Below are 72,089 nucleotides of genomic sequence, written 5' to 3' on the forward strand. Positions count from 1 at the left end.
TTGTCCCACCACACCTATCTCACCACTGTTGCTGAGAGATCCTTCTCCTCTGCAGTTCCTGCCATCTGGAACACATTTCCTCTAGCCTCACTGACTCTCCAACTCGTTTCATTTCCCTCCTGGTTAGCGAGGTGATGACTTGCCAGAAGTGACATTTCAGTGCCATTAGAGAAGTGGGGGTCAGGGAAGCAGGGTCTCTGGGTCCCTGGGGAAATTGTTATGTGGAAGGCAGTTAGGGAGTACGTATTGAGTCCCACCTTGTACTAGGGCAAATACAGCCTTAGCAGCTCAAGCATCAATAGCACTCAACCCAAGCAATAGTACACCTGCCATGCTACTGCAGCCCATGTCAAGACACTACCACGGTTCTCCAGCCCCCATCAGGGCCTGACATTTACACAAGCATCAACATCCTATTCATTTCTTTCTATCTCTCTCAATACCTTTCATGTCATCTCCTTTACATGAAACATCCTTCCAGTACTTTATCCCCCTTTGCCCTCCTCTTCCTCTCTCACATGCATTCCGATCCATCCTGATCCACACTCCTTCCAGAGGGTCACAGAAAGAAAAAAGAAAATTAAACAATGATCATTTAACTAAGGGGGAGTAGATTCCTCAGGTTCTTCCCATGTGTGTTGTCTCATTTGTACATCTTTTAAACTGTCTTGATATTTGTGTCTTGTATAGCACTTAGCATACTGTTAATATTTACCAAATGATACTAACAATCATCCCAGACCTGCCTAAACTATGGGAAGAAGAGACTCTTTGTGACCTACTGTAAAAGAAGTCTTCAAATTAATGAGAGGAATGAACACAGTTGATGATTTCATACTTATTTTGATGACAAGAGAACTAATGGCCTTAGTTTTTCCCAGTGATTTTAATTTTTAGTGGTGAAATTCTGGACCCACTAAAGTCAATGCAAAACTCCCATTGACTTCAATAGGGTCAAGATGTCACCCTTGATATGTACTAACCTTTTACTACTTGATGTATCTTCATCAGCCCCACAATTTCTTCTTATGCTATCATAATAATTACCCTAAAAAAAAATCTCAGACATTGTCTGTATAAAGTTTTTAATACATGGAAAAAGAAGGGTGTTTAGTTTTAATTGAAGTCAATGGGAGTTGTGAGATTCCTCAGCAATTTACACCCTAATGAAATAACAAAATAATAATGACAAAATGATCCTCAAGGACTCAAATAAATGATTAATTAGAGAACTTGAGAAAATCCTCTCTCAACCTTCTCCAACCCACTCCTTAGGGCAAAAACCTACTTTCCACTTCATATATGTTTCCTGATACTCTCGGTCTTTGCATCTGCTTGAATAGTGGTAAGGTTATTAAACATTTTATATATTTTACTTTCCATACTCAATTCACTTTGTGTTCTCTTAAAAGCCCTTAGAATATATTAGAAAGCAAGACTTTCTCATGAGCCTCTGCCTCTGCTCCTGTTACTCCCATTTCTCCCTGAATTTGCTGGAGCAACTTCAGCCTTGGGCAATTTGTAGTATGAAAATCTTGATAAAAGTACTGCTTCTGCCCCCCATTGAAGAGGTTTTGATTTTTAGTCTGGTGAGAGAAAGATCAGGCCTGAAGTCCATCAGTTCATTTTACTTTGGATCAGACTGGGAGCACAAAAACTTCCACTGGCTTTTGGAAAGAAATGTAGGAAATGTAAATAATGTAAGAAATGTAAATAATGTTACCAAATCCCAAGGTTCTTGCTGAGTTTTTACTCTGTCTTCACTTAGGTAAGAAATCCAGCCAAGTCAACGAGAGCTCTTCCTGCTTCCAAATGGGTAAGAAATACCATAGACATTTTCTCTGGGTATTTATTATTGATTATTGCTACTATTACTTAATATTCAAAATGCAGGCATGCCCAAAGATGGTAGGCTTGGCACAAACACGTAAAAGCTACCAGAAGAAGGACAGTGCCTCTGGGTACTCCCATAGTTATGGATCCCCTTAAAGCTGCTGTCCCCGCTAAAGTGCCCCAATTCAGCAAGGTACTTAAGCCCATCTATATCTTTAAGTGCCTGAATGGTCCCTCACATGCTGAACAAGTAGATCCATTGCAATCAATGAGACTAATCATGTGCTTAATTTAGGCACATGCTAAGTACCAGGCCGAAGCCAAAGCGAGCAGCTGCTTAAACAGCTGTAATATAGTCCAAACATCAGCAAAGCAAGAAGGCTCTTTTATAGTTCATTATCGATTCTGTTAAGGTTTATTATTTACTACCTAAGTAATATCCATCAGTGAAAATAATTTTTTAAAATAAATACATAATGAGAATGGGGCTGCCCTATGATATGGATGTTAGCAGCACTTAGAAAGGAAAGAGCTCTCTAAGTCACCATTCAATTTGTCCTTGGTGAGTTATGAATCTTTCTTCCACTAATGGTAGAAACATTCCTACCTGGGTATAGAGCCTCATTATGTATTTCTCTCCATATCTATGCATTTAACTTTCCACTTTTTGTGTCAGTGATGCTAAAACAAATGTTTATAAAAGCACAGGATCTAAGAATATTTTCTTGGCCTTTCATAAGTAGTTTGCAGAGTGTGAGTTTAGTAGACTGATTGCTGTGGTCATCAGGTATGCAATATACAGTGCATAGAGTTCTTTCTGCTCTTATCTGTAATATTATTTTGTTGCCATCAGGATTGCCAGCAGATAGCTGATTTCAAAGTTTTCCTTTCTCGCCTCTCATGCATTACATCATGTCACATTTTCTCATCTAACAAACCAGAATAATGTCTGATAACACTGTGTATTTAACTTCTGGAAAAGCTTTTATCCTGGGCTGGAAAGCTGCTATCAACTTTGATGCTATCTTACTCCAAATTTTGGGCAGATGGAAACACAAATGGGGTGTCAGTGAGAAGAAGGGAATTCTTAACACTTAGCAGCAGCCTCTACGTCTGTGTTATTTGTTTAAAAAAGAACATATTGTACAGCTAAGGAGGAAATGATTATACTGATCTGAATAATAGAAGATTAAGAGGCATATATCCAGTACTGCAAAATCTTCAAATGGTTGAAGGGGGAAAATAAGTATTGTAGATTAAAGCATCATGTGCAATGTGCTGAATTACCTGTAGGAGATCTGAATACCTGCAAACATAACCCACTTATCTCCCTAGAAACCCAAGACCAAAATATTGCATAGCAGGAATGTTAAAATGTAAATAACATGTCTTTTTTTAAAAAAAACCACTGAAGTAGGAAAAGAATAGAACTAGTAACCAACAAACCTCAACAAAAACACAACCATTTTAACCACAGGTCTTTGTAAACTGCAGCGTTTTGAATTTCCCAGTTGTGTCCATATGCTGCTTTCTAGTGAGGATAGGTAAAAAATAAAATCCTCAAGACTATGCTATCTCAGATCATCAGGAGGTGATGTACCACCTTGTTAAATATGGGTTGTGCCATGACACATTCTGACCAAGGACAGACTTTTTTTTCTTCTTCTTCTTTTCTGTTGCACATGGACTTATTCACATCTCCAGCCCCTTCTCATAGAGTCTATTCAGTACCTTTAACTAGATTTATTTGAGAACTTCACTTGCCTTGTCTCCCATTGTAGCCCTCTACCACGGAGTATTAGTGTTATGGTTAATAACAATAGATAGATAGATAGATAGATAGATAGATAGATAGATAGATAGATATTTTGTGACACTGTTGATCAGGCAAAATGGTATTTTAATGAACCTTGAATAACTGAGGACAAAAGCAGAATCCATTGGCCCTTGACTTACAACCTTTTAGAAAGTGACTTTGCCTTATTTCCTTCAAAGTTTCTAAGCAAAAGAAAGGACAACAGCAGGCTTTTTCAGCCACAAGTTCATTCATTGGCAAAGGAATACATGAAGGTCATTGAAAAGCTCGAATGGAAGGAATTCTTCTTGAGTGAAGCATCTGATTCTGTAGGAGTTTTGTCCTTGGTTGGTTTAAATGTGATGCTGCAGAGTGAGGCTAGGAGTTCAAACCAAGACAGAGACAAAGCTGACTAAAACAGAACATCTGCAACCTCTCCTTAAGGGATATGCTAATATTTCTCTCTCTCTCTCTCTTTCTCTCTCTCTCTCATTGTTGTCCTTGTTGAGGAAAATGTATACAAGCAGATTCATATCCTTTGGGTATGCAGGGGCATTTGTTCTTTACACAGGCACCTTCAGGAGAAATCAGAATAGAATTCCAAATGCTAAGCATTTAAGTGATTATTTGAATTGTCCTCAAAATCATATGATATTTCCATAGCTTACTTGAAGAATTGTTACACTAGCACCACAGGAAATAGCCTAAAAGGGAAATGTTACTTTGTCATACAAGAGAGGTTGTCTGGTATGGCTGTACTTTAAAATAAATTAATAAATAAGCAATACTTAAAAGAAGTGAAATGATTCCAATCTGAACAAAATGTCATGGTTGTTCCCAGAAATATCACAACATAGGAACATGGGAAAATGAGATAAAACTCTGCTGAAAATGGGTATGTCCCATGATAGCTTTAGTCAGCTATGGCAGGAAAAACAAAGACATTTCTCACTGTACAATAGTAATGTATACTGGGCAGGAATAAAGGAATAAATTTAGGGAAGTCACACTGACATAATATTATAATGCAAATTTCCATTTGCTCTAGTGAAACCATGAAAACCCTCCCTAATCTACACCAACTTTAGTTACTCTTCTAATGGTGCTTATTGCCAGTTTGCCTGCTTTTTGATATGTAAAAGAGTGTATCAGTAGAATATTGCAATTGAAAATACATGAGCACAGTTTAGAGAGTATGACTTATGGTCAGGCTCTTATACTGTGGGCATCTTTTTTTTTTTTTTGAAAGTTCTGTAATAAAAGGTGGTTCAGTTTGAAATGCTGTCTGATTCCACTGAATGGTTGTGAATAGTAAAGTATTTCAATAGAGAAGGAGCAGTAAGTAAACAAATTAGTAAATTCAGGTCAAATGTTGTGCGATGAGCCAGAATTTTGGGAATGGGTGCAATTATACCAATCTGCAGAAGAAACAACGTGACCTTTAGAATGTTATTAATTTGTGATCATGCTACCTGCAATCCACATGAAGTAAAATAAATGTGGCTTTGGGGCTATGGGCCCCATACTGAATCGATATAAAAACTGAACTGACATAAAAACGTGGATCCAAACATGTCAAAACTTCAGGACAGTTTGAATCTAAATCTAGATTTGAATGGAGATCTGAGATTTGCAGTTGGTCTCTTGTTGAAATCAACCAAGTCAAAAATATAGATTTGATTCTTCCCTCAAATTTTGAAACAGTTTAAATCTGAATCCAAACTTTGTAGTTTAGGCTCAAACCTAAATAGTACAGAGGTGTTATGATCTAGTGGTCTATGATCCAAGAACATCTGAATTCTAATGGCAGCTCTAATACTAACTCCTCCTATGACCTTGGGCAAGTAACCTGACCTCTCCGCTTACCCCATCTCTTAAATTGGGATAACGATTTCTACCTTCCTTGCAGGAGGGGTTTGTGAGAATTAATCATTTAATGCTTGTAAAGTGCTTTGAGGATGAAAAATGCTAAGTGCTAAGTATTATTATTACTGTATATATCATGGATAAGTTCTTGAAATAAAGTCACATTGTCCTTTCCCCCCTGTTCTGGCAGGCAATCAAAGAAGCCGTGAGGGAAAAAAGAGCCAAAAAGTGCAGAAATGGGAAAGCTGTGAGGCAGAGCAAGTACTGGGGGCTGAGGTGCATTTTCTTGCAGCAGAAATAGAGGGAAAAGAGCAGCAGAATATTACAGTTCTCACAAGAGGAAGAACTGATAGAACGATCCTTGAATCCTCCTGCAATAAGTCCTCTGAGAAAGAGTAAAGGACTAATAGCACACTTGAGAAGATGGGTCCAGGTCAAGGGCTGAGGGACAGGTTACTTGTAGACAGTTGAAGCCTGGGTGAATAAGGAGGCATGTTGAACCTGAGGAAACCAGACTAATGAGAAGTTGCTGAGCTGGTACCAAGAGCGCAGACCTTTGTTGTGAGGACTAGACCTCCCCCACAGGGCAATATCTAGGCACATCAAAAGCATTTGGCCTTACCACAGTTGATCAGCCAAGTCATTGCTGGAATTTAACTATATATTTTAGGTACTTTTATTACCCCCACTACTATAATACCTGCATTATGTCCATTTTGCAGATGAGAAAGTGAGGCGCAGGATGACTAAATGGCTCGCCAAAGGTCACACACATCTGTGGCAGAACCAACACTTCTGAGTCCCAGGATAGTACCCTAACTGTTAGACCATGCATAAGAGGTAATGAGATAAAACCCATTCTTCTTCAAGTACTTGCTCATGTCCATTCCACTTTAGGTGTGTGTGCTCGCAACATGCACCGGTGCCGGAAGTTTTTCCCTCAGCAGTATTCGTAGGGGAGTGGCTCAGGTGCCCTCTGGAATGGGGCCTGTATGGAGTGGTATAAGGGGCACTGCTGGCTTCCACCGCCCTCAGTTCCTTCTTGCCGCCAGTGACGGTGCATGGAACGTTTGCTCCTCTTACTAGCATTGCTTAGGCTTTGTTTGTATGAACTAGAGTTCTTGAAAAGTTAGTGTACATAGTAACTGAGTTAGTTAGTCCTTAGCAGTAGTTAGAGTTTTGTTAGTCCCATTGTGGACTTAGCCAGGTGACAGGGCATGCCCCGGTCCCCAGACTTTAAGCCCTGCAGTCGCGGCAAATGGTCCATGCCCATGAGTGAAACGCATAATCGCTGTCTCAGGTGCCTCGGTGAAGGGCCCATAAGTGATAAGGGTTGAATCTGCAAGTCCTTTAAACCTAGGACTAAGAAAGAGCGTGAGATCAGACTCAAAGCGCACTTGATTGAGTATATGCTTACTCTAGCCCCGGAGCAAAGGTCTGACTCAGCACTCAGCACCCAGCACCGCAGCATCGGTACATAGTGTGCCGCTAGTGCCATTGCCAAGCCAGCACCGATCCCCGTCCATGGCCCCAGCCAAGAAGTCAAAGCCCGATAGGGGATGGTCTCCTACTTCCCACAAGGGAAAGGATAGGGCTGGAAGCGAGCTAAGACCCACGCCGGATGGCTCATCTCCCCCGTCGGGAAGTCGGGTCTCAGCTCATGTCGAGCAATGCAGCCCACCTCATTCCTTGCTTGGAAGCCCGGACATAGAGACAGTCCTTCATTAGTATTAGTGCCATCGACCCCTGAAGTGCTCCAGGCTGTGCAGGAGATCCTGAAACTCCCGGTTCCACCCACACCAGCCCCAGTGATGCCCAGACCTCAGGACAAGCTTACCTTGGGATCTTTTCATCTGCCGTCACCCAACTGGCACTGCTCCCCATCACAGCGGATGTCCTGCCACCATTCACCTGCTAAAAGCCATCATGCCTCTGAGTTAGGGAGGCAGATGCAGCGAAGTCCTCTGTGGTCATCCGACCTTGGGCACCGGCAGCGGGATTTGAGGTGGACGTCGCTGGTTACCTGGCACAGAACCATGGAGGCATGCGCTTCCCAGCAGGAACATCAGGACATGCCCTTTGCATCACTGGAATGCTGTTACAGATCCCGGAAATGATTGGAGGACTGGAGCTGCGGGCTTCACCAACAATCCCTGAGACGGGTGTCACTGTGTTCAGGGAGATCCCCCCAGGTGCCCGGCCTGGGATACCTCTAGGTCCCACTCCTTGTCCCAGTACCAGTCTCGAAGTGCAAGGCATGGATCATCGGTCTCCCGTCCCGGATTTGCTGATCACTGCTGGTCACCAAGGTCCCCATGGAGGTGCACGTCCCGCTTGGACCGGTTCTCCTCTAGACATGACCGCAATAATTGCCAGGCATGGGGTTGCTTCTCCAGTGGATCTGGGTCACCGGGTAGCAATCGCTCCAAATATGGCTCTGGTACAGAGCAAGGCTCCATATCGGCAGGGCAGTCTCCCAGACCCTTGGTACTGCCTGCATTGTTGGTACCGAAACCTTCCCCGGGGCTCCAGGCCCAGTGGCTGGGCCCATGATACCCTTGGAACTTGTCGGGGTTCACCCATCCCTCGTAGTCTGCCTACTCGGTGTTGGGAGCCTTGGACAGACCTGTTGCCTCGACGACCCATCTCCCTCTGGTGCTTGAGACCCCTGGGGATAAGACCCTGCAAGTCAATGTGGACCAAGGGGAACAGCCAGATGGACCACCAGTAGGTGGTGTGGAACCCACAGTACCTGCCTCCTCATCATCATCGCCAGATGAGGCCATCATGGAGCCCCTCACCCAGTTCCTCAGGATGACACTGAGGCGCATCAGGAGCTGTTGAAGAAGATCGTGTCCAGCCCTTGCCTGCAAGCAGAGGAGTTGGAGAAGCAAGTGGACTCCCTGTTCGATGTCCTCTCCTCCACCTCCCCCACTAAGGTGGTCCTTCCCCTTCATGAAGGGGTATTGAAGATATCCAGATCCTTGTGGCAAACCCCCTCTTCTCTGTACCCCATTTCTAAATGGGCAGACTAAGGGGCACAAATACCTTTACTCTCATCCTGCCCCAAATTCCCTGGTGGTCGAGGTAGTTAACCACAGGGAACACCAGGGGCAACCCATAGTTACTCCCAAAAATAAAGACCCCAGGAAACTAGACTTGTTCAGACAAAAAATGTATTCCTCATCTAGCTTACAGTTGAGGGTGGCTAACCAGCAGGCCCTCCTTGGCCGCTATGACTTTATTATATGGCCAAGTTTGAGAATGCCCTCCCAAAAGGTTCCTGTAAAGAATTCCGGGCGATCCTCGATGCCAGAGTGGGCCTTCAAGTGGCATCTGACACTGAAGACTCCGCTGCCCGCACCCTGGCCTCCACCATCTCCATGTGGTGAGCGTCCTGGCTGCTCCTCTCCGGATTGTCCTCTGAGGCTCAGCAGTCGATTCAGGACCTCCCCTTCGATGGCCAGGCCCTGTTTGCAGAGCAGATTGACAACAAATTACATGGGCTGAAGGACTCCCAAACCACCCTAAAAACTCTGGGTCTCTACATTCCAGGGCCAGCATGTAAGCGATTCAAACCACAACTTCCCCAGGGGTAAGGGTGCCAGCCCTGGCAGGAGCCACCGCACAAAAAGCCCAAGGGCTATAGATGGTGCACAAGACACCAACCCCTACCATCTGCCCAGTCAGGCTTGACCCGCTCCAAGCAAGGAGCTAAAACCTCATTTTGAGGATACACCTGAGGGCGACCTACCAGTCTATTTCCTGGATCTGATTTTCCCAACTTTTTGCAGTCCCGGCGTGGTCGGTGATAACTTCAGACTGCTGGGTCCTCAGTATGGTGGCACATGAATGAGACGTAATGGAGATGTTTATTTCTCAAGATTTAGGAATATTTGTTATACCTCTCTGAGTTACACGAACTATTTTGATTTGCTAAAGGTTGAGAGAGAAATTGCTGAGTCTTAGTAACTAATTGGGTAGGCCTTTTGTTGCATTCTAAGAGATACCTTCCCAGTCATAACATATAAAGGGTGTTTCTGTTGACAACTTACAAGATTAAAATGAAATCTGACTTAATGTGAAAATATATGAGGCCAACAATGTTCTAGGTGTTTGAAAGGCATGAGGATAAAGGTTGTATGCTCTTTGGGGGAAAGAGCTATCTTTTACTTATGTATTTGTACAGTATAACTGTCTTGAACCATGCCTGGAGCTCCTAAGTGCTACCACAGTACAAAATAATAAATAAAAGATCCTGAATCTGCTCTCATTTACACCACTTTTATCTCACTTATGACACTTGTAAGACAACAGCATTACTCCACTAGCGTTACTCAGGATCAAATCCAGGGTCTCTATCCCAAATAGCTTACAGTCTACTCTGCAGAAAGAGACTGTTTCTCACTGCAGTAAGGGTACAATAAATTGCTGTAACAAATCTTCAGGAATCTGAACAAGGCAGTTTTAAACCGCAGGCTGCATGTAGAGCCAAAGAGAAAAGTGAGAGAGGAAAACCTTAACAAATGAGAAGGGTTGGTTTAAAATGGTAAGGAAAATATAGTATTCCTCCTGCAGCACCCCTACTAAGAAAAATATTGCCTTTCTCTTCACCTAAATATATATAGCTCCATTACGGTAGTACAGTAAGTTAGCAGAGATGGTTTATGTGAGTATGATTTAGGGTTAATGAGATTTTGTCAGGGTTTTTTTAATTGATCGTTTTGTAAGGGGAGGGGTTAATAGAAAAATCAATGTTTTAAACTTACTGTTTCTTAAGATGTTGGTTACCATTCAAAGACTTATTACATCTTCACTCTTAGGTACAGTGCAAACTCTCACAGGCCATTGCAAAAGCAAACACGTATAATTTATGAGCACTCTCAATTGTAATAATGTCTTACTTGCATTCCATTTAATTTTAAAAAGACATTTAAGCATTTTTGTCCTCCAACTATACCAGGGCCATCCAAACATTGCTCATCCAGGGGTCACATTAGCAACCCTTCAGCAGCTGAAAGCTGCTCCTGTAAGTGAGCAGGGCACTCTGAATGACTCAGCAACCAGAAGTGTGGTAGTTCAGGGCTTGATTCTGCGAGTATTACCCTCATTGACTGGGAAGGAAGGGCTGCAGACTCAAGCCTGCAATGAGGCAATCTGAGCTTCATACCAGTGCTTCTCCTTTGGCTGCTGGCAGCATATCGAATAATCTTGTGGATTTTTATTTCGTGTTAACGCATTATGAAGAAACTGGTCAAAGTTGGGTGACTAAAGTTACATTCCTAAACCCAGTGAGGCACCTAATCAGTAGTCTGATGCTGAGGGATGCTGTATGTTCAGCAGCTCCATTTGATTCCAAGTTTCACAGTTTTGCACTCTGCTGCCATAAATGATCAAAGAAAGGTTCCTTTTGAGACTTGTAGGTCAAGATTTTTTTTAAAAAATGCCTGAAGTTAGTGTTCTTAGTGTGCATTTAGGCACCTGGGTAAGTGCTTTAATTTTGAAGGTACTGAGCATACAGCAACTCTCATTAACATTGTAAAATCAGGGTACTTTTTTAGGTGTCTAAGTGCAGACGCAGAAGTCCAAGTTTCAGCACCACTTTTTAAAAGTCTGGGCTGCGTTCTATAGAGTCCTCGTGTCTGTCTGATTAATGAACCTGCATATAGGGCACAATATAGGCCACAGTAATAACTAGGACATATTTTACAAGTAGTATCATGGCTAAGAGGTGTGAAAACATTATCTAAGTTATATTACAATATGGGATTTTTGCAAAATATGAGGGATCCTGGGATTTCAATCATGCATCCAGGGAAGAATACACCCATCAGAAACTAAGATATTAGTTAATGTTTGTGTGGCACTTTGAAAAAGTTCCTCACTATGTAAGTGTCTATTACTGTTATGTGCCTAAGCTGCAAAGTTTAAATCTGGAACTTCCCTTGAGTTCTGGCTGTTCACTTCCTGGAGGATTGGTTTAGCACATTGTATTTTCTTGTTGTTGTTGTTGTTGTTAACAATAAATAATTATGTAGCACTTGTATAGTGCTTTTCAACCTATCACATTACAATGTTAGGATCCATATTCCAGTCAGATCTAATATCTCTGAAGTCTGGAGGTTCTCACCTCCACAGTATTTGATTCAGGTCTATTTCGAATTATAAATGAAAATTTAATCATGGTGAACTGAGATTTTCAGAAGTGAGGAGTACTGGCCTAACTGCTGCAATGAAGCCAATCACATTTTACTATTAAATTAAATGGTAGCAATGTTAGGCCAACATTGAGGATTTTTAATTGTCAAACCCTTGAACTACAGCTAAGGTAGAAGACAAGAAAATATAAAAATACAGTTCGCTATTCTCAATTTCTACCCTACTACTATACTATACTATAGGACATTCACTAACGTAATACAGATACTCCGTTTGGACTACAGTTTAACATTTCCAAGGCAGATCTTGTACATGTCTTAACTTAATTACGTAGAAATTCCTAAACCAGAAAACCTTGGTGTTATAAATCAATTGAAGTTGTTGAATGACAACAATGTATTTAACTATCTCATCATTTACAAAACCCAAGCGCTTAAAAGCAAGGACATGAAGACTAAAGTACATCATAAATCTTACACTGTCCATGTAAAAACAAATGATTTCTATCAAATAATGCATATTTCAACACAAAAATCCCACCTTCACTCTGTGCTGGCTTCTCTGGAATATGAAAACATGCCTACTGCTACATCCTTCTGTGGGATGCAGTTTACTCCCACTCTATATTGGATCTACGCCTCAAGCTAGAGCATATGGTGAGGTGGGCCCATAGCCTACCTCCCCACTGCTTCTCCCTGATCCCTTTGGGATGCTGTTTGCCCCAGTAGATTAGATGTGAAGCTGGCCTTGCTCTTCTCAGAGCACAAGGACTGAAATTCTTCGTGGTCCTTAGGTGAGGGCTCTCTATGCTGTCGCTGTATTCTGTGAACACACACACACACAAACACACACACACACACACACACACTAGTCATACATTATCTTGCCCAATAAGAGCTCTAATAAAACAAGTGCATGATTGTTTGCAAAGATATTTTACCTTAATCCACTCGTAATAACAAAAGGATTCTGCAAGAAGCCTGCCAGCCACCACTGACAATAGTTAGTATGAACTTTGTTAGTAACAGTTCATCAAAAACTGTACGCCATATTTAGTCTTATTGGCCCCAGTCTTGCTCCCATTGAAGTCTCGTGGGAACAAAACTGGGCAAATTGAATTCAATGGGATTTTTGCCAGAGTGAAGACTGGATGAGAACTGTAGATGTAGGCCCAAAATGTCTGCAGGAAATTTACAGTAAAAGTTAAGCAGATACTTCTGATGGAAATCTGATGGCATATCATACCAGAAATGTCACTGAGACATGTAATCACTTGGCATCATATGCTTCACACCAAATAAAAACACAAGTGGTTTTGTGCAGTGATTTGCACAATGGGGTCCTGGTCCATGGCACTCCTAGGCACTATGATAATACAAGATAATAATAATAATTTGCAGAAAGGGAGGTATCTGCTGCCTAGCAACAAGTCCTTGTTGATTTCAGGCTGCCTCCAGAAGTATGCCATTCTGCAATAAAGCAGAAGTCACTCAGCCTGGGAATACAGGATCTATTTCTTAAAATTTATGATTCTCTGTTTCAGGGCAGCTCTATTCTTCTCACAGAATTTGGTATCAAATGGCAGAATGGTATCAAATGGCCATTTGCTTTCTTCTTAGCACACCAAATTCTGTCACCCTTACTCATGGTGAGCAGTACCTTTACTCCATTGATCTTCCACTTGTGAAATAAGGTACTACTGTGTGCTAGAATCTTGCCCCATATAAAGAAATTAAGAGCCTTACTCAGCATGAGTAAAAAAGGTGCAGAATCAGTCCCCAGTGTAATATCTTCTGTGTATTACATTCAGACTACGTTATGAATGTATTTGTAACATCATGGATAATTCAGTTACATGAAATTGAGTCAGTCATCTACGAGATACAAACTTTGTAATAACTTAATGATCTCTTTATATCTCTGATTAATATATATGAGATTTTTGTCATCAAAATTGAATCAAACTTCATTTAAATTATATAAGTAAAATAAAACAAATTCTTCTTTCTTTATATTAAATATGATCATGTAGTAAGGGCCTCTATAGTTTCATTTGATGGTAAAATGCAAGAAGTAAGAAGAGAAGCCGTAGAAGAGAGAAAATTCCAGGAGAGGGTATTAGACAAGAGAAGTAATCAGATTGTAACTTCAATATATTCTTTAAAATCTGATCTCAAGCAAATGTATGTGCACATAATGCAAGAAGATGGCCAGATATTAATGGGGACTCATTGGTATGGTAGTTTCCATTATGTGTCAACTTTGTGCCCTCATTGCTGAAAAAGTGGACACTAATGGCTTGACAAAGATTGAGTGGATAAATGAGCGTATGATTATATGTAGAATACATTCTGTATCTGAAGAGGGAAATATGCTACTAAGAAGGTAGTGCTCCTCTTGAGCAAAAGTCAAACCTGGTATGAGCTGAACCCTAACAGAAGTCTCTGGACTAGATCTTTTGATGGCCTAAAGTCTGGATGGTCAGAAAAAGTGTAAATTGGTAAGAAGGTGGATGTAAGTGGCTGAGTAACATTATTTAACCTTATGCAGTTTTAGGTGGAGGTCACTTTCTGACTTCAGCAAAGTTGGTCCAGACTTACATCACTATAAATAAGGATTAAATATGGCCTCATGATCCATGTGATCCATGCTCTGCTCCCCGCTGTCTGACTTAAATCCTGTTTATAGTGGAATCAATGGTGCTGAAGAGCTGTAAACTGAGGGCAGAGTTTGGCTCAGTCACTTTGCTCGGGAACCAAAGCTATCCATTAGTGTTGAACAGCAAAATAATGCATTAGATCAACTGATGTGAAAATGTACAACTTATTCCTCTTTTATGTAAAGAGTATGACATTGTCCCATGATTAAAAAGTGAACCCCTATCATTTCACACAGTTCCTACAATCAAATAATAGCATGTTCTCAAAGAACTATTGGACACAGCAGCTCTGTTCTTCTTCCTACCTGCTCCTGCTTTCCGCCAGTGCTCTGATACTTTGGACTGAATGGTTCAGTAAAATAGGAGATCAGCAGGTATCCTTTGTTCACTATTGAACAAAATGTTCCTGGCAAACTGGGGCATTTGTAGAATAATGTAGCTGAATACACAATGGAGCTTAGTGGCTCACAATATTACTAGTGAGGTTTCATTCAATATAGATGGAAACATAAATCAAAACACGCAGGCAACTAGACAATTTATCCTAGAAAATGTCTGTAATTCTTTTTAAAAAGTGAGTTGTGCTTCTGTCAATGACTGATTTTTCAGCATTGTTTTTGTCTTGAGAAATTATCACAGTCAATCCTTTTGCTGGGAACAGGTCAGTAATACATGTAACTGTAGAAAGCCTTGATTTTTAGTGAAGTTTGCTGGTTCATTTAAGTCTTGTTAATGTTCAGTTGCTTTTTTATTGTTAAAGATCCTTAGCATTTCCTTAGCATAAAGTCCTTAGCATTTCCTTCAGTCTCTTTTAACTCTCACATATTATACCCACTGTTTCCAGGACTGCTGTAGGATGAACAGTGATGTGCTATGATCTCTGTATTTTGCTCGCCTGTTTCTATTAAGCTGTTCTGTTTTGGCAAACGGTCAACTTTTGGCAAGGAAGAGCAACAAGAACCCTACCAGTTTAAAAAGAGAGAGAGAGAGAGAGAGAGAGAGAGATTAAAACATATAAAATTTACATCCTTCTTCTTCCACATAATTGATACTTCAATGTGTTCGTCAACAGGCTAGTGTGACTTGCAGTATTGAAAAAGGGAGATATCACTGTCAGCAAGTTTTTGAAGTGGCTATGTACAATACTGTAAGCAAACAGCATTACAGAGAGTGAGGTTTTTCCTCCCCACAGGCACATTAGAGCTGTGTCTTGGTCAACAGCTGATAATTGCTCACTGCTAACAATCACTGTCCGGTGAAGTTGGAATTTGCCATCAGAGTCAGGGTTGGCTCTAGGCACCAGGAAACCAAGTACATGCTTGGGGCGGCACATTTTTAGGGACAGCATTCCAGCCACTTTTTTCTTTTTTCTTTTTTTTTTTTTTTGCTTTGGGCGGCAAAAGCCTAGAGCCGGCCCTGGCAGCAGCAGCACGTAGAGTGCGGAGGGCAGCTTGGGGCCACTGCAGTTCACGCCACGGGGGAGCAGCTCCCACACCTTGTAGCTAGGCCGATCAGGTTCTGAGCAGGGGACGCGTGGGCTGGGGGCCACCCCACAGGGCACACGGAGCTGGGCAAGGTGGCCCGAGCTGCCCAGGAACTGCAGCAGGGTGACCAGAAGAGGCAGCAGCAGCAGGGCCATAGAGGGCAGGGCGCTGCCGTGCGGGGCCAAAGTCCCGCTCTTCAGGGCTCAGCTCCCTCTGAGGCTACCCTGCCTTGGCTCCTCAGCCCCCTGCCAGGGTGGTCCCCCGACTCTGCCCTCCCGGGTCCCGGCCGGTCCTGGAAGCAGGAGCCCTGGCTGGAGGAACCCTGGCCTGAGGCGCAGATCAGGAGCCCCACTGCTTACCCCCACCCTGCCAGTGCCGGACCAGCTGGAGGTGAGGGGAGAGTTGGGGGAGTCAGCACTGGTGGGGGAGGGGAGCCCAAGGCTGAGGCAGCAGGGGGTGTGGGTGGGGGGAGAGCCCACCACCTAGTGGATGTGAATTCATGGAGTCTTTAGCTCTTTTCCTTTCCCATTTTTAGAAAACTCTGCTTTGAGGTAGGGCTTTTTTCTTTTTCTTTTTCCCTTTTTTAAGTTTGGAATTAGTGTGGGGTGGGAGGAGGAATATCTTTAGTATATGCACTTTGTTTTGAAGAAAAAGCTTTATCAAAGAGGAAGTTCTTGCAGTGTCATCTGTCAGATTCTGGATTTGTCTGATTTCTTGTTTGTTTTGTTTTCTTTTTAGTTATTTAGAAAGTATTAACAGGTTTACAAATGGTTTGCCATCAGAAAAAAAATCATTACCTCAGCAAGCTTTTGTTTAAAGAGACATTGCACAAGAATATAGTCATAATTTATAGTCATAATCTAACGGTGTGTTAGCATATTACAGAGTGAGTATCATTACATGGCACTTCTAGTATTTTTATTAAATAGAGGGAAATCTCTTATTACATGTGTTTAACAGTACAGGCATGTCTATCAAGTATTAATATTCAAAAAACTGGACAAGTCTGCAGGGGAGGATTAGCTCAGTGGATTGAGCATTGGCCTGCTAAACCCACGGTTGTGAGCTCAAACTTTGAGAGGGGCTGGACTTGATGACCTTTCAGGGTCCCTTCCAGCTCTATGAGATAGGTATATCTCCTTATATTTAGTAGGGTTTTTTGCAGGTGAATGTACTTTGAGTATTGAATACAAGATAACTGAATATCTAAATATCTCTTTGTCCTCTATCTGTTTTACCACCCATATTTTTTATGAACCATCCAAATGATCCTTTGGTAATCTTCCAGTCCTGGGGCTTTCAAGCAGAAATAGTCACACAAAAGAAAATTAATTCTTCATTTCTCATCTGCTAGTAGATGCATGGCCACAGATAGACTCTCACTGGAAAAGGAAAAATAATCAGAATTGTCTGATTTCTCTCAAACGTTCATTCCAAAGTCAGGCTCCTCCCTCATCCAAGAACAAGGCTGGGAGAAAGATGAAAAAGTTCAAGGGATATTTTCAAATTTCATAAAAGCACTTCAGCTAATCAGTGGCTGGATTTAAACTCTCATTCATGCAACCAATATGACTCAGATGCGGCAGGACTAGGAAATGCTCCTTCATCATGGCTATTGGTGTTTAAAGGTCCATTCATCTCATTCCGAAATTGATATTCTGTATTTCTGTGGTGCATTTTGGGGATGTCATGCCTCATGTTGAGCTAAGTGGATTTGTAGGTGGCTTGCATTTTGTTTGGTTTGGACTGAAATATGTGCTAGCTGTTCTGTAAAATTTAAGTTTCCATTAGGGGAGCGGGGTCTTATGGTTGTAATTGACAGATAACCTTGTTCATGTGAGTAGATAGGCCAAATTTGTCCCTGGTGTAAGTCTTTGACTTCAGAGGCGTTAGACCAAAAACTAAATTAGACCCGTTAGTTGCAAGACAGATGTGGACTGCCTGCATTCTTCTCAGTTCATTCACTCTGGAGTCCAATGCTTACATATTTTGGTGCTGACCATTTTAGCAGAAACATGCAACTGGACTTAAATAAGGGTTTTGTATTGTGGGTAGATCTTGAATAAAGTACCATCAATTTTATTTCAAGAGTAATCCCTGCTGTTGCATTTGTTATGTCAAGATCATTCAGGCATAACAAAATCTTCATAGAATACTTCCCCTAATTTATTATTGCATGTGTGATTTTAATTAAATAAAATCTAGATGATAATTAGGGAACTATGAACTTCCTTGATTAGAGAGCATTAGGAATTAAGTGTTGCTTTTATGTTTGCTAAGAAGAAAAGACAAATCAATCATCATAAACTTACTTGCACTGTATAGTAGTAACATCTCTGAGCCATCTTCTGGTCTTACTTGTACTATTGTAAATTCATAGCAACTTCACTGAATCCAATAGGATTACTATGAACTTACAGTGGTGTAAATGAGAGCAGCATCTGTTGGGGTTTTTAATAGCCATTGGATTGGATTTAATGTTGATGAAGCAGAAGTCATGTTAAATTTATGCAGTAAATGTTACCTGAATTGATTCCCTTAGACCAGTAATTTTGACTAGACATTGCTCTGTTCAAATGCTTGCTGTGGTAGTATATGTCTTTTCCTATTGATTGGGCACATTACAAATATTTTGCAATAGTTCAAACTGCTAATTGGATGTCAATAAAAATTCACGGAGCAAGATGCAGCTACCAGCTCAAGAGTATATTTGAAAAAAATGGTCAGTAATATGTTTTAATGAGATTAAGGGGAGATTTCCAAAGGCACAAAGGGGTGTTAAGGGTTCAACTACCATTAAAAATCAGTGAGAGTTAGCAGGACCGGTGCTAGAGTTTTGCCTAGGCGGACGGCAATTTCGCCGTCCTGCGCGCTGGTCCTGCGGCTCCAGTGGAGCTGCCGGAGTCGTGTCTGCGGGAGGTCCACCGGAGCCGCGCGAGCAACCGACCTTCCGCAGGTACGACTGCGGCAGCTCCACGGGAGCTGCCTGCTGCCCCCTCCGGACACCCTGTACTGCTGGCTACTGCAGCGGCGCCCTGGGTCAAGGGACCCCCGCCCCTGGGCTGCCGGCTGCTGTGGAGGCGCACTGACCCAGGGGATACCCTGGGCTGCCGGCTGCCGTGGAGGCGCCCTGACCCAGGGGACACCCTGGGCTGCCGGCTGCCGCGGAGGCGCCCTGACCGGGGCACACCCTGGGCTGCCGGCTGCCGCGGCGGCACCTTGACCCCGAGGACACCCTGGGCTGCCGGCTGCCGAGGAGGCACCCTGACCAGGGGGACACCCTGGACTGCGGGCTGACGCCAGCAGCTCAGACTCCCTCTCTGTCCCAGCAGCAGCGGCTGCTCAACCATTTAAAAAAAATTGGGGGGCGCTTTTTGGCGCCCTCAAATCTCAGCGCCCTAGGCAACCGCCTAGTCCGCCTAAATGGTTGCACCAGACCTGAGAGTTAGGCACCTTTAGAACTCTCCCCTCAAAATTCTAACAAGTAATAGTGACATCTAGAATAATGAATTCAGAAGTAGATCATGTGTCCAGTCAAGGCCTGTCTCCCTTTCTACCTAGCATTCACTACTTGTTACATGATCCCCTTTTATGTGCTTGACTAATTGCATTTTAAATACGTTTAAAATTACAGCTTATTTTTCCTTATTCATTAATGTTCCTAAATCACTTTGTGGTCCTTGGCTGGAAAGTGCTATATAAATATTATGTTCATTTTGTCATCCTTCCTGGCAGCCTCAAAAAAAAGGCCAGGATTTGAGGGGGCAAGGAGAATAAGCCTCCTTCTCACCTCAAGAGGTGCTCTCTCTAAGTTAGAGCTGAGACTCCTTGGTGTAAACAGTATGAGGAGATTTGCAGTGCCCTTGCTGGTGCTGTACTTATTCTGTTGTTAAATAGAAGACTTCTGTATCCAGCGCTGTCTTTCATGAATAGGAAGACCTCAGTTCAGCATGGTACTTAAGCACATGATTTAGTTGGGGATTGATCCTGCTTTGAGCAGGGAGTTGGACCAGATGACCTCCTGAGGTCCCTTCCAACCCTGATATTCTATGAGTCTATGATTCACATGCTTAACTGTAAACTCACCGACTTCAATGGAAGTACTTACATTCTTAATGTTAGATACAAGCTTAAATACTGTGCTGAATCAGAGCCTAAATTCAGTACTAACCTTCCCATAATAGTAAAGGGCTATACAGTAACTGTACAATCTGCCCTGGGTAATGAAGCAGAATTGTGCAAAGGCCTAGAGTGATCTAATAGTTCTAGGCCTTTCAAGCATTGAAACTTAATTTCAGTCATATTCTTTCATATCTTTCTCACTTCAAAATCAATATTAAATAATATTACTTCAGTGGGTATTTTATTTGAGAAAAAGGTATAACTAAAATATAAGCAAATGATTTCTGTTATTGGAGAAGCAACGTGTAGGTGGTAGATTTATTTCTCGTGTAACCCCACTGACAGATCCAGTCTGAATTACATGAATTTTCCTATGTTTGCAGACTTTGGCATTAAGTAGATAACAGGATTGTTTGAACCCTTTATTTTATCATCTCTCTCTTTTTTTTTTAAACATACCAAACTCAGTAGCCCTCTATTTCCTTCTGAGAATTGGGAACTTTTCTATCAGTGGCCCAGTTTATTATGTTTCACAAAAGTATATATATTTTCTATATTCCCCATGGCCTTTTTTGCAGAATGGAATTATTATTTCAAAACTGTAAACATCAAAATCATAACTTTCCAATTCAGAAACTGATAAATTTTCAGAATTGGAATTTTTCAGTTTTGGATAAAAACAAACAAAAAGCCCTCCCACAACTCTAACAATGATTGACAAATAGTGGAAACATTCCTCAGTTTATTCCTTTGTATTCTTTAATTTTTGTTTATTTAGATTTAACATGATAAAAAAAGATGCTTAGCCAAGTCTCTAATTGCCTTAACACATTCATTAATTATACAGTACAATGAAACCTGAGCAACATTAAAATAATCATTCCAACAAGAACTCAGCCAGCCAGACTACAGAATTATTTTCAACAATCATCATTATGGGAAGTATGCGCCCAGCCCTCTCAGAAAATATGAGAAAATTGCCAACACTTTAGTTATATATTGAAAACAAATATCCAGTGAAAATCCTTAGGCTCCCATCTGACACTGGAAGATACTAATATGCACCCCGCCCCCATATGGCTCAGTGATGTGCACAAGTAGAATCCAATGCCAGCTCAGCAACATGGTCCCAAGTCTTACAAACCTTTAAGTATGGTACATAATTTTGTTCACAAGAGTAAAGTTATGCACCTGCTTCAGTGTTTGCAGGATTGGAGGATTAGTTTGTATAATTCATGTTATGCAGAGTAGCACCACTATTGATTAGAGAAATTAGGCAATTACTGCCTCACAGGTAAAAGTGTCATGCTGGATCTGCTTATAGTTATAAAATGATTTGTCGTTGAGATAAAGTGTAAGAAATAATATAGTGAATGAGCAGTTTAAAATGAGAAGAGAACCAAAATATTGATGGAAAGATAAAAGAGGGATGAGTACTATATAATCAGGACTTTTTTCAATGGCATTTGACAACTTCTTCTAAATCAGAATATGACCTGTGTATTTTAATTCTCTCAAGATCAAGCTGACCAGTGCTGGTTATGCAATTTAAAAAATGCCCAGGGTCAGCTTTAAATCATACACCAATTTTTTCCCCAAGTTTTCAAAAATGTCCAACAGTATGCATGTATCTTACCAGTCAGAGCTGCATGTTCTCTCTTCATGCCCCTTTAGGCAAGCTACCCAAGATGCATGCCAAATCTTAGGGTTCAGAAAGCTGACTAAACAATTTGAGGAAGGAGAGCTCTCATTTATTTACCTTTTTACATTTCCATGACATGAAAACATGAGGTCTGTGAAGTCATGTGTTTTCTAGTCACAGTGATATTCAGTAGACTTCTGGGGAATCAAGGTTTGGTTTGAAAAAAAGTACAGAACTAAACACAGCAGAGTGAAAATTTGGATAAACTGAAATTCACAAGAAAATAATTCTATCTAATATCTTTCTCACATTTAAAGCTGTCTGTTCCATTCGACTGTTCTTTGCTTGTTTATATGAGTAGCATCTTTCTTCCCAGACAGTTTTTGCTCACTCTCTCTCTGGGTTCTTTTTACCTCTTTGGCTTATTTTTTGCACTCTGTCCTTGTTTGTTGCTCTCTTTATTTGGCAGGATGTCAGAAAAGCTCAATCTTTATTTATCTCTGTCAGAGAGGAGGTCACACTTTGCTATGGCTTTGATTGCTTGTTTATATACCAGATGAAAGAATATCAAGAAATAAAACAAAGATCTGTTATTATGTTACCTTTGAACAGAGAGGTACCAAAATATTTCTAATGGGAAAAAATTTAGTTGCTTCCTTGATCAGATAGAAAAAACTGATACACATAATCGCAGTCTAAAGTTTCTAATGACCTTGAACAACTCAGTGATGGGGAGTAAGGAAGGGAATATGAAAAGAAATAGGCTTAGACTCAGAGCTGATTAGATCAGAACTTCAAACGTGTCTTGGGAAACAGCATCCAAATTTATTTTCTGCTGTTTCTGGTTTGTTTTCTGTTTGTTTATTTGACACAGTCTTTGTATTGTGACCCTGAATACTGTTACATCCTTAATGATCCTGCATCTTAGGATATTAGCACTACAAGACAATTCTGCTATTCTCACCAATCAAAAGTAGATTTAAAAATTCAAATTTACACATTTGCATACCCTTAGAAAAATATCCCTAGTGCTTTGTGCAAAACAGTCAAGTTATCATGAAGCTCAGTAAACAACCATGTGCAGTGAGAGTTTCTACTTTGAATCCTGCCTTCCACCCTCAATACTGTTCAAGACAAGTATATCTGATGTCAGAAACTGTGCAAATTCTTTTGGACTTGGCTAATAACTAAGCCCATAGCATAAGAAAGAGAAAGCAATTAATCTGTTGCTCCAATGAAAACAAAAGAGACAGTGGAAAAGGAAAATGTGACTTCCCAGCTTGTGTTTTCATTATTCATGTGTTCTTTTGGTATTAATAATAAATTGCAGTACAGTGTAAAAGAAAACATTTCATAGGGTACCTTATTACCAAGTATACCCAGGTGCCTTAGAATAACATCAAAAAGGAACCAATGGACAGTAACTCATGCATAAGATACCCTTACTCATTTTCTCTTAAAGGAGAACAGGTGTGGTCCCATCAGTCTTAAAAAGTTGTGTATTTAGGGCTATCATTATCACTTTCTTTTCTGTTTTGCTTTTGCTCTGTGCATGTTTACTGTTAACAAGGGGCGCATTGCCAGATGGGAAAAGCCTGTGTTCTATGTCCAAAATCCAGTCTGGGCATCTGTACAGGAAGTGGAATCCGTCTAAGGGTGTTTGCAAATTTGTACAGGAACATTTTTAATGAGGCATCTATAATGATGTGCTGGGTATCTGTACATTTTGGTGACTAACATGGGAATAATGCCTTGTTTCTCATGGTTCCTAGGTTGAACGTTAGCAGACATTACAGAGTGAGTTTCATTCAGGAAAAAGAGCTCACCATTTAGAGCCTGAAAGCCCTCAGTCACTGCCCAGGAATGTAAGCAGGGTGATGGGAGAGATGGAACAAGAAATCTTCCCATTTTACACTCCAACACAAAGGACTGGGTATAATTCAACAGGGGAACATAGGCATAGCTCCCAGCTAGTGCAACTGCAGGGCTAGCCAACCAAAAAGGCTGAGAAGAGGAGCCATAAACCCTGTTACAAGAGTCCTATATAAAAATTACATGTCTCTGCATATGTAAAGAAACCTGTCTTTTTGGCATATAAGAATATGTTCATACTTTTGTGGGTTCAATACAGTGGCAAATGGCTTCCCAAGTCTTAAACTCCACTCACACATTTAGACAAGCAGGATTGTGGGGAGAACCTGGATCAATGCTGACAACTCTCAAAATTTCATGTTAAGTCTTACAATACTTGATTTTCATCTTAAAGCCCCAGCTCTTGGAGTCAGGTGATTGTGTGAGATGCTCAGCTTTCATTAAAGTGGGGGGGAGCTTCTAGTTTATTTGATGGTTGCAGAGAAAAAAAGCCTAAAAACATGACCTGAGTGCACTCTACATTCTCAAAGATCAGATGGGAAATTGAAAGAGCCCCAAGTATATTATTTTGTTCAAATCTCATTTTAAGCCAGTCTCATGATTTTGGATGCCTGACTCATGATTTCTGAAACTTGGAGTTGACAATAATGCATCCTATTTTCATTGCAATGGTGCTGCAGCATCCACTGGTCTGTCCAAATTCTTCTTGAAGATCATGTTGAAATGTGACCTTTCCAGTGTGCCACTGAGCTAACTACCCTATTCTGTGATGCTGCTATTCAAGGAACCTTTAATGATGAACACAAGTGATTAGGACCTTGGTTTTTCATCTCACCTATGGCCACTCATAGGCATTGACTCTACAGTAACTGAAAGAAAATAGGCATCATAGAGCATAACACATAAGTGGAGACCATTTCTGAACAAAATGTTTTCAAAGAGTGCGTGAGACATCAGCAGGTTATTAATAAACTTAGGGTAGAATCCCATGATGTTATGTCCTTCGTGATTGGATGAAGCATATAGAGAACATAAAGAGCACTTTATGTAGGGCACAGACATTTAGTTATGTAATTATTTACCTGGATATTTTGATGAACATTGGAATGAGATCAAATGTTTTAGCAAGCGTTTCTTAACTAACCAATACACACCAGTAAAAAAATGCTTTAGACCCAATATATCTATCTCATTTACTACTTTTTTTTAGTCTGCATATGAAGATGGACACTCCAATTAAATGATTCATAAAAGTCTCCTAATGACAAGTGCGAAGGCTAACATTGTCAGTCTGAAAGTGGTTAAGATCCCTGGATTGTACTTCATGCATTTTCCCACCCAGTATTTCAAATGCTGATGAGATACCAAGAGAGGACATATTGTATAACTGAATATAAAATGAAGCAATGAATTAGTCAGGATAGAGAGACAAGAGAATTTTTCTCATATATTGATGCCTACTAGTTCTTTTATAGCTAAGGACCTGTCAGTCATTTTTATCGCAATCCCTCTTTCAGGGGCTTATAATACTAAAAACTCACTGTTGGTAAAACTTTTTTTCTTTTAAATTTAACATAGACTATTTGACAATTTAAATCTTAGGCGTGCGAAAGCAAAACAGAAGTTTTGGGACCAGCTACCGTATTGTACTCCTAGAAGCTGAAAATCTGGCTTACTTATAAAATTCCAGGGCCATCAGACTACGGGGTAGACCAGACAAATTGCAATTTAAAAATAAAATAGCTAATCTGGTTTATGATAAGAAAAGGAGGTAATAGAGGGAGTGTTCTTTATTGGTTAGAGCAAAAGGACAAGAAGTCAAAACAACAGGATTCTCTTCCCAAACCAGCTGACTTTCTGCGTGACCTCAAGTGGGTGATGTAACTTCTGTCCTTCACAGTACTCATATATAAAATGGATATAATACTTTCCAGTGGCACCTCCACAGGAATCTTAAGTTCTTTGTGGTTTCCCAGGGAAAAGCACTATAGAAAGGTGAAAGGTTATATATTAAATATCATTTTGAATTTTGTATTTTATTATACATCTGACTGTTATATTTTAGCTCTTTCCCTGTTTATGTCTAGCTGCATCATTTTACTTAAGAATGGACAGACTGAGTCAGACCAACGGTCCATCTAGTCCAATATCCTGTCTTCTGACAGTGGCCAGTGCCAGATGCTTAGGAAGAAAAGAACAGAGCACATAATCCTCAAGGAATCCATCCCATGCTGCCCATTCCCAGCTTTTGGCAAACAGAAGCTAGGGACACTTCAGAGCATGGTTTTGCATCCCTGCCCATCCTGGCTAATGGCCATTGATGGACCTATCCTCCATGAACTTATCTAGTTCTTTTCTGAACCCTGTTATAGTTCTGGCCTTCACAACGTCCTCTGGCAAAGAGTTCCACAGGGTGACTGTGCATTGTGTGGAGAAATACTTCCTTTTGTTTGAAACCTGCTGCCTATTAATTTCATTTGGTGAACCCTAGTTCTTGTGTTATGAGAAGGAGTAAATAACACTTCCTTATTTACTTTCTCCACAACAGTCATGATTTATAGACCTCTATCATATCCCCCCTTAGTCATCTATTTTCCAAGTTGAAAAGTCCCAGACTTGTTAATCTCTCCTCATAGGGAAACTGTTCCAAACCCCTAATAATTTTTGTTGCCTTTTTCTGTACCTTTTCCAATTCCAATATATCTTTTTCTGCATGCAGTATTCAAGATATTGGTGTACCGTGGATTTATGTCAAGGCAATATGATATATTCTGTCTTATTGTCTACCCCTTTTCTAATGATTCCCAACTTTCTGTTGCCTTTTTTGACTACCGCTGCACATTGAGTGGATGTTTTCAGAGAATGTTGCACAATGACTCCAAGATCTCTTTCTTGAGTGCTAACAGCTGATTTAGACCTCATCATTTTATATGTATAGTTGGGATTTTGTTTAATAAGTAATGCTATAGGAATGCCAAAAATGTTAGAACTAGAAGGAGGTTTTTATATACCTTTTAAATACCTATGTGTTTAAAATGAAGGCTGAAAAGTAGCAGATATTTTTATTTGAGCACAAGTACTGCACAGTGATAACATATGTTAATGACATTATCAGCAGTTAACACCATGCCATGTCTGTAATTGAGACTCCCTAAAACAGGCAACCTTGTTTAGAATCTATTGCAAATTGATTCAGAGCAGATTGTTTCATATCAGCTTTGTCTATGATCTTCTCCTGTACTAACATATTTCACCTCAAATTCCAGAAAACAAGGATTATTGTTTTCTATGGAAATAATTCACAATAATATAGTCCATCAAGAGAACTCACAAGAAATCTTGATACATGTGATGAATAGCCACATTTGAATAGGTGATGTATAGTTTGGTATTAACGTCTGAATCTATATAAATCCTATATTAATATATTGTACTATTTGCCTTAGGCAACCAGCTCACAAGTTTTGCTTAGCTAATTTTTTCAGATATTTCTTATGGGGAGTTGTTTAGCTGAAAAAATCGTCAGCAATGATTTTGCATTCAACTTTGGAAAGTAATGCTTTTATAGATGGCTTCATATCCATTTACATTCGCCTGGCTGAAATGGACAAGGCACGTGAATCAAGAGAAAATGCTTTTGAAAAGGAGACATAATGGATAAGCTGTTCCCTTGTTTATGAAATGGATAGGCCTTGGGGAAGATAAAGAGAATGTGTTTTCTATTACTAGAGAAACACCCTGGAGCAGACATACTTCCCTGAGCCATACTGGACTTATGAGACTTTCTGGAACTCTCCAATGACAGGGACAGAGAGAGAGAGAGAGAGAGAGAGAGAGCCTGTGTGTTTGTGTGTGAGAGAGAGAGAGAGAGAGAGAGCGAGAGAGAGAGCGATCTGTTCTGTTCTGCTATAGGTAATGTACAAACTTTGTTCCCACCTAGCAGAGCTTTTTACAATGCCCAACTAAATTTTATTTAAGACAAGCTGAGCTGAATGGACAATAAGTTGGGGAAACTGAGTAAGAGACAGCTATTGTTGGCATAGCTTGGAGAGAAAGAAGCTGGCTTCTTATCTCAGATAATGCTGAATCAGGAGTGAGGTAATAGCCCAAACTGAAGGTTAGGGGATGTTATTCCTCCAAAGGAGTACCAAAAAAGACCCAGGCAAGCTGTGGGCACAAGTGAAGACAGTTGCCCTGGAGGGTGTCAGGCTAGTTACAATGCAAAATGAACAGGGGTTGCCATGTTAAGTTTGTTATTCTGAAGCCTCGCTTTTCCATGAAATACAAGAGATTGATGCACAAATTGCCTAATGAGGAGGATGACTGTACATTCCCATCCGAGTTTAAATGGGCTTCCAATGTAGATCAGTTATCTAAACACCACTGTTCTCTCAACAGCAAATGAGAGAGGGGAAGGATAAATGCGAGAAGTTCAGATCTTTATTTAGGCTCTATATTTAATCGAAAAATTTAGGCTGAAGACAAAGAATCAAGAGACAATTTTTTATTGAGCAGGAAAAGACAACAGTCCATTACTGATTACTGCCATTCAAAACAGTACTGCTTTATCCTGCAACCTTCTTGCAGCAAAAAGTCTGCTCCTTGATTTTGTATTAGCCTGCCAATGTATCAGCTATTCAATTTTATTATTACAGAAATCATTTACGTTTAATAGTATAATCCTAGCTGAAATTAGCTTTCATTTTGTAGTCTTACATCCTCCATCCTAACTGGAGTATTATCAGTTCTCCATGCAAAGGATTCTGCCCGTCAGCTTCTTTCACAGATCCAGCAACCCTCTCCACCCCACACAGAAATCCAGCAGTGCTCCCCTTTGAAGTGTTTGCTTTCATACCACAGCTGGGTAACACCCTGTTATTTTCTTTAGGCCCCGTGATTCATTGTTTGGTTCCGCTGAAAACCAAAAACTGTCTTTTTTCACTTCACCGTAGGTGTTGTTTTGAGCCTGCTGTGCCATAAGTAAAAATTAAATACCACACTCAACCTTTAACTCTGAAGTACTACATGACATTATAAATATAAAAGGGCCCAAATCCCTGCAGCACACTGTGAGCTAAATTGGTGATTTGGAGTTTCTCTTTAATGTTAAGCACATGAATTCTAAAAGTGACAGCAGAGTATGTGGTGTTTGTTTCTCGCAACAGTTTCTTAATTTCTGCATCACTGATTCAACACATTTTTATCAATTATTCCTCTCCTTTAAGTCAATAACACAATGAAATAGTTGAAATAATTTAATAGCATGGAACTACTTTACCTTGAGTGGCACTAATTACACCAGGACTACTGATTAATTGAGGAGTCCCTTGCTATCTTTGTATAGTTGCATGGCCTTATAATTATCTCCTAGAGCTAGTTCCAAGTGAGCAGTTATTCCACATTGAGTCATCCCATTGCAAGATTTAATATGAACAAATGTATGTGTAATTTCCCAATGCAACTCTGTTGAAATGATTGTGTAATTCTGTGTAACTACATAAAAATGACAACACAGCGGCTTCCCAATTACATAACTGTTCCAGGGTAGTCAGTTTTTCAATGTAAAATATAATTGATTCCTAATTATTCCACTTTGGGAGAAAGATAACTTTATTACAGTGATAAGAAATAACTCTTCCAAAGCAAAGATTCAGCAGCATGTACGTATCATGGTTTCCATTTGTTGAATGTTCCTGTTTCCTGAACATCTCTGCCATCTCAAGCGAGATGTGGAATAGTGTCTGCTCTCTGCATTATATTGGCAACAGGGTGTCCACCATTAAAGAGTCTAAGGGACAACTACTTTATGTGGTTGTGCTTGTTGCACATTTAGTTATTGTCCCCAGCTGTCCTAAAGCAATTGGAAGACAAAGCAATACCATCCAGACAACAGGCTTATCATAAACAGATGGTTAAGGGTTAATGTCTCTTTTACCTGTAAAGGGTTAAGAAGCTCAGTGAACCTGGCTGACACCTGACCAGAGGACCAATGGGGGGACAAGATACTTTCAAATCTTGGTGGAGGGAAGTCTTTGTCTGTGCTTTTTGTTTGGTTCCTTGTTCGCTCTCGGGACTGGGAGGGACAAGACGTACACCCAGACTTCTCCAAATCTTTCTGACTCAGTCTCTCATGTTTCAAAATAGTAAGTAATAGCCAGGAAAGGCAGATTAGTCTTATGTTTGTTTTCTCAACTGGTAAATGTGTCTTTTTGCTGGAAGGATTGTTACCTCTGTAAACTTTGAATCTCAGGCTAGGGTGGGGGGAGTTCCTCTAGTCCATATGAATCTGAGTACCCTGTGAAGCATTTTCTATCCTGATTTTACAGAGATAATTTTTACCTTTTCTTTCTTTAATTAAAAGCTTTCTTTTTAAGAACCTGATTGATTTTTTCCTTGTTTTAGAATCCAAGAGCTTAAGTCTAAACTCACCAGGGATTGGTGGGGGGAAAGGAAGGGGGAGGGTTAATTCCTCTTTGTTTTGAGATCCAAGGAGTTTGGATCTGTGTAGCCTTTCAGGGCAACCCAGGGAGGGGAGAGTCTTGCGGGGGGGGAAGAGGGGAATGGTTAATTTCTGCTTGTTTTAAGACCTGAGGGGTTTGGGTCTTGGGTTCCCCAGGGAAGGTTTTGGGGGGACAGAAGTGTGCCAGACACAAACTTCTGGCTGGTGGCAGCGTACCAAATTTAAGCTGGTAATTAAGCTTAAAAGTGATCATGCAGGTCCCCACTTTTGACAAGGCTTTTCCAGGGAAATAATATAAAATTAAAACAAACAGGAAGCTTTTCCAGCTGGACTTCAACTTTAATAATAATTATTTCAGTCAACAAGCAAAAGAAGGAATATCCAGGCTCCCTGCTTCAGATATTGCACCCCATCAATCAATCCTCTAGGCATCTCTAGCCTTTAAGCCTTCTCCTTCTATCTCGTCAACAGTAGCTTTTGGAACCGTATTCCCCACATGGGGCTTGATTCCCTACTGTGTTTGAGCTGCTGCTGCTCTGACAGAATGGAGTCCAGATTCAGGGCCACCCCACCCTGTTAGGGACCTTACACCCTCAGAGCCTTCAAACCAGTGGAGGATCAGATGAAGTAGAGCTCTGCAGGAAGCAGCAGAGCTACCTTCTCCACCAGCATGATGCTAGTGGAGCATTTTCCTGCAGGAGGAAATGTCCTCCTGGCCTTCTCCAACCATGTTAAGACACACGTGGGTTGCAAACTGGCCTTGAGAGAGTGCATAACCCAGCCTTATGGGCACAATTAAAGCTCCTGTTGAAATCAATAGGAATCTTGCCATCAACTTCGAGAGAAGTTGGATTAGGCTCAAAGCCTCATCTTCTTTCCTTTCACAGTTTCTGAAATGAATTAATTTTTCCCTTATCTGTGCTTGCAGCTAAACTGTGATCACCCTGGTTCAGCTTCACCCTTTGCTGACACCCATTGTCACCCATTATGAGCACTCATTGTCAGCAATGGATATATTTTCTAGTGTAGAAAAGGCCCAAACTTTTGCAGCTGTAGGTCCTCTGAGTAGCCAGGTACTCCATCCCAGACTATTAATCCTGTCTGTCAGAAAAGCAATAACATTGTTCTAAGAAGAGTCCCAATCCTTAAAGCACTCAGTAATGATTACTAATGGGTAGTAATGAGGCTACTCATAGGGACTGTTCATACGCATAAGGGTTTGCAGGATTGGACCCTAAGGCACCAGTAATTCTTATCCTCCCCTATGCCTGACCACCTGATGTTCAGAGTCTATTTCCCCTACCACAGTCTCTCATCATAGTGCAGGAGTGATTGCTGTGTTTTGATAGTATATAACACTATATGAAACCCTTTACTACCGTAAGTATAATGTGAAAACAAGTTCATGTACAGTGTTGTGCATATATTTCTGTTTATAACTGTTACATGTTTCTCTGCACCTCTACCTGCAGAGGCTGGCAGCCATTTTGTGTTCATCACCTGCAGACTGTTAGAGGAAACACACACTCACATGATTTGTTCTGTCATGGAGATTTTCCTTGTCTTTATTCATGTTTTGTTAAGGTAAACTAAGTCATTCTTCCAAAGGTGTCTGTTTGAACTTTGTGTATGCAGAAAGGTAGCAGTCATAGTTGAGTTTGGTGAGACACTATAACTTCATTACACAGCACCCAGGGGCAATGTTTCTCTATAGTCACAAAAGTGAATATAGAATTGCAGCGTTTTTAGTGCCTTTTAAAAAAAAAGACACTGAAGTTGATTTCTGATGTCTTCTGGTTTTGCAAGATCATTACATTAATTCTGCAACCAGAAAGAAATAATAGTAAAGTGAGAGGAGAAAACTCCTCCATTCCCCTAAAACGGGTGTTGACTTTGAAACTTTATTGTCAAGGACATGACCTTTCATGTCCATGGAAAAAGCTGACAGAGTTGTTGAATCTGATTATCCTTTTGGTGCTTGGGGGAGTAAAACCAGAGTGGGAGACATACTCCAACTCCTAACTTCATGTTGCTGTTCTCTTGCATATCAAAACCGGGCCTTGATTCTGTTCTACTGGTGCACTCACATGTTTACAGTCTGATTCCTGAGTCCTACCTGTTCCTTTTGCTGCTTCTTCCTGGATCCAAAATCTGACCCTAATTGCTCTCGAACATATAGTAGCAATAACAACAGTAAATGTGCTGCTTGGCATAGCACGGGCAGTGGTAATGTTGTAGGGTGGCCAACCTTCCAGGATTGTCCTGGAGTCTCCAGGAATTACAGATTAATCTTTAATTAAAGATTATGTCCTGTGATGAAACCTTCAGGAATATGTCCAACCAAAATTGGCAACCCTTTATTGTTGGATTCCCTTGAAGGACACCCCTGTGTGCCTCAAACCTCATCTGGAAAAATCTCTCTCTAGAGAGAAGAGATGAGTTGTTTGTTTCATCCCCATTCAATCTCTAGCCTCGCCATGAAACTGCCAGGGAGTACCAGTTGTGATCATGATGGTTCTTGAGGTGTGGATTCTCGTCTACTCAGCACTGGACTGAGACCACCAGTTATCACAAGGCACCCAAGCGCTCCAAGTGGTAACTACTTTTGGTCAGCATTATTTTCCTGGTCTGGATTGGACCAGGTAGTTAGTCCCTCAAGCTATCCAGTCTTCCAATCTAAAGTCCTGGTGGGCCTGCTCCAACCTCACCCAGCTATGACCTATAGAATAGAAGAAGATGTTTTGTAAAGTTTTAAATTCCTACTTTAAGATAAAGAAGCTAAAGTGAACTAGGTACCTCTCAGTTCACACGAGTAGCATCCACATGGGGCAGTGAGACTACAACACTTTGATGCACTCTGCAATTTGCACCTCCATAGTCTTCACTGCACCACAGTCTACCAGTGTACCATAGTCTTAGTTGCACTACTCTGTAGTTCAAATACAGTTTATTGGGCTAGATGCAGGAACCACTGGGAGAAATTCTATGGCCTGTCATATGCCAGAGGTCAGACTAGGGTGGCCAAACCATGGCTTGAGAGCCACTTGCGGCTCTTTTACAGTTAAAGTGTGGCTTGTGAAGCCCTCCATCCCCCCTACCCCCATTCTCCTCCTATCAGCCTGGAGAGTAGGAGGGGCTCAGGACCTCTGCTTTTTGGCAGGGTGGTGGTGTGCGGGCTTCGGCCCCGTGAGGTGGGTGGCTTCAGCCTTATGGGGCATGCCTGCTGGGGCTTGGGGCTTATGCCTCGATCCCCAGCAGGTGTGCCCGGCTCTTGAACATCTGAGGATGGTTGTATGCGGCTCAGCGGGTCAGTAAGTTTGGCCACCCCTGGACTAGATGATTGCAATGGGCCCTACTGGCCTTAACATTTATGAACCATGTATAGGATTTGGTAAGGTTTTACAGAGACTTTGCACGCATGTTTCACTGGGGTAAATGACTCTGGAAGGTGCAGGGCAATGGTGAATTGATCCTTCTATTTTTAAAAAAATTGAGAAATGAAAAAAGATAAACACTCCAGATATTACAGTGACAATGAAGAAATTTTATTCACCATGGATCACTGTCCATCCTCTGGCCCACATATTGTACACAATGAGCACAAAAACAGACAAGTCAATAATAGGAGATTAAAATGCCAAGAGTGTATCTCACTTGAGATATTGTCCACAAATTTGAGGCAGTGCTTCAAAAAAATCCCTTTTAGGTTTCCCACAAACAGAGAGCTTGTAAAATCTGAAGCAGTAATGAGCTTTTCCTACTCAGCTGTCTGCTACTAACTACTCCAATTCCCATCTGCTGGCAGTTAAAAGCCTCCCTCAAAGTTCTTGCATCTGAGGTACATACTGTACTCTGTGATGCAGGAGGTGTAGAGCATGCTCAGCAACGAGCTTAAGTGCTTTTACAATATCATTTCTTTGATAGCTGAAACTGGAAGGATTCTGTGCAGCTCTCACTAAGAGGCATATGTTCCTAGCATTCAGACAGAACTGCGACCCAGGGAGAGAGAATGTCAGCTAGCCACGTGAAGTCATTTTTAGCTTCCAATCATTACAATCTTCTGGCAACAAGATAGTGACAGGTCATTGAGAAAGTACTACGTTATTTATCTGACTCTTTTTCCATGGATTATCCAAACAGTGCATTTATTTATTTATTTGTATTGTGATAGAACCTAGGAGCCCCAAAATGCCATTATTCCCAGCGGTGTGCAAACATAAACCAAAGAGACCTTTCCTCCTCATTAAAGTCACAATTTAAGTATAACAGAAGAGAGAACAGCTGGATGCAGACAGACAGGGGGGCTACACGGAAACAGTGAGACAGTATTAGTTAGCATGTTGAGCAGTGATCACAGCACTCCAGCTATCCCTGCCTATGATTGAAAGAAGACGCACAAGACAAAAATTTTGGGGAAAGCTCAGTCTTGGCTTACAACAATTGTTGAAGTTAGTGACCACTATCCTATCAAGTGAATGCAGCACTGAGGCAGGAAACACAAGATGATGGAGAATCAGCCGTGATCAATAAAAATCTTAATTATGAACCTCACTCCTTGATTTAAGGACCTTCTAGTAAGCAAGGAGCAAATATATATTTATACACGTTCATATTTTAAATTAACTGTCATCCACTCACCAGGTTCTAGCCATAGGAAGCTAGGGACACATTCCTGTAAATACTTTCTTCTTTTCTCTGAGGGAATGCTTAATCACAGCAGGATCTGCTTCATTGTCAATCTCCTTGTTTTGTCTTTTTGTGTACTGTCAATCAACTCAAAAGCACACTAAAAGCTAAGATGCAGGTCTCTGAAGGTGATGTCTCAATGTCAGTTCTCTAAAGCTGTGCCCTGCACTGAGGGAAAATGTTAAAGGGTGGATTTCTGTTGTGCATTCACATAGTGAAATTCCTCTCCCCGCCCCCGCCCCCGCCCCCGCCCCGTGGAGAGGACCCACACACAGTCTATCCATCTAAGCCCTCAAAATGAAGCTTAAGCAGGATTTGAGTGCTGTATGGGTGTTGTGCTGCCCTCTCTGTTGGATGAATTACACTTTCATTTTGCAGGGGTAAATTACTGTTGATAGTGCATATGTTGGTGGGCACAGGAATATGCATGAACAGTTTTGTACACAGAAGAGGAGACTAGGTCAAGAGTAGGTGGAACATTTGTAGTGGTGCTAATTCCTTGATTTATCTCATTCATGATAGTAGCTATCCCCGGTTCTGTGGTAGGACAGGTGGCCAGTTCAGATAATCTTTGATTCAGTTACCGCATTTAGCTCATAAATCTTGATCCTAGTCTCTCATTATTGGTACTATTATAATTTTTGCTTACTGATATATTTTAGAGGGAGTAGTTCAGAACTTGCTGAAGACAGCAAATGAGGCAGTGGGGGTAGTAATTCTTTTCTAGCTATGTTTCTTTCTCTTGGTTTAGCCAACTTGTCTATCGCATATAGGATATTTGTCTAGATGTAGTATGTAGGGATTGTATTTCATTATCGCAAGCTGCCAATGCAACCTGTCATGTCATTCACAATTTTCTTTCATGTTCTCTGTCTCAGTGAAGTCTCATCCCTCCAGCACTTTGCCATAGGTGACTGTTCTGAAAATTGTACCAGTAACTGCACAGTATTTCCTTCCAAACCTTTCTGATCCTGAGCAGGGCAGACAAAGACGTAAATAAGCTCAAGTCAAACCTCACCTTGCCAGATTCCATAGGCTAGATCCAAATCTGTGGACAAATCACTCATTGCAGCCTGATAATGAGGGACACAAATGTAGCTTTAAACCACTTGGCATCCCCTTAATTCTGGGGCTCTCCTGATGCTGGCCTGGTTCCCAGAAGGATTATGTCAGTTGCCAAAGTACACAAGGGGCCGTTCTGGCATCTGGGGATCAGCTAGCTATAAGAGAGTCCCAGTCATGCCCCTTTTGCCAGCAGCCAGGTGACGGATACAAGCAGTTACAGCAGTTCTATGCCATCTGCGGATCCCGCTATGCTAGAAGAAGCTTCCAGTGGCTGGCTGATTAACCATAGGGTAACTTTGAACCAGTGTACTACAGAATGGGGTTGTATAGGTACAGTATACACAATGATCTATTTGTAGAACAAACTGTGGTGTATGCCAGCCATTTAAGATGAGCTAGAGGAAGGACATAGATAGAGGATATGTCTACACTGCATTAAAAACCTGTGACTGGCTTGAGCCAGTTGACTCAGGCTTGCTGAGCTTGGGATAAAGGGTTGTTTAATTGCGTGTAGGTGTTCAGGTTCAGGCTGGAGTCCGGGCTCTAGGACCTGCAAGTTGGGAGGGTCCCAGAGCTCAGGCGGTAGTCTGAGTCCAAAGTCTACACAGCAATTAAACAGTCCTGCAGCCCAAGTCCCGTGAGCCCCTGAGCCAGCCATGGGTGTCTGATTGCAGTGTAAACATACTCTAAGAGGGAAGTCTCCAGTCTGTTTTTTCCCCTTTTTCTGTTGTCTGATTTTCCAACTCCTTCTCATGAGTCAGTATTGTTCTCCAATGGTGCTGAATGCTGATGAACCAATACTTGGCACAATCCCAGCAAGTAATCTCCAGGCATTAATTTGTGTTCTATACACCTGACCTGAATTTTTTGCAAGTAATTTGCAGTTCAGGGAACATATCAGAAGCAAGCAATTTTAAGAGGTACCAATGAATACAAGCAAATAATGGTTATTTTGACCTGGCTTCCTTCAGTCTCTTTCTCTCTCTCTCTCTCTCCTGGTATTAGTGTTTCGTTGCTGTTGTAGTGCTTTGCATATAATTATCAAGTGCCTTAGGTTATAATTACATTGCCAGTTAGTACATTTGTAATGAGGAAAGAATGAAAAAAGCAGAGAATTAAATATGTAATGACTGTTGATTTTTGTGCCTTTTGCTTTCTTAACTCCTTAATGAATATTTTGCAATGTTTTTGAGGAGTTACCTGGGAGAATAACCCATGTGTTTACTTAAACATGTCACAACTGAGCTATGAACTGAGAGAAGAGAGCAAGATGAACAGATAGTATTCAGGACTTTTTTTAAAGATGCTGTTTAAATAACAAAATTTTGCAAGTGTATATTTCACATGGGACTTACAGAAGTCCTCAGGATTGAACCAACTCTGCTCCCATTGAAGTAAATGGTAAAACTTCTATTGACTTCAGTGAGGGCAGAGTTCAGCCAACACTAATGAAAGTGCCATAGTATCTTTTATGCTAAACTTTCCAAGTATTTTACGAACCATGAATGGCATAAGTCCTTGCCCCATCCATAGCAGGGCACACAGATCCTGAAATAGTGTCCAAACCTCAGCTATCTCCCTCAGCTTGGAGATCAGTATGGTTTCCCTTCAGGACTTCTTCAGCCTTTGCTCTCTACTGCCCTTTCTTTAAAGAAATACTCTCACATCCCTTGAATGTCGCATGGAATTAATTAGCCACATCTGCCAAAAAGTCAGCATAAATTTAGCAGCTCCTAGCAAGGTTGTAACAACTGATAAAAGAGTAAATCCATGGCAAGGCCCTGATACCCTGGGACACAAATAGTCATTAATGAAAACATGACACACACACACGCTCGTGAAGCTGGCATTGCTATCTTTTTTTTTTAAATAGCTGGGGCACTGAAAGTTTAAATGACCTGTCCAAGATGTCACAGCATGTTAGTGTCAAAAACAGCAATGAACCCAGGAGTCTTGAACTCAGGCAGGAAGACTATCCTATGACTTGACAAAAGGTATGAAGATACTATGAGTAGAGTTGTGTAAATTGACTTTTCAGTTTGCCAGCCATACCAAAAGTTTTTAATATTTTCAGAAGCTTTTTTTTTCCCGACCAAAACAATTCAGTCAAATTCAACCCAATTTTCAAAATGTTTTGGTCAAACTGAATCTGCATTTCTTGAAAAAAAAATTGCCCAGCTCTAACCATACATGTGAAAGCTGGGGTTAGAATGCAAGAACACCCTCGTTCTTAATCCATTTTAACATGCTGCCTCTCATGCTGGTGACCTGCCTCTGCTGGCCACCAGCGATCACACTGACTGTTCAGCAGGGCAACCAGTTTAGCTGCAGACTGAGAAAGAGCTTGCTGTGACATCAGTGCTAGCACCACTCCAAAATTAGCATCCTGATCTGGGACCCTTTGAAACATCAAGGAACAGACCCATGAGTATGTTTTTCAACAGTCAAAAGGCCTGCATTAGATGGCTGTAGGTAAGTAACCTGTGATCATTAAGAAAAAAAAACATGACCAGCTTTCAGCCCTTGCAATTTGATCATCAGGTTCGTTTTCTTTTTCAGTGTTTTGCAAGGCATGCTGGCTTTGGGGGGAGGGATAGCTCAGTGGTTTGAGCATTGGCATCCTAAACTGAAAGTGAGGAGCTCAGTCCCTGAGGGGGCCATTTGCAGATTATTCCTGCTTTGAGCAGGGGATTGGACTAGATGATCTCCTGAGGTCCCTTCCAAACCTAATAATTCATGATCCTAAGGAGGTGCAGGGGAACCCAGAGTCTCCTTTACATTCCTAGGTCCTTCCTGGCTGTAAGATTCGTGGCACTAAATGCCTGAAAAGCACCTCATCCCTACCCCACTTCCATACAGATATCAAACTTGTCTCCAGGACTTAAGTTATGAATGATTCCTTGAGTCTGTAACAATAAATACTTTGTTTTATAATAGATTTCTTCAGTTAAACAATAATGCCTCAAGGTCTATTTTAGTCCCAGGTCTATGTATCTATTTCTAATCCATGACTAGTGAGGACTGGCAGTAAACTGTTATTGAGGCATGTGAAAAAGCATTGTAAAGCTGAAATATCTCCGCTCAGCTGAGAACAGCAGCTATAAACTCTCAATGCCTTACATGCTTGTGTGAAATATACTTTTCCTGACAATTCATTGAGCTTGTAGTTATCAATAAACATGATGCATATGTAGTAAAATGCCTGGTGCTGTAACATATTTCAAGTTGATATGAGGGGTTAGGATTTGATAAGAGAGGCTGATATTTCTAAAGATTGAACTTTCTAGAATTTTTTGTCTATAGATAAGATGGTCAGACTTGTCCATACAGTATAAGCCTAGATTCTGTAAGTTACCTTTGAGTGGCTTATAAGTAGCAAGCAATTGAGGTAGAGAGAAGGGTCATTCTGCTGTTTAGGAAGCAACTTTGAAGGTAGACACATAAGTAATTACTAATTAGTGATGGCTAATTCATAGACGATCATTTGAACTAATAGCAGCTTGAAGCTGTCGTGTTAAGTATTTGCATTTTAAGGTTTTGAGCCTGCAAGTCTTTGCATGGCACACAGCAAGATGTGCTAAACTGCTGCTCTCCCGCACAAGTGTGAGCAGTAGTGTCCACTGACATATTTCAAAGACATTTCTTTATTAAAAGTCTGAAAAAAAGAATACTACTAAAGAAACTCATGTGTTTTGCCTTCCCCCCACCCATCTCTAATGAACAGAGAATACATGTGTGCATCAATATAGTTACGCACTAGCCCTAGTCCTCTGCCCTGAGTGAAAGTGTCAATACCCTTGTGACAAAAAAAGCTGATATGTGCAAAAATAAATAAATAAATGAACATCCTTTTTTAAATAAAAATTAAGTTGCAAAGTTGTGCACTTAAGTACAGAAGTGCCAGAGATAAACTCACCTGTGGAGCTTCTCAGTGAAACAGTTGCAAGAATTTTTCAATGGGGATCAAACAATGTATTTTTCCCTAACTCTAAAACTTAGAACAAAAGAAAAAAAAAAGAAAAAAGTCATCCAGAGGCAGACACCAGGCATGGGACATTTCAGCCCAAATGCCTGAAGTTTGGCAATGTTAGAAGCAACTGGAAAAAAAGAAATTTTATCTAGGCAACTCTTATCATAGCATCTAAAAGCCTATGGCCCGGACTTTTAATGGTGTTTAGGCATTGATGTGTTCAGCGTTGTAATGCCAAACTGGCACCTAGGAGCCAAATCCCATCAACAGCTGGCACCTAAATACTTTTAAAAATATGGGCCTAAGTTTCTTTTGAAAATAGGACTTAGGCTTCTAAGTCACTCTAAGAATTTTTTAAAGTGTTTACTCCTTACCTATAGGCTTCACTACTAATTCTGGCTATAAATATAAAGTAATAAATGTTAGTGATAATGTGCTGGTAATGAGAGTACTATAACCTGCATTTCTCCACAGGAGATGCACTGGACCTAACCGCGTTCAGTTTTCATTCAATCCTTATTCGGGTAAAAGTCTTATTTAACATAAAAGGAGTTTTACCCAAGGAAAGACTGAATAAAAAGGGAGTAAGGACTTTAGGATTCCTCCCCTATCTTTTTGTCATCACAAAGCCAGTAGGAAAAGTTGGATTGATGCAGTAGGATTTCCACAGAAAACTTTACATCTGTTTAAATCTCAAAGGAAGAATCATACCAATTTAAAATGATAATCTTACTTTACTTTCTTGATTCTATTACAATAAAATTACATACCCCCTCTGAAAATTGATATTAGAGACTAGATTAAACTCACAAAAGTCAGATGAACAGATGGAGCTACAGAGGTTTAAAAATATTATATAATTATTGCTTCAGGTATACTGTAATAGCTTTCAAGAGTTAAATATGGAGTAAGAAAACTTAAATCTGAATAGCCTAGTTCATGGGGTGGGATTTTCAAAAGTGCTTAAGTGATTTAGGAACACATATATTGGATTTTCAGTTGAATTCATACTGTTAAAGTCCCTTATGGATTTTTAAAATCCTATCCACAAACCGTTAATGAAATAAAATACTATGTATACAATGGTAGACTGCTTTAGAAAATGCTGATTCAATATCTGCTAATAGAAAATATTGTAGTAAGTAAATAATCTTATTGTAGTTAATATTTTAACTTTCATTTAATTATTTCCTTTGCAAATAAAATCAATGTTCATATTAGCAACATATTAGTGCTAGTTGAAACAAGAATGAGCTTTTGTCCTCAGAATTCACTACAAAACTTGATGTTTGTAAAATAGAAGTGTCAAGGTATTTTTCCCCCAGTTTGAACTTTAGCGTCCAAAAGTGGGGACCTGCATGTACCCTTCTAAGCTTAATTCCTAGCTTAGACCTGATAGTGCCGCCACCAGCCAAACTATAGTGTTTGGCACACTTTCTGTTCCCCTAAAACCTTTCCTGGGGAACCCAAGACCCAAACCCCTTGGGTCTTAAAACCAGGAAAAATAAACTGTCCCCCCTCCTTTCCCCCTTCCAGACTTTCCCTTCCCTGGGCTACCCTGAGAGGCTCCACTGATCCAAACTCCTTGGATCTTAAAACAGAGAGGAATTAACCTTCCCCCCTCCTCCTTTCCCCCCACCAATCCCTGGTGAGTTCAGACCCAATCCCCTTGGGTCCTAAACAAGGGGAAAAAAATCAATCAGGTTCTTAAAAAAAGAAAGCTTTTAATTAAAGAAAGAAAAAATAAAAATTATCTCTGTAAAATTAGGATGGAAAATGTTTACAGGGTAGTCAGATCATATAGACTAGAGGGACTCCCTCCCCCCAGCCTGATATTCCAAGTTACAGCAAACAGAGGTAAAACTCCTTCCAGCAAAATACACATTTGCAAGTTAAGAAAACAAACATAAGACTAATCCGCCTTTTCTAGCTAGTACTTACTATTTTGAACATGAGAGACTGTTTCAGAAAGATTGGAGAAACCTGGGTTGCACGTCTGGTCCCTCTTAGCCCCAAGAGCGAACAACGAACAAAATAAACAGCACAAACAAAGACTTCCCTCAATCAAGATTTGAAAGTATCTTGTCCCCCCATTGGTCCTCTGGTCAGATATCAGCCAGGTTTACTGAGCTTCTTAACCCTTTACAGGTAAGAGAGACATTAACCCTTAACCATCTGTTTATGAAGAAGTTTGAGGGATTTGACAAAGGGTAGAGTCGGGGGCCAATATTTCATGTAACCAAAGCTCTCTTGAATTTATACCACATTGGCATTAGTTAGTAACTGAAATATTTTGTTGGACTCATGGATCTACCTTTTGAAAATCCAGGTATATTTTACACTTGTATCGTGGAAAACATTTCTCACCAATACACAATAATTAGAACTCACCTTTGTGTAGCATAAGTCCCGGCACTGCTTAAGTCCTATTTAAGTTCTAATTTCATCCACAGTAAAATAAGCTGTTTTCATTTTTTGTAGTGTTTTTGTTGTTGTTGTTGCTGTGCGGTGTTTTTTTTCTTCAGTTTTTTTTGCAAAAAAGACATAATCAGACCCAGGTTTTTATTGTACTGCAATCATTACCTGAAAACAAACTTGTCAAAAACTTTTGTTTGTGATCACTGTATCATTTGATGTGAGTTCTCATTTTTCAAACCTTTACATATAAGGTTTAAAATTTGTTGACAGCAGCAATATCCTTCAAGCATGAACTTGGTAAACAAGCCTTCAGAAAGCTATGAGGAATAAGGTACCTTTGATAGATAAATAAATAACATCAGAACTAATGCTCTGCTTAATGGATGTACAACTTTACCGGCATCCATTAATTTGTGTATGAATGCACCATAAGTGTAGATGGACTTCCAGTCAATTATACTTCAGCAAAGCATGACACAAAGAGCACACAGCAAAACAGCCTCCTTGAAGAAGCAGTAATGGAAAACAACAGGACAGATAATCATGAGGGATTATTGCACTGGCTCATAAATCCACACCAACGCTGACAAGAATTCAGCTCTGAAAATGACAAACCTCCTCTTTCTCGTGTGATGGTGGGTTCTGGGATACTCGGCTAATGCACTCATTTTGCTAAAGCCTTTATCTGTGCCACTGCTTGATGTGGGTTTTATTTATTTATTTATTGTTTTCACTTAACCTACACGGTGATGTTTCTTTGGCTTTAATCCAAGTGACAAAAGTTACTCTCTAAACTCTCACCCTATAGTGAAAATTTTATCCACATTTTTCTTTAAACATTGTTTTATATTTATAGTAAATTACAAAGAACAAGGGTAAACAGGAAGTGCCAAATTCTGCTCTGGGTTACACCCCTTGCAGAAGCACCACTCATGTATTTGATCAGGATGTTTAAATTGGTTCAAATAAAATAAGAAGTGACCTCAATGAAACCCAAACCACTTCTAAAGTTTTAAAAACTCTTATTAATGGTCTGTTTGCTTTTTTTAAATTCATGCTTAATTTAACTCTGAACTTTCTAGCTTTGGCCAGGATTAGAAATAAAAATGACAAAAGATATTTTTTTTGCTGGTTAGAACTTGGTACCTAGGAACTTAGTGATTGCTATACTGGATCAGCAAAATGACCTGTCTACTCCAGTGCCCTGTCAGGTACAGTATCAAGTATAAGACGCTGAAGAAGAAATTGCAAGAAACCCCTTAATGGCCAGTTATATAATATTCTGGCCCTACAGGAAGTTTCTTCCCAATACTAGGTATTTAGCAATTGGCTTATGCCCAGAAATAGGAGGGTTTTCCACTCCTTAATTTTCATCCTGTCATTTGCATCTTATTATCCTTATAAATTTCTAAACCTGTCTTGAATCCTACTAAGTTATTGGTGCCACTGGTATCTCATGGCAGAGAATTTCACAATTATGTTGTGTAAAAAGAAGTATTTCCTTTTATTTTTAAATCTGTTCCTTATCATTTTCCTTGGCAACCCCATTGCTGTATTACAAGAAGGGTATACAGGCACTCCCAACTGACCTTCTTTATAGCGTTCTTTACATCTCTGTAACATTCGTTATACCTTGATAGTGTCCCCTTCATTCACTTCCTCTTATCTACACTAAGCAATCCTAAACTAGTCAGTCTCTCCTCATATGGAAGTCTTTCCATGCCTCTGATCAATTTCAGTGCACTTCTCTAGACCTTCTCCATGTCTGATTTATCCATTTTAAGTTAGGTGGCCATAGCTGAATATGGTATTAAAGGTGAGAGGGTACCTTGATACTGCATCTTTTTAATTAGTATCTACAGTTAATTCATAATCCATCAATGTGACTAAATTGTTCTTTTCACATGTATATTACCCTACATTTATCAACAGTGCATTTAATTTGTCCTTGTGCTGCCTAGCTGTGTTAGGTCCCTCTGGAACTCCTCAGTCTGCTCTGGTTTTGATTACTTTAAATTATTTTGCCTCATCTGCAAATTTTGCCACTTCATTTTTGAATCGTTTCTTTATGTCATTAATAAATATTAGAAGTGTGTAAATAATGGGTTTTTTGGTTCACCGGCCAAACGAAAAATTTTTTAAAAAAAATCCATTTTCTCTCATCCAAAACAGTGTGTTCAACTCAAAATGAAATGTTTTGTTGTTCTCAAGGTTTTTTACCCTCTTAAAATTGAAGTAACATTTGAACCAAAAGGTCATTTCAAGCTGAAAAGTCAAAATGTTTTATTTTGAAATGTTGAAATGGAACAATGAGTATTTCAGAATTTATATTTTTTATCAATTTAATGACACACATTTGTTAAATGTTGCAGTCAACCCAAGTCTGCACTTTTCAGGGGGGAAAAAAAAAGTTGTGGCCAAAAACTCTCTGCTCTAATATATATATTAAAAGAAAAAATCTGTCCGAGAATGGATATTTGGGCCATTCCACTATTAATCACTTTCCCTGATGAAAACTGAGCATCTGTTTTTAGTCTTTGTTTTTTGTCTTTTAACTAATACTAGACATTTCCTGAACGACTGATATTTTCAGCCTAATTTCTAAATATGTTAAGATAAGCATCTGAAATTTCAGACATTTATCCCACTCCAAACCTTTAAATCTTTTTATTCATTGCCACCATCAAAGACTTGTCCTCAAGAAGTAATTCTTCTGCATGGTGGTGATCATACTCCCAGCGACTCCCAATACAGTGGTCAATATTCTAAGTTTAGTGGGTCAACTGAGGGTGTATACATTCGGAGCAACTGTGGAGGTATCCTGTGGTGGATCAATAGTACAACAAAAGAAGGTCTTCCATAGCTTTTTTCTAAACTACTGTGACCCAGGTTTTCAGAACTGCATACTCATAATTTGTGCAGGCAATTTCTGTGATTGTCTATGGCCTAGATTTTTAAAGTTATATGGGTGTTGCTCTTCTTAGGATTGCAAGACCTAAGGGATTTAGATGGCTATTTCTCATTTTCAAAAGTGATTTAGGCTCTTAGGAGCCTAAGGACCCTTGACTTTCAGTGAGACTTGAGATCATAAGTGCTTAAGTCACATTTGAAAATAGGACGTAGCCATCTAAGGGCTTGTCTACACAGTGTGTTAGTCTTCACTAGAAGGATGTACAGGATGTTGTGCACTAACTGACCAGCCTGGGCCCTGCTGGCATACACTAAAAGTTCCCTTATGCATATTAATATAATCTCGTTTCAAACAGTCCTACATTAATGCGCACTAGCGAACTTTTAGTGCAGGGTCCACATGGCTCATTTGGTGAGTGACATGCTAGTGCGCACTAGAACTTGCACCGATCTGGTGTGGGCTAATGTACCATATAGACAAGCCCTTAGTCATTTAGGCCTTGCAATGCCGAGTGGAGCAACACCTAATTTATTTTTAAAAAGCTGGGCCTACATGTTTAGAAGGTCACATTTATGCCATTTTAAAATTCTGCACTTCTATATGCATCTCTTCTATAACACCAGCAATATGCAGATTCTATATAGCCATCAACATTTAAAAAGTCACTGGATATTTGTCACTAGTCTGGCTGGTAAAAGGCTTTGCTAAAGTGGGTATTGTGTAAGCGCTTGCTTTTTAAAGCAGCGATCAATAAAAGACATTAAGTACAACATTCTGCCCTCAGTTATACCTGTCCAATCCCACTCTCCTTATTTACCCCATTATCTCTTTCATTAATATAACTGAGGTTGCAGGGGTGAAACTGAGTGGTAGTCTGGGCCTCACAGACCTGCATTTAGACAAATCTGATTAATCATAGGGTTATGCGTGCATTTATGAATGAGCAATTAGCCCTTTGTGACATTACAGCACTTTTTTTATTATTTTCCTAAGCACATTAAAATGCAGAGTGATGTTTAGTTATATTATAATAAATACCACAGGACAAATCCTGCAGTTCTTACTCACTTTTAATTCAGTCCTTGTTGAATCAATGCTCTTATTATCTTCAGTGAATATTGTCTGAGAAAGAAGGAGAAAAGGGAAAACTTCAGGTTTTATTCCTATATATTGGCAGAACTTTGGTGTCAGTGGAACTTTTCTGATTTACACCCAGGGTCTAATCGTAAATATTTTCTTGTTGCTTTCTGGTTACTGGTTCTACAATTTTGCTGTATTAGTTTTCTTCCCTCATGAATCCTGCACCAAACCATGTATTCAATACCAAGGTCCGAAACCTGCTCTTGCAAAAAGGAGGCACCAGGACTACATTGCTCACAAGCATATAATGATTGGTCTCTCCAGAAAATACAGAACAGTGCACTCTAATGCATGAGGGATTGGAGAAATGATTGTATATAAGCCACCAGGAAAGGGGTGAGTGTTTGTGAAAAGTATTTGATAAGTTGGGTTTCAAAAAATATTGTGAGGCTGAAGTGTGAACTGCCATGTTTCAAGAGTCTGGTAAGGGGTCTGTTACAAGAGACTGGTAATGCATGCCATGCTTCACCTTGCATTTATTGCTCACTTTTGCATAGAGTGGGATGAGATGATATCAAAAGGAATCTGGGAAGGTAGACAGCTCAGTTGTTATACCGCAACCTCATTTCTGTTACATTTGCATACAAATTGATCTGGAAATCCATCAGCTGACTTTGTTAATGAGGTCAAGAAAAACATGCAGAGTTAATCAAGCCCAGCTATAGCTTTTGTTGGTTAACTGTCTCCAGAGAAGGAAACTCCGGAACACCATTTTTTCTGTGCTTGCCGAATCACCTTCCCACAGTAGAAGTATCAGAATTAAATTTCCTTTAAGAGCTCCCTCCTTTTGCACAAAAGTTACCCATGCATGTCATTCTTGTCATTTTAATTGAATTTATAGACTTGACTGGCATATAGGGGAATTTACTCTGACAGTATAACAATAATAAATTATTGCTCAAAATCTAGTAAAGAAACCTGGGACTTAACAAAGAAGAATATTGAGGAATTGGGAAAGCGGAAGGAGGAAATTCAATAAGCTATATAGTTACCTCCCCGTCACCACCACCACACTACCATTTTATCCATTTATTCTTGTCTTTTTTTCTTGCCTGTTAATACTTAATTATTCTAAACATTATGCCCATCATATTCCAAGCTATAGCTATTCATCAAGTGGCTCAATCTTTTCCAGTCTTCCTGTTAGAAACTGGAATGTTCTTTATTACTTTTGCAACTTCTCTGACTTTTTCCTTCCAATTTGCTAGTACTTTGAAATTCATTGTAGAAGTAAGATTTATCCACCTAAATCCATGAAAGGTATTAGGGGAAATTAATCTTAACTTTGAATATGGTTTTCCCTATCAGATTAGTTGACATTGGTATTTGTGACCCTGTGTACTGAACAAGAGCCATGATGGGAGATGCTTAGGTTCATAATGTTTCAGAGCAAAGCACTTGATATATAGTATATAGTAGTGGCAAGCAATAGAACATTGTTTTCACTAACAGTTATGGACCATATTCTATATTCTTTACTTCACAAGCATGAGGATCCAATCCTGCTCTGGAATGATGACAATGGTTGGTTAAAATTTTTAAAGGCAAACAAGTCCCATTTTGAAAGTGTCAGGAGCTTATTTTCATTGAAAGTGAATGAGACCTAGGTTCCCAAATCACTTAGTTTAAGTGCTTTTGAAAATTTTACCCACTAAATTCAGGAGTTGTAGGATTGAGCCCTGAGAAAACATGATGGTGAAATCAATGACCAAACTCCCATTTATTTTATTATTTGTATTACAATAGTACCTAGCAGCAAAGAGTCCTGTGGCACCTTATAGACTAACAGACCTATTGGATCATGAGCTTTCGTGGGTGAATACTCACTTCGTCGGATGCATGCACGGATCACCCACAAAAGCTCATGCTCCAATACATCTGTTAGTCTATAAGGTGCCACAGGACTCTTTGCTGCCACAGGACTCTTTGCGGCTACCCCTCTGATAATAGTACCTAGGAGCACTAATGAAGGACCAGAACCCCATTGTGCTGGGCCCTGTACAAAGACAAAACAAAAAGATGGTACGGAACTTACAGTCTAAGTATAAGACAAGAAACAACAGATGGACACAGGTAGATGTGGGGTGTCCAAGGAACCAATGAGATAATATTGGTCAGCATGATAGGCAGTGGTCTCAGCACACAGGTTGCCTTGCCATTGTCCGGTTTGTTGTTTGTTTCTTTGTTTTATGCAGGCATCACAGCAGAGGAGAATATTAAGGAGGAATTTGAAGGAGGATAATGAGATAGCTTTGCAGATGTTTACAGGGAGCTCCTCCCAAGTGTAAGAGCGGCATGGAAGAAAGCACAAAAGTGCTTTTTGAAAATTTAGCAAAAGGGTAATGGAAGCTGGTGTCATGCAGCGATGGGAGGCAGGAGCTGACATTTTGATAGCGAATGAGAGATAACAGTCCTTGAATGTGAATTCAAGCAACTTATGTTTCATGCGGTAAAGGAGGGGGAGCCAGTAGAGGAATTCAAAGAGAGGTGCGAGGGGCTAGGAGAATGATCTTTGCAGCAGCATTCTGAATGGATATGATTGCATTTGCCTAACCAAAGAAAAGGATGCTGCAGTAATGGAGACCTGATATGAGGATAGATTAGACAAGAGTTTTACCTGTGTGGATGGACTCATCTCAGCCTTGGTCTACAGTTGAGGGGAGTCGACCTAAGATATGCAACTTCAGCTATGCGAATAGCATAGCTGAAGTTGGTGTATCTTAGGTCGACTTACCTGGCTGTGAGGACGGCGGCGAGTCAACCACTGCCGCAGCCCCATTGACTCCGCTTTTGCCTCTCGCGAGCTGGAGTTCTTGAGTTGACGGAGAGCACGTTCAGGGATTGATTTATCCACATCTAGGTGAGATGCGATAAATCGATCCCCAATAGATCGATCTCTACCTGCCAATCTGGCGGGTAGTGAAAACCTGCCCTTAGAGATGTTATGCAGAAAGAATCTGGAAGATTTAGACATAAAATGGATGTGAGAACCTGAGTCAGGAGTCAGGATGACATCCAAATTATGGGTCTGACTGATAGGCAAGATGGCAGTGTTGTCCACAGTGATTGAGAAGGGAAGTGGTGAGAGCAGTTGTGAGAGGGGAAGAAATTAAGTGTTCTGTTTTAATGATGTTGAGCTTCATCTTATGGCTAAATATCCACAAAATTTCACAGAGACAGGCCAAGATTTGACTTGAGACAGGAGGAGTCAGGTCTGGAGCAGAGAAGTAAATCTGTGAGTTGTCAACACAAAGATGGTAGTGGAGTTTAGATTGTAATTAGTTGACAAAGACAGTATCCTAAATTTAAATTAGGATACAGAGCACTATGTGAACTCAAAATATAAATAGATGAGAATGCATGAGAAAGAAGATAATAGAAGGCCCAATTTTCCTCATATATTGGTGTAAAACAAAAGTAACTCCACTGAAGTCAATAGAGTTACACTGGTGTATGTATCTGTTGTGAGAGGAGAATCAGGGCCCATCGATTTCTTCAAAAGAACGCACATTTCAGCATAGTAGGTACAAAGATATAATTTCTTTGTTTCATATTTCATAATTAGAAACAAAAGCCTTTGATAATGTGATAAGTGGTCCGAACGGGGGTTGCAGGTAATCATGTCTAACTAATTATCTACTGTATAATCAAAAAACACAAGAGAAATAGGCACCTGCATAAATACAGGCCTGTAGAACAGATGTGCCCCTATTCATAGATGTGAATTGTCTATTAAAACTTTGCAGTGACACGGAATGTTATCCTCTGATAGTGAAGACTGCCCTCACTAACCTTCAGTTCCTATGCAATTATTAGCAAGAAAAAAGCAGAAGTGCCATGATTTGTCCCTTCTTTGCATTATTCTGCAAGCATGGGCTCTTAGCTCTCAGAGGTTTTCAGGGTAAAACAATGTGTTCACTCTTCCCTGGTGGAATTTTACAGAATATATCATTGCTAAAGATGCAACAAAAAGAACAGTGGATGGAAATATTTTGTTGGTAGAGAAATCCACTATGTTAAAGTATTCAGGGTTCATTAGAAACGTTACAGATGTACTGTGCTGATAATTATGGATGTAATAAATAATGTAATGTGGGAATTTTTTTAAGATACAAAATACAGACTTTAAACTACATGACTATGGTTGTAATAAAAATCAGCTACTTAGAAATAGACAACAGGGAACAATAAATTAATGCATTTATTCATGAGGATAATATTTTAGATATTCATAACTCTTTCCTACATCCACATTTCATAGTAGATGAACAATAAGACTTTGCACCTCCATGGACTTGGGTATTATTTAACTTTACACAAGTAAGTCATCCTGTTGGCTTCACTGGTTTTACTCACATGTGTAAAGTGAAGCATGTGCATAAATCTTTGCAACACTGGGGCCCTAAATGTTAAAAGCCATCCAAAGCTATTAGAAATACATTAAAAATATCCTCCTAGTTTTTAAATGCTTGATGAATGACTATTTTTTAAATAAATCATAAACTGAAATCAAACAAACCGACCTCCTCCATTGTCTTTCTTCCCCATCAGTTATGAATAATAGTTATTTAATTTTATATGAGTCATACATACATTTCTAATCTTCATGGTTGTAAAGAAAAGCTTGACACTGTTACCAGACTATAACCAGTGCTGAGACATCTGCCTGAGTTTGCAGACAGATTGAAACAATAGCTGTAATAAGTGGGAGCTGCTTCAGTTAACTCCAAGCCCTGATTGCTCTGTGAGGGCCGCATTAACACCACCTTCAGAGAGGCCTTCATGTGTTGCAGAAGGTGAAGAGTGCAGTGGGCTCAGCCCAGCAAATGCACCTGGATGCTGGGGTAACTAATGACAAGGATCCCTGATGCTATTCCTGCTTGAGAAAGTGGTGGAGGAAAGGCAAATCCTGACACCATTCCTGTTGTTTTCAGGGAGAGAGAGGACCCTGCTACTTAGTGCAGAGAATGGAGCTCCCTGGCATTACCATTGCAAATGAGGGGTAAAGGCCTGGGGTCCTTGTGTCAAGGTATGTTTATGTCCCTGGATTGCCTAAACAATGATCTGGTGAGACTATAAATTGAAATGCCAGTGAAACGTTGTCAAGTGGAAACCTTTTACAGCAAAGTTATGTGATTATAACACGTTTGACAGTATCAGGCTACTGCAATGAATCCAAAAGGTGACTGATGTTTAGACTTTTTCATTGTCTAAAACAGCTTACCTTGTGCTAAGCAAAGATTTGTTTAAAAGGTCAAACTGAATGTTATCCTATGTATTGTAGTAGATGGTCTATAAAAGCTCATTAATGTGTGTCTGTATCACATACTTTATAGTATGCTGGTGGCTGCATTAGCAACCTATAGATTTAACAAAAGATATTACAAATTCATCATATACTTTCTACACAGCTACCATAGAATAATCTCTCTTCTTCTAAGTAGAAGAGAAAAGTATAGTCATCTCATATACCACTGTGTTGTAAACACCAGCAAATGCTGACTTTTTAAATGATGACCTTTCTAGGTATGAGCGCCCCTAAACACATAGACTAGATTTAGGTTTTTTGTATATATTTGAATACATTTGTATTCAACGCACACTATATGTATGTGTGTTTGTTTAGGGGCGCTCATAGCAATTTGCAGCTGGCAAATTACGACATGCTCCATGAAGCTCAGCTGTGCAAGCAGGTTGGTTAGGGATGGAATCAAGGGTCTGCCCCTCCCTGCTCACCTATTGTGGAGATGAGGAACAGCAGGCGCACAGTGCCTGCTTACACCTGCATGCCCAGAACAAAGGTCAGGGAGCCCAGGCAAGGATACAAGTGGGGTTCTTCCTCCCCTTATGCTTCTGCATGGCATGGCCAAAATCACTATCTAGCCCACAGAGTTTAGCAACATACATTTTTTGTGTGGCCTGCGTTTCACTGTGTTCGTTGCTATTGCCTCCTGGTCACAATCACTCACATAGGTTTGTCTAGCCTTCATCATAATTTTGTTGCACATTATGTTTGACACAACTGTGATGAAAATCCAGGGTGATGCTTTCCCAGGGTGTGAGCCTTACTTAGAATGTACCATCTATATTAACCTTGTAATTCATTTAGTTCCAATCCATTTTTAACCTGGAAAAATGAATAGCATGTCCTAACTTTGGGCCCACTCCAGCTGTAGTGATCTGTGCCTACCTGCATTATGGAAAATCCTTATCAGAAGGCTAGTCCATTCAACAGCTGTCTCAGCTGACAGAAGTAGCCCTTTCTTTCAGGTAAAGGAGTGGAGCTAATAAACTCCACAGGAAAACATGTTGTTCACGTTGATAAGCTCTCTCTCAGCAGTGGATATTATCCTCCTCATTCTAGGAGATATCTGCAGTATCAAAACATTTTATTTGCAAGCCAGTGTGGCTTTATAGATGGGATCAAGAGACCTGGATTCTATTCCTAAATCTGTTACTGGCCTGCTGGGTGACCTTCACTACTCTGAGACTCAGTTTTCCAATCTGTAAAATGGAGATAATGATATCAATCTCCTTTATAAAGCATTTTCAGATCAATCGATGCAGAGTCTTATATAAAAGCTAAGTGCTATTATTATAATGTAGTTCTCCCTATCCACACAGTACACCATCAAAAACAATTATGCACATAAATCTCCCTATGCTACCAGAGCTAAGGGCTTCAGCCCTTAGAAGACAATGTATTCTAAGTAACTGGAGAGAGCGTGTCAGAGAGGCAGTCTTTGGTTTATATTTGATCTTGGACAACGTATTTCAGGCAATTCTACTTTGCATTATAGTTGTCTAAATGCCTGTTAGATTTACTACCCCATTCATATAAAATTAATGTCACAGGGCTATCTAATGTATTCACTAATGCTATATGTGCCTTGGGGAGGCAGGCAGAGCTGAAGTTGAAGCAGAAAGTTTAGCCACCAACAACATTCTATAGATGTAGATGGTGGAATTTGGGAGAATTTTCTATATCAAGAATCACACTTTTGCTATGTAGACCTATGCAAATCCTTGGGCTCTTGTCAATATTTATTTGCATGCATTCACAATGCTTATGTTTGAAAGGATTCTTTGTGGTCAAATCTCATTGTGAACCTACAGGCAAGGTTTAGATTCATCTAAACAGGAAATTGAATTAGTAGCCATAAAATACTGGATGACTTTCTCTACTTGAATTCTCCCAAGCAAATTAGAAGAAGCACTCACAAAGTGAAATTGTGGATCTTAATGGTGAATAGTTAGAAATTTGGCTGACAAACAAAATTCATGCAAACCACTGGTTCATTAATATAGGTTTAACTTGAATCAGGGCCAATTTTGAGTGCCTTTTGGTCAGATGCTTTTATTGGGCAACAAAGTACAGGTTTTTAGTTGCATCAGTGTAATTTAATATGCTAAATTGTTTTAAATAGGATACCTTGATAAATGACCTTTCATCCCAATGAAGGAGTCATCCCAAGAGATATAGTGCAGTTGTAATGCTGCTCCAGGGAGATGCAGAGCTGCAGGAAGCCTCTCCTATGACCATCACCATGGAGTTGCTGAGAGGCCTTGTTGATCAGTCTAAAATGTCTGAGGCATAGTCTAAGCCATAACAGGATGTATACAGAGCTATTCCATAGACTAAACTAGTGCCAGTGACACTTCAATACCACCATAATTGGTAGATTGGACAGAGAAACCAGGCATGACAGCAGCAGTCCAATGAGGTTTGTTAATATGGAAGAATCAAGTTAGTAGGAAGGAATAGGGAGAGGTGAAGGGCAATTGAATAAAAAAATAAGGTTCTTGCTCTAATTTCAGCAGGATTCAAAGGGAGATATTGCAAACTGTTGTTTCAGTTTCCTATTGAGGCTGACTGCACACCTGCTGAGTGGTTCTGGTATCCTGAAGGGGGAATTCCCCGTCAATGGTAGCCATGTAGACACTACATCGCTGCAACAACTCATGCCCTGCCTGTAAGACAGAGACATGGGATCCATCCCTCAGGCTCTTGAGGATGATATTAGCTGATAATTATCCCATGTTCCCAGTGCCTCCCTGACACTGGAAAACACAGATTGCCATTGCTTGCTGCTAGTCCTACCACTAAGATTCATAAGAGATGAGGCTTCCCTTAAATAATGCAAATGTCTAACTGCTCTTCTGTCAGCCAGAACACAGGCAAAGCCCATCAGGCAAAGACTCATTGAGGCATGGGGAAGGTCAAGCTGCTCAACAACCTCCTGATCCCAAATCTCCAAGAAGTAAAATGCTTTCTTTGGGAGGACACCAGTTCTGGTACCTGGCTACTTCCCCTCTCTGTTCTCATCTTCTGCACAGAGGAGAGAGAAGTAGGATGTGTGGCAGGTTCAGGAGCTCACTGACATAAAACTTTCACATCCACCAATAATAGTTTTGTATTTGTAACTGGCATGTATTGTGGTTGTATGTGCAAAATAGGTAACCGTGTCAGAAACTAAATAGTGAGGAAATAACCATTTGTTTGTGTATTTTCTCAGTTTTTGTGTGCAGTTGTAGTTGCTCTTTGTGAAAAGGTGGGTAAGCTTTGAAACCTGCAATTTTTGTGTGTCGACTTTGCACTTTCATTTAAAAGATTGATCTGAAGTGACCTGCCAAAGATTGCACAAGCAACATAGAAAGAAAAAAATCTAAGGAATTTTAGATTAATATAGCAATTGGTTATTGCTATATTGTACTGGCTTCTTCTAGAAATTTCTATCTGTTCTTAGATCTCCAGATTAAGCTCAACTCAAGATACTGCAGGAGCAGACTATTATCTCTGTTACATCAGTGTCAGAAGCATGCTAGGTGCTGTACAAACATACAGGAAGTCAGAGTCCCTACCTCAAAGAATTTAGACTAGGCAATTTTATGTAATTGTATCTCCTTTTACACTTTGCCCAAGAACTTCTCACCTGTAAAAGTACAATAGCATATGTGGAATTCACTTCAGCCCATACTTATATGTAGTGCATGCATTTTGAAACTCTTTAACCCTTTCATTTCTGAATTAAAATATTGTGCAAAGCACCAAAGTATGTAGCAAATAAATGACAGCAGGGCCGGCTCTAGCAATTTCGTTGCCCTAAGCACGGCGGTACACCGCAGGGGGCGCTCTGCCGCTCGCTGGTCCTGCGGCTCCGGTGGACCTCCCGCAGGCGTCCCTGCAGGAGGTCCACCATAGCTGCCTGCTGCCTTCCCGGCAACCAGCAGAGCGCCCCCCGCGACATGCCACCCCAAGCACACACTTGGCATGCTGGTGCCTGGAACCAGCCTTGAAAGACAGCATACATTTTCACTACAAAAAATCTAACCACACACTGTGAGACATGTAATATGCCCTTCTGAGATATAGGAATGAACCTGTTAACAGAACCAATACAATTCTTGAGGAGAAAAAGGTAAATTGCAAAAGGCTTGCCACGAGAATTGAATGGACCTGTTCAAAATAAATTTAACAGAGATCTCATTAACAAAAAGAACCTGCTAAATGAGGATATTTTTAGTGCACCAACTTTATGTCATTAGCAAGTTTCATTTGCATTTGCAGTTTTCTGTGAGTAACATTTGGATTACTTGTTACTGCAAAGCTTTTTTTAAGTAGAAATAGAACCAATATTCACCTCTAGCAGCCCTTCACATTAATGACTTTATTTTCTTCAATATTTCAACCTCATAATTTCAACCCAAACACTGGTTCACTTATAGTTGTAGGTTATTATACCTATCAAAAATAGTACAGAGTTACTCCTCTCATTTCCTCTTGCACTAGAGAAAGAAGTCACTGACTAATTGTACTTTCACATTGGTGATGTTCGTGTAGTTTATGATTATTTATATTATTTATAAAGATAAATGCTATAAAAGTGAGATTAAGCCACTGTCATAACTGATTACACTAAAGGGTATTGGATGAAATTGAAGCAATACCATGAAAAGGGTAGTTTCTGCTTGGAGGCACTATTCTTAGTATCATATATGGCTCTCACATGGTGTTCCTAATGCTTTCCCTTTTGGGGTCAGAGCACTTACAGCAATTGTCTATGGAACTAATATCTGTATGCACTTTCTCATTTCACTATACATGTATTTAAAATGCTGCAGTATCATCTGTGCACATAGGAAGACCTTGCACTTTACCTGAAGGCAAAAAATTAAATCATTGCATGAATCTTTCATGACATTGTTTATTTTAATATTTCAACATGGAATGTCATCATAAGGTGCAGTCTATGGCCTCATGCCTTCCAAGAGATAGTACAGAAAACACACACTGTCCACCAGATGCTGTGTTTTATGAAAATAACATACTAATTGTATTGGTAATATGCCATTAACCCTAAACGGGAGGATAATGTCTAGTTATCTGTCACCAGAGTGCATTACAGTGATTCCCACTTAATTAGATATCTATATCCAAATTATACTTTGAGATGAAAACCATGGTTATATATCATACAACCTGAGTTCTCTAATTGAGCGCTCCATAAATCAATGTCTGTAACAGAACAGTTATGTGATTAAAGACAACTGTGCTGCTGAAACAGGATTCTTTCCCATAATAGGCCTGATCCTGTAGCCTAACTCAGGCAGAACTCCCATTGACTTGAATGGGCCACACTTTTTAAGTTTGTTTAAACTTTGTTTGTTTAACCTTAAGTTTATTTTTTTTAAAGTATCAGTGATAAAAAGGGGATCATGCATATTTCGCTCAGAAGAAACTTACACAATGAAATGAGGGAAATTATAACAAAAGATGTGAAATCAATGAAATTCCAAGGGATATGATTCTCCCCTACACCCTTAAAATAAATGTGGTAGATTATATAGTGCCTGATTCTCTTCTCACACTGGTGTAAACTTTATTGAACCTATTGAGTCTAAAATGGGCATGAGAATCACGCCAGGGTACGTAAATTGTGTCCATATCTCACTACATATCTCTTAGCCATCGTAGATCAACAGACACTGCTCTGTTTTACCATACAGCCATTACTTCCAGTCAGCTGTCAAAGAATAAATAAATAGCTGACATGTGAAAGTGATGTCTGCCATATGAAAGAATAATCAGACAGTCTCACTGAAGGGCCAAATTGTCAAACGAATGCACAGTCTGAATTAGCACCCTGAGTCCTGGAGATTCTGTAGATGCTCCGGGCTGGTGGGGGAAGTGGCAGTGGGAAGAATCCCCTCTCATGACAGCAGTGCAATGGCAGAGCTGCTCTGTGATCTCCACTGCAGCCTCAGAGCAGTAGTAGCCCCGGTACAAGACCCTAGCCCCCTTGTATGGAGGATGGCAGGTGTAGGCACAGTCATGGATTTAGAAACCCTGCCCTCTGACTACGCCACGCTGGAAACTATTCTTGCTGCAAACCCTCAGCATGAGTTCCCTCAATCCTATTTTTCAGTCTGCATGATGCATTGGGGGATTAAAACACAGAATTCACAGGATGCAGCCAAGTAACCCTCCTCAGAACGTGTAAGTGGAGTGATACTGCTTTCTGCTTCTCGTTATTTACCTGAGCAATGTGGTAATTTTACAACAATGTTATGTCTTGCTATTTTAAGTACTCAGCATTCAATGAGTGTTTTGCAATCTTGGAGTGTTTTGTTACCAAGGAATTTCCTTGGACCTTTGGGACTAAAGTTTGTTGAAAAAAATTTGAGCTACTTTTTTCTGTGGAAAAGTGCCAGTTCATCACAATGAATATGTTTTGTGGGAAAGTATCAGTTTTAACAAAAAAGGTCATTGGGAAGGAGGAGCATAAGCATGGCTGTGATGGAGTGCTCTACTCAAGGCTGGAATGATGCCTCCTCCTGGCCATTCTGTTGATTATCTCTGGGAGGTCGTTGCCCCATCCTGCAATGGCACACCATCTTTCTGTCTCTCACTCTCAGTCCACAGCCCCTCTTTCGCTCCAGGAGATGCTGCCACCTCTTCGTGACTTGGCCCTCTGGCAGGTCACTCAGCATTCCCCCTTTCTGGGATATAGTCCTTCAAAGTGTCTGACATGCTCACAGTGATTTAGGCAATCTTCCAGTTCACTGCTCCACCAGTGCCATTTCCCCAGTGGCAGGTAGGAGAACCCGAGCCTACCCTTTACTCTGGGTTCCAGCCCAGGGACACTACAACACACAGCCAAGATCTGGTTAGACCCCAGCCTTGCTGCGTACTCCCTAACCTTCCTCTTACCCCACAAGCTCTCTTCTCCATCCTGCTTTCTTCAGGATATGCCCTTCCCTCCAGGCAAGGCTCCCAGGGTCCTAATCTTTCCCTGGGTTCCCTCGTTTTCCTGGCTTTATACTAACCCAACCCACCTCTGCTCAGGTGAGTTTCCTCCTAATTAGAGCTTTCTTCCCACCCTTAATTCTCCCAACTTGCAGCCTAATTGGCTGATTGGGTCCACTTGGCATACCTCAGCCTTCTCAGAGCCCATATAGGGAGTACACTCCACCGCAGTGGCTAATAACCCAGTAGGTAAGGCCTTCTCCTCGGATGTGGAAATTCAGTTCAAGTGCATGCTGTGTCTCATTCACTGGGCTCTTGGCTAGTCTGGGGTTGGTGTCTCTAGTGTTTTTTAAAGTCCACACACAACATACAAAAAAAATGAAAGTTACCAGTTTTGTTCAGTGAAAACAAATGTTGAAACCTTGAATTTTTTTGCGAAATAGAATTGTGGGTTTTCCAGCCAAGCCTACTTGGGACTTTTTTAATTTGTGACATGTATTGATCTTTCAAGGGGAGTAGAAAATGTGCACAATGTTGGTGATGTAGCTTGCACAAAAGAGCCTGAGTACATTTTTCAGAAGTGTCTGTTAGTCTTTAAGGTGCCACCACACGCTGTCACTTTTTACAGATCCAGACTAACACGGCTACCCCTCTGATATTGAGATTATGCCATTCTTAAAAGTGTCTCAAGCACTTATGAGACTAAATTGCCTTTGAAATTGGGACACAAGCTCATAAATCATTGAGGCTGTTTTGAAAATGTTACCTCATATCCCATGTATTCACCACTCAAAAGCAGTGGATAAATGTAAGGAATCCAGAAGTGCATCTGTTAAAGATGACCCCAGGAAACTGACACGCTATAGCTTCTTCCAGTGGCCCAATCCAAAGCGTACTGAAGTCCATTAAAAGAGCTTTGGAACAGGTTAATTATGCTTCACTTGGATTTCCCATAGACATCAATAGGAGTTTCTGAAAGACCAATAGCAGGATATGTGGAATTAACACATTTTGTGATCTAAAGAGGTCTAACCCTGTGATCACTACCTGTGCAGAGAGAGAGAGGAAACTGTGGTTATTTGTTCTTCTTCATATCACTGGGAACGATGTAGTTTACACAATTATTCCACAGTGAAACCTTTTGTATGTGCTTTCAAGCAAAATCATTAAAATTAGTGAAGTGTAGCCATTTCCAGGAAATTTCATTTATATGTTGGATGCCATCCTGATATTTTGAACAGGAACCATCTTTATGTCCAATTCAACAATGATAGAACATGTGTGTAATGGCAAATAATGAGCTGCTGCCAAATAAAACATTTGCTGTATAATAGATAGATTATACATATTTTTAAAGCAATCTGCTTGTATGACCAGGATCTTCTATGAGTAGATTTCTGTTTATACCTTGAACTGTAGGTGTTATGAAGTGGAAAGAGACACAAATGATTTGACTGGTATAAAGATTTTATTTGATCTATATTGTGAATTGGCAGTTAGAGTTGCAGTTTTGAGGAATTTAGCTTGGGATTTTCAAAAACAAATGAAGGAATTAGGAATCTAATTCTCATAAATGTTGGACCTCTCACCTACACTACTGCAAATCAGGAGTAACTGAAGTGAAGGCAGTGGAGTTATACCTTTGTAGATCAGGTCTAGATAAGAATCAGGTGCATCATGTCTAATGCAAGGCTAATGACATGAGTATTTCTGATTCCAGCACCCAGAAGTGTAGTCTGATAACATAGTTGTGCTTTGAAAATATCCCATAGTGAAGGTCTAATTAACTTGTACTATTACTATACAATGTAACTAATCTATGGAGTATTCATGTAACCTATTTTGGTTATATATCTTGAATACTAAATAAATCACAGACAGGTTTGGAAGGAACTGTATTCTAACTGCCAAAAAAATGAATCCGGATACTTTAAATCTGATTTAGTGTAAGCAAGTAGCCCTTATCAAACACTGTTCCTAATGAGCTATTTTTTTTGCCTTACAGCTGCTGTCTGAACTCGTGCAAATACAGAAAAACTTTGTAACAAATTGTCTCTGCTTTTGTTTATGATATGGTATGATGTTACCTTTTGCAATTCAGCACTTTTGAAGCAAAAATGAAATTTGTATGTGTATCTTTCATGAAATATGCACTATGAGTTTTCAGATGCTGCTAAACTGAAGATACCATACCCTCAAAATATAGCATCATTTGTTTTGTTTTAAATCTTCATAGTTTGAAATTGCTGGGTTTACATTCCTAAGACTTCCCCATTTTTAACAGCTATAGTTCTAGTGAGAATGCACTAAATATAATTTGTCTGTCCCTTCTGATACCATAGCAACTGAGATCATCTAAATGCCTTGACATCAATGGGAGGAGGCTGGCAACAAGGCATTCTCAATTAAATCACGTATTGCCTTGATTTCCTAGAGCTGAAATTTGGTGATCTTCAAGACAGATATTCTGCTAGTGGCCAAGAGTATTTTAGGAGTTCTGTCTTCATAGAATTATAGAAGATTAGGGTTGGAAGAGACCTCAAGAGGTCATCTAGTCCAACCCTCTGCTCAAAGCAGGACCAACCCCAACTAAGAGCTTCATCAAGCCTGACCTTAAAAACCTCTAAGGAAGGAGATTCCAGCACCTCCCTAGGTAACCCATTCCAGTGCTTCACCACCCTCCTAGTGAAATAGTGTTCCTAATATCTAACCTAGACCTCCACCACTGCAACTTGAGACCATTTCTCCTTGTTCTGTTGTCTGCCACCACTGAGAACAGCCTAGCTCCATCATCTTTGGAACCCCGCTTCAGATAGTTGAATACTGCTATCAAATCCCCCCTCCCTCTTCTCTTGTGTGGACTAAATAAGCCCAGTTCCCTCAGTCTCTCCTTAGAAGTCATGTGCCCTAGCCCCCCTAATCATTTTCATTGCCCTCTGCTGGACTGTCTCCAATTTGTCCATTTATCTTGTTAGGATTTAAGTTCTATTGACCAGATTTTATCAGTGCATTTTGTATTTGTTTAAGCTGTTTTCTCTGCACAGTAGCACAAGTGTGAGAGACATATCCAAAATGTAAATTCATTAAATAATACAGATTATTTGAGTTGGTAGGAGCAGGAGGAGAGGCCAAAATACTCTTATAACAGCAGGGAGAACATCAGAAATAATAGAAGAGTTGTGTGCAAGTGCTTAGCCAGAAGGGAGATTAGTATATAACATGGAAAAGCTAAACAGACTGTGTCTAACTCTGAAGTCACAAATCCCATATAAACTCTACCCAGCTGTCAAATTTATAAAGGACTTATGAGCCAGTAGGCAAAGGCTGTAATTTCAACCTTCCAGAAATTCATTTGAAGGACCAGACTCTCAGCTCATGAAAATAGACATGGCTCCATCCATTTCCATGGAACCGTGCTGCTTTATATCAGTTGATGTCTGGCCCTAAGTATTTGTTTCCTACTTTGGTACAGTTTAGCACAGCATAAACAGTAGCCATAGCACTGCTCATGAATTCTCACACATCCTATTTAACATGCACCCAAACTCTTTTCATTTGGTCTGTGTGTACTGTAGATAATCAAAGGATATAAACCTTGTTACTTTTTTATTTTAAGGAATCCATAGAATCATAGAATCGTGGGACTGGAAGGGATGCCCAATGATCTGTGATGGGATGGGATCTGAGTTACTATAGAGAATTCTTTCCTGGGTGCTGGCTGGTGAGTCTTGCCCACATACTCAGGATTTAACTGATTGCCATATTTGGGGTTGGGAGGGAATTTTCCTCCAGGGAAGATTGGCAGAGGCCCTGCAGGCTTTTTGCAGCATGAGGCACGGGTCACTTGCTGTAGGATTCTCTGCACTTTGAGGTCTTTAAACCACGATTTGAGGACTTCAATAACTCAGACATAGGTTAGGGGTTTATTCCAGGGGTGGGTGGGTGAGATTCTGTGGCCTGCATTGTGCAGGAGGTCAGACTAGATGACCATAATGGTCCCTTTTGACCTTAAGTCTATGAATCTATGAATCTCGAGAAGTCATCTAGTCCAGTCTCCTTCACTCATGGCAGGACTAAGACTAGACTATCCGTGACAGATGTTTATGTAATCCGCTCTTAAAAATCTCCAATGATGAAGTTTCCAAAACCTCCCTAGGCAATTTATTCCAGTGCTTAACTACCCTGACAGGAAGTTTTTCCTAATGTCCAACCTAAACCATCCTTGCTGCAATTTAAGCCCATTGTTTCTAGTCCTATCCTCAAAGATTAAGGAGAAAATATTTTCTCCTCCTCCTTGTGACAACCTTTTATGTACTTGAAAACTGTTATGTCTCCTCTCAATCTTCACTTCTCCAGACTAAACAAACCCATTTTTTTTAATCTTCCCTCATAGGTCATGTTTTGTTGCTCTTCCCTGGACTTTCTCCAATTTGTCTACATCTTTCCTGAGTTGTGGCGCCCCGAACTGGACCCAATAGTGCAATTGAGGTCTGATCAGCCTGCAGCAGAGTGGAAGAATTACTTCTTAACTCTTGCTTATAACACTCCTTCTTTTACATCCCAGAATGATTTTTGCTTTTTTTGCAACAGTGTTACAAAACAGCAACATATTGTTGACTCATAATTAGCTTGTGATCCGCTATGATCCCCAGATCCCTTTCCACAGTACTCCTTCCTAGGCAGTCATTTCCAATTTTGTATGTGTGCAACTGATCGTTGTTCCCAAGTGAAGTATTTTGCATATGTCCTTACTGAATTTCATCCTGCTTACGTCATCCTACATTTTTCCAGTTTGTCCAGACTATGTGGCTAGAGAGCCGACTGAGGCACTGGTTTATAAATTCCATAATAAATTATTACAATTTCAGTTCTTAGAAATGTCAGAGAATTCTTTTGTGACCCACCTTCATACACTATCAAGGTCAATATTTTAAAACCACAAGATTGTGGCTATTTCTCAAAGTGCCCTAGGTAGGGCCCCATCTTTTTATGAGGACCAGCGACTTATAAAATCCATCCTACTGGACCCAGAAATATACTATGTCATGTGATTTATGATCCTAGATTATACTTCCAGCCATTTACACTAGATTCATTGATTAAAATAGCTTTTAAAAGCTGGCCATATAATGAGATGGAAATATCTTGTAATGGTCATAGTATCAGAGTGAATTTTTTATAGGAGAAAATGCCATAATGAGGGTTAGGGAGGTGGTGGTAGTGGGGGGCAGAGGGGAGGCACTAACCAAGAATATGTGCACTAGAAAGAGAGTTTTACAATATTTTGTATAAAAATGTTAAGGTATAAAAATTATGATTCTGGGTTTAAAAAAAGAAGGCTACAAGCTGCCTTACCTTTGTAAACTAATTGTATGGCTTTCTTTTCCCTGTTAAAGCTTGGAGGCATTTGGGTACTCTTTAAGGTTACTGAAAAGTAGATAGGGTTGAAGTCAGGATGTTAATAAGGTTTGGTCATAAAAACAAGGGAGAAATATAATAATGTTTTGAATTTGAATAACATGATAGCTAACAGCAATGGAAAGAAACATCAATTCAGAGAGAAGGAAAGCGGCTAAAATCACATTATGGAATATGAATCACAGAATACCAGCGGGAGCAAAATGAGTGAGTAAGGAATAAAGGACTGGGCACTTTATGAAGAACCTGCTACAGAACAAGTTGTCTATTCCTATTGCTTTTCTAATCACTTCATATCACTCAGATCTGCCAGAATAGAAAAACAGCTTAATAGAAATGAAGACTTTTAAGAATCATAGGGCTGCACTGAGACTTTGTCACCAGTCCTGAGTATACAGAGAAATGTGGAGCAGTACTGGGAAAGATTCCTGCTATGCTTCCACCTCTATGCCATACTAACTGCAAATATATCCCCTCCACCCTGGTTCAGCTTTTTGGGATGGCATAGTGAGGAGGTAGAGCCAAGGTTCCTTGCCCGTGTCATCCTTCCCTGCCCACTCCTCATGTACCTGCTCAGTAGAAGGAGAGTAACAGCTGCTGTGGCCCATCTACCACTGTGGAGCTGTATTTGAGGTTTGGGTAGCCTATGCAGGCGCATAAAGGGATTCTCTTTCCTGCTAATGCCTTGTGCTAGCATGTAGTCCAGGGGATAATCAAGCCCATAGGAATCAGGGATGGACAAGCCCTATTAGGTCATCTAGTCCATTTTGCTGGCAGTGCAAAATAGTTTGCAGCAGTATATTTTCTAGTGACTTTCTCACTCTGGTTTGAAGTGTCCCAGTCAACCATTTTGCCAATCCCCCTGTTGATCTGATTAGCCGTGAAAACTCAGAGAGTTAAGAATGCCCCAGCAGTAGGGTTTGTTCACATTTTTAAAACACTGAGGACAATGGAAGCTGCTGGGTGCTCAGCAATTCTGAAAATCTGTTGTCTTCACTTAGCCAAAATGGGAGCTGAACTCTTTTGAAAATGTTTCTTCAGTATCTCAGTCCATACTGTCTCTATTTCCAAATGTGCAGCCAGCACTCTGTATATCTTCCTTTGCATATTCTGGGACTCTAATCTTTTTGTTGTTGTTTTATTTTTCAAAGGAAGCATGGGTCTTGCCCTGAAAAGTAAATAAAAGTTACACAGATAGTAGCAGGAATAAGCAAAATAATTTGAGGTTTTCCAACAGATTCTAATTGTAGGTAAATATTTACTTGAGTCTGTTTTTCTATTAAGTGACTATTCTGTGGGGATATTTTATTTTAACCCCTTCATGCCTAATTTTTGTTTTCTCTCTTTGGAACTATTAGAAATGAAGGGGAGAGTAGTTGGGTAGTTGTTCTGAAGGAGGACGGTTGGATGTAGAAGTTGGGAGGCAGGTGGGGAAGAAGGGCCTTGTCACAAGCAACCTCTCTCCTACTGTAGGGCAATAGAGGTAGCAGCAGGACTCCTCTTTCTCACCTGGGTGTGAAAGGGCCGTGAGCCCCTATAAGAGCATTGTAAACCCTTTGGAATGGCCCCAACATGCTACTAAAGGGGCTTATTAGAATCAAGAGGTTAACCTGGAGTGCAAGCCTTGCAGGGTACGTGCAATGGGTGGTGGAGAGGAACTTTACTCAGTTCTTTTATTCACTCAATTAGTGTGTTAAAAATAATGTTGGAAAACAGAGGACTCAGACTTTAGGAAATGTTTGAATTAAGGCTGCCCTTGCAATCCTAATTTGGCTGCTTCTTTATGGTAAGTGTTTGTATAGTTTTGGCTAACCTTGTATAGGAAGTCTGTTGTAGAGCCAGGAACAGAACCCTGCCCTGCTGGGTTAAAGACAATTTCTGTAAATAAAAGAAAATGTGCTCTCTCTTTTTCTAACCCAATGCAATCTTTTTATATTATACAATGAAGGGACTATCATGATCATCTAGTCCGACCTCCTGCACATTGCAGGCCGCACAGTCTCACCCATCCACTCCTGTAATAGACCCCAACCTCGGGCTGAGTTATTGAAGTTCACAAATCTTGATATAAAGACTCAAGTTACAGAGAATCCACCATTTACACTAGTTTAAACCTGCAAGTGACCTATGCCCCATACTGCAGAGGAAGGTGAAAACCCTCCAGGATCTCTGCCAATCTGACCCAGGAGAAAGTTCCTTCCCAACCCCAAATATGGGAATCAGTTAGACCAGGGAACAGCAACCTTTGGCCCGCGACCTGCCAGGGTAAGCACCTAGGCGGGTCGGGTTGGTTTGTTTACCTGCCGTGTACGCAGTTTTGGCTGATCATGGCTCCTACTGGCCACGGTTCGCAGCTCCAGGTTAATGGGGGTGGCGGGAAGCAGCGGCCAGCACATCCCTCGGCCCTTGCCGCTTCCCACAGCCCCCATTGACCTGGAGCGGCAAATGATCCCTGAGTTAGACCCTGAGTATGTGGGCAAGATCCACCAGCCAGACACCTGGGAAAGAATTCTCTGTAGTAACTCAGAGCCCTCTACATCTAGTGTCCCATCACTGGCCATTGGAGATATTTGCTGCTAGCACTCTCAGATCAGTTACATGCTGTTGCAGGCTGTATCATCTTACCATCCCCTGCATAAAGTTATCAAGCTCAGCACTGAAGCCAGTCAGGGTTTTTTGCCCCCGTTTCTCCCCTAGAAAGTCTGTTGCAGAACTTCACTCCTTTGATAATTAGAAACTTTTGTCTAATTTCAAGCCAAAACTTGTTGATGGCCAGTTTATATCCATTTGTTGTTGTGTCTACATTGGTGCTTACGTTAAATAACTCCTCCCTCCTCCTTGTATTTATAGAGAGCAATCATATCTCCCCTCAGCTTTCTTTTGGTTAGGCTAACAAGCCACGCTCTTTGAGTCTCCTCTCATAGGGTTGGTTTTCTATTCCTCAGATTGTCCTAGTAGCCGATCCCTGCACCTGTTCTAGTTTGAATTCATCTTTCTTAAACATAGGAGACCCAAGCTGCACACAGCATTCCAGATGAGGTCTCACCAGTGCCTTGTACAATGGTACTAACACTTCCCTATCTCTTCTAGAATTACCTCTCCTAATGCATCCAAGAGCATTAGTCTTTTTCATGGCCACATCACATTGGTGGCTCATAGTCGTTCTGTGATCGACCAATATACGCAGGTCTTTCTCCTCCTCTATCACGTCCAACAGATAGCTTATAGCAAAAATTCTTGTTATTAGTCACTAAATGCATGACCTTGCATGTTGTACTATTCAATTTCACCCCATTTCTATTACTCCAGTTTAGAAGGTCATCCAGATCATCTTTATGATATTCCGGTCCCCCTCTGACTGACAACACCTCCCAACTTTGTGTCCCCTGCAAATGTTATTAGCACACTCCCACTTTTTGCCAAGGTCATTAATAAATATATTAAGTAAGATTGGTCCCAAGAGCAGTCCCTGAGGAACTCCACTAGGAACCTCTCTCCTCGCCTTTTCGTATGACCCATTGTAGTCTCCCCTTTAACCATTTCCTTATTCACCTTTCAGTTCTCATATTAATCTCCATCTTCTCCAAATGAACTAATAATTTCTCATATGGAACTATATCAAATGCCTTACTGAAATCCAGGTAGATTAGATCCACTGCATTTTCTTTATCTAAATAAAATCAGTTATATTCTCAAAGAAGATCAGGTTGGTTTGGCATGAACTACCTTTTGTAAAACCACGTTGTATTTTATCCCATTTACCAATCACCTCCATGTCCTTAGCTACTTTCTTTTTCAAACTTTGTTCCAAGATTTTACATACAACTGAGGACAAACTAAAAGGCCTGTAGTTTCCCAGATCAGTTTTTTTTCCCTTTCCTAAAAATAGGAGCGATATTAGCAATTCTCCTGTCATAGGATATGACCCCTGAGTTAACAGATTCATTAAAAAACCTTGCTATTGGGCTTGCAATTTCATGTGCCAGTTTCCAATATTCTTGGATGGAGATTATCTGGGGCCCGCAATTTAGTCCCGTTAAGCTGTTTGAGTCTGATTTCCACCTCAGATATGGTAATTTCTACCTTCATATCCTTGTTCCCATTAGCTACCCTACCACTACCTCTAAACTCTTCATTAGCCTTATAAAAAACTGATGCAATATAGTTGTTTAGGTGTTGGGCCATGCCTAGATTCTCTTTAATCTCCTCTCCATCCTCAAAGGTTACACTCTTTCTTTCCTTGTTTTCTTTTTGTTTATGTGGCGATGGAAGCTTTTACTCTTGACTTTAATTCCCTTTGCGAGGTCCAAGTCTGCTTCACTTTTGGCAGTTCTCACTTTTTCTCTACACTTTCTGACCTCCAAGAGGTAGCTTTCCTTGCTGATCCATCCCATCTTCCATTCCTTGTAAACTGTTTGGTTTCTTTTAAGCATCTATTTGAGATGTTTGCTCATCCAGGCAGCGGTGACTCTAGCTTTTTTGCCACCCCAAGCACAGCAGGCAGGCTGCCTTCGGCAGTGTGCCTGCAGGAAGTCCCCCGTCCCGCGGATTCAGCGGTGCACCTGCGGGAGGTCCACCGGTCCTGCGGCTTCGGCGTACCTGCTGCCAAATTGCCGCCGAATCCCCAGGACCAGAGGACCTCCCGCAGGCGTGCTGCCAAAGGCTGCCCTCACAGCAACCAGCCAGGTGCCCCCTGTGGCTTGCCCCCTACCCCCGAGGCACGCACTTGGGGCACTGCCTGAAGCCACCGCTGCATCCAGATTAGTCTGCAACCCTTCCCTATGAATGTTTTGCCCTTTCTTTCGATGCAAGCTTCAGAGATTTTCTGCTACTTTGACTTAAGGTAGTTCCACACCTCCTCCACATTCAGATCTGAGAGTTCTTTAGTCCAGTCCACTTCCTTAACCAATTACCTTTTTTTTTTAATTAGCCCCTTTGAAGTCAAGATCCTAGTTGCAGATCTGTTTTTGTTTATCCTCCCATTTAGTTTAAACTGAATTAGCTCATGACCATTCGAACCAAGGTTGTCCCCTACAACCAGTTCTTCTATGAGGTCCTCATTACACATCAATACCAAATCTAAAATGGCATCACATGTTGTTAGTTCAGTGACAGTTTGGTGAGGAAATTTGTCAGCTATCACATCCAGGAAAATCTGGGCCTTACTGTTATTAGTAAAAGCAGCAAAGACTCCTGTGGCACCTTATAGACTAACAGACGTTTTGGAGCATGAGCTTTCGTGAGTGAATACCCACTTCGTCGGATGCATGGCATTCATGTTATTAGTAGCACTTGTCCTCCAATCTCTATGTGGGAAGTTGAAGTCTCCCAAAATCACACAATTCCCAGTAGAATTTATTTCATTAAAATCCTTGAAGAGGTCTCTATCCACATCCAAATAGGATCTTGGGGTCTGTAACGCATGTGAAGCACTAGCCCAGGGGAACCTCTAGTAGCTTTCTTTCCCAGAGCAATGTTGCCCAAAACAGATTGTCTTCTCCATTCCATCAATTCTAATTTCTTTACAGTCTATCTCATCATAGTATTCAATGCTACTCCACCAACTTTGCCTTTATTTCTGTCTTTCCTGAACAGCAGCTACCGTTCAATAACTGTACTCCAGTCACAACTACTATTTCAGCATGTTTCTGTTTTCCCTATAATATCTGGCTTCATGTCCTGCATCAGTAGGTCTAGTTCCTTCATTCTGTTATCCAGGCTTCTTTCATTGGTGTACAAACATCTTAACTATTGCTGCTTGGCTTCACACGCATTCCTTCCCCAATTGGGTACAGTCATTCTATTGCCAGTATTGCCTTCCTGACCGTTAGCTTCATTAGTATCGACACTATCTTTCCTTTCAATGTCCATTCTCCTACCTATTGCTATATCCATTTTTACTGGATTTTCCTCCCTCTCAATGTTAAAATCAGGTGTGGAGATTACATTAGTATCTCCCTTGAGTTTCTATTTTAAAGCTCTTTTAATCAGTTGTGTCAACCTCCATCTCAAAAGTCTATTTCCCTCCCTTCTCAGGTGGAGTCCATCCCATGAGAACAGTTCTTTGCCCATGAATGCCTCCCAGTGGTCAATATCCCAAAGCTTTCCTTATAGCACCACTGAACCTTCTGTTGAGGCAGTGATCCTGTAGAACAGACAGTATAGAATCATGTAATTAAAGACTGTATCATAATGCATACACAAAAGAAAGCTGAATTAATGAATTTCCTAACTTTTGAGTGCTTAACTTTGCAACCTTAAAGTTCTTTTAACATCATTTTTTATATATAAATGCGTAGGTTTTTAAAAGAAGAACTGAAAAAAAATGAATTCTACCATGTGGAATCATATTTACATCCCTCTTCACTTTGGATATAGATACACAGCACAGTCTCTACCTTAACCTAAAGGCATAACTAGTATCAGTAGCAGACTCTTATCCTCAATGTGGACCAGCCACTAGAAAGAGATATGACCTGCAGACTGCTGGTGCCTATTTCCTAGGCAACAGAAGAATGTTAGGAATCAAGAGGCATAGGTTCTATTCCTTATTCTGGAGCGGAGTGTGGTCTTGTGATTATGGACAACACAGCCAAGCATATACATTTAGCACGGTTGTATTGTAAGTTAGGGAGGCTGAGTGGATGCTAGAGGTCTTATGCTGCCAATATTAAAAATCCTCAGAATTTCTGAATATTACAGATGGCAATTTCCTAATTAAAAAGTGGTGTATCCAACACAAGGGAATTCCATATTAAACCTCAATTTGATAGATAAAGAGGAATTGATTACAGAACTATAAAGTAGTGTTAGCTTAGATACACTACTTAATCATATTTGTAATGTGCAGACTGAATAAAGTCTATACTGGCAAAATCTCTCTCCCTCTCAATAGATAAACACACATACACACACACATACTCCTAGTGTTTTAAAAAAGCCATTTTCACAAAGCTGGAAACAAAAAGGAGCTAAAACAGTTGAGAGAAAGAATTAAAACAGAAAAATGTGACTGGTAACTGGGGATTGTTTAAGAACATTTGAATAGATGCCCAAAAAATCCAAAATAAAGAAAGGTGGTCATGCTGGTTAAAAAAAAAAACAACCTGATTCAGAGGAAATGTGAAGGCAATTATAAAAAAATAGAAAATATATATATATATATATATATATATATATATATATATATATATATATATATATATATAAAACAATGGAGAAGAGAAATTGATGATGACATAAATCAGAAGCATGGAATTATAGAAAATCAATAAAGGAAACAAAAAGGGCATAAGGAGAAATATATGATTAGCAAAGTTAAGAACAATAAGAAGGAGTTTTTTAGAAAGTATTAGGAACAAAAAGAATCTTAACAATGGCATTGGTCCATTACTAGAAATGGTAGAATTGCCAATAATAATGCAGAAAATATAGAAGTGTTCATAAATATTTCTGTGCTGTCTTTGGAAAATGAGAGACGATGTAGTTGCATCACATGATGATGATGAAACATTTTCCATTCCAGATGTAACTCAGGAGGATGTTAAACAACAGCTACTAAAACTAGACATTTTAAAATCAGCAAGTCCAGATAACTTGCGTCCAGCTGTTCTAAAAGAGGGGGCTGAGGAGTTCTCTGGAATGTTAATGTTGATTTTCAGTAAGTCTTGGAACATTGGGGAAGTTTCAGAAGACTGGATGAAAGCTAATGTTTGACCAAGAGACAATTAAATGATGACTTAGTCACAGTCTATAAGTACCTACATAGGCAACAAAGCATTGATAATTGGCTCTTCAGTCTCGCAGACAAAGGTATTCCTAGATCCAATGTCTGGATGTTGAATCTAGATACAGTCAGTCTACAAATAAGGTGCACATTTCTAACAGTGGGGGTAATTAACCACTGGAACCCTTTAACAAGTGTTGTGGTGGATTCTCCATCACTGACAATTTTAAATCAAGATTGGAGGTTTTTCTAGAAGGTATGCTCTAATTTAGAAATTGATGTTATCTGTCTGTCCTGTAACCCTCAAGGATCCTATGAGAGACTGAACAAGTCATTGGATGCCTCCTAGAGGGATCTCTGCAGATGTAACATAGCTTTGCTCAGTGGTGTCTCTTTGAGACGGCCTGCTAAACCAAGTAGTAGCATGGAGATTTTGGCGTCCAATCCCAGTTTGCTGTCAGCACAATTGCTGCTGTATCTAGCTAGGATCAGAGCCTTAAAAGGGAGCAAAACTCCTTTGAGGACAAAGAACAGGGAACATTTTCCTGATCAGAAGCCAGGATAGAAAGCTCCAGAGAGTTGCCCAGTTTATGTTATTCTCTGTGGTTTGCTTTGA

Source organism: Gopherus flavomarginatus, chromosome 3 (assembly GCF_025201925.1).
Source record: "Gopherus flavomarginatus isolate rGopFla2 chromosome 3, rGopFla2.mat.asm, whole genome shotgun sequence".
Classification (NCBI taxonomy): Eukaryota; Metazoa; Chordata; order Testudines; family Testudinidae; genus Gopherus; species Gopherus flavomarginatus.